We start from the raw sequence: 72,089 nt of genomic DNA, 5'->3' as shown, positions 1-72,089 counted from the left end.
TTATAAGAATACACTTATTCGATTCAAAAGATGTATCACACAAGCTTGTTTGGCACAAAATATGTTCCGCCATTTTACCGACAAAAGTATCCTGAACGCTCGCGGAAGCAGTTCAACGACTATACTCCTGTATTAAAAAAAAGATAAAAAAGAAGAAAATCCTGCTCACTGTGCCAGACCTGATCTTTCTTTACCAGTAGACAATGGATGGGAACGTTTTGATGTGGTCCACTGCCTGTACAACTGATATATCTAGCTCCAATCCTGCAAAGTTGCCTTGAGATGATTTCATCTGCATGCGAAAGCAATGAAGAACATTTCGATGCAAATATCATAGATCAGGCCTACGATGTACAGTAGTGTGTGCATGTAAAGCTAGTATCTCACCAACAGAGACATCTCCGCGACGTCTCCAACTTATTGTCGCAGCAGTCGCGGAGACGTCTCCAACACAAAATGTCTTGCGGTCTCACCAAGGAGACGTCTCTGAGACGAGTTATGGCAGGTGTCAAAAATTTTCAAATATGAGGGAGCCGTTGCAGGATCACCTGACTTGATCTAGGCAGGATGTCAGTACGCAGATGGGTCACGTGGTTTCTAAAGTAGGTCAAACAGCGACAAATAGAGTCGCGGAGACGTCTCCGCGACCTCTCACCAGTTTTTCTTGTCTCCAGCAGGTCCCGGCGACGTCTCTGAGACGTCTCGGAGACATCGCGGAGACGTCTCAGCAGTCGCGGATATGATTAGTCTCCGCGACGTCTCCGCAACTGATGGAGACGTCTCGGAGACGTCGCGAAGACTTCATGAAAAATCGAACATGTTTAAATTTCTTGCGACTAATCGCAGACTGTAATTTTCAGGAGAGGTCTCGGAGACGTCGCGGAGACGTCTCTGCAACTAGCATAATCTGGAGTCGCGAACTAGTCGTGAACTAGTTTCAAGCCCGGTGAGATACCCCTTTATAACTTAGCAACAATGTGATGATACAAACCTTGCATGAATGTATAGATCAATTTAGCTCGATTGAGAAATAGACTTTTCGACTCAGATTATGTTTCTTTTCAGCCAAAATAAGAAGGTGTTGATGACTAGAATTACAAAGTTCATCTTTCGTTTCTGTTTCCGACACTGTCCGAGATACCAGGATTTTTCTTACATTTTTTTTTTTTTTTTGCTTGAGCCTGGAGAGTGGGTGAAGAGATAGATTAAAAAAAATAAATTATGACGAAATTTATGAAAATTGCCTCTTGATTTTAAATTAAATAGATTGAAAATAACTATAAACCAATTTATCCATTAATGAAAACGACAAAGTACAGGGAAGGATTAAGTGACCTTGCACTAATCCGAAGAGTAATGTATAGTGTTGTGATTGCCCGGTTGGCGATAACTTTGATGGCAAAACCTTGTTTTTGGTGGTAAATATGCATAGAAAATGGGTGAATATTTGCATATACTATTATGCAAATGAGATAATAGATGTGTGTTGTTTAGAAGTTGCAGTCAATTTTTGCATCTCTTACTCACACCAGGAATCATTAACAGGTCTTGATGTTATAACTGTTATGAAACATATTCATAGTATTGTGGTAGTGCGTTGTAGAATCTCGAAACTTGCCTGGTCTACGGCCTCTTGAATATCAATTTACAAACATATTTCCTTTTAGTGTCATTCAGTTCTCCTTTAATGATTGATTCCAGTACCTGATTCACTTTGGACTCTGACGACATCATAATGTGCAACTTGTTTGCCTGATAACTTAGCTGTATTTTAGTACGCCAAGGTACATTTTGATAGCAAGACTTAGTTTTAGGGAATATATCCATACAAATGGCCAACTATTTGTATAATTCATTATGCAAATTAGATTATTAGGGTATTTCTAATAGCGGGTTTTTTTTTTGCATCTCTTTATCACAAGAGAATCGTCAACTTACGTCTTGATATTATAACTATAATGATTCAGATTCATACATCGCGGCAATGTGTTGTAGAATCTCGAAGCCTGTTGTAGTATAGCCTCTTGCATACCAATTTCATACGTCATTGCAAATATTGTTATTCTTTTTTTTTTAGATTCTGAATTGGTTGATTCCAGTACTTGATTTTCCTCGGACTCAGATGACACCATGTACAGTTTGCTTGACCGATTGTATATCTAGTTTTCACTACGCCAAATGTTATTAGTAAAACTTTGTTTTAGGGGAAAATTATATGTTAAAAAAGGAAAAAGTTTGCTTAATTTATTATGCGAATGAGATGCATGTTTTATTTTAATACTTAAAGTTGGTTCTTGTATCTCTTTATCACACTAGGAATCGTGAACCGGTCTTGATACAATGAACTATCATCAGAATTATGATTCAGATCCATATATTGCGGCAATGCGTTGTAGAATCTAGAATCCTGCCAGTTATGTATCCTCTTGTATACCAATTTGCATAGATAATTGCATAAGTGTAATTCAATTCTTTTGAATTGATTAATTTTGATTCGACTCTGGCGACACCAAGTACTTTTTGTTTGCCCGATAACATGTTAAAATGATTAAAAACAGAAGTGAACACGTAGGTACTATACATGTGCATATATATGCGGTAATGCATTGCTGTGTCAACGGCAACTCCTAATTTGCATATTTCACTTCTTAATTTGCATATGTAAGTGAAAGTTATGAACAATTGATGACCTAGCTATTGTCTTTGCACCTTAATTTCTGAAATCATTACTATTTCCGCATGTCTAGGACCATTTTAGGAAAATTAGATCATCGAAACACCTTAGAAAGCGATGAATTGGCGGCCATTTTGTTTATGCAAATTAGATGCTCTTAGACTCGAAATTCCTCTTGGGAACAGGAATTTTTGAATTCAGTGTACTTGATTTATACAAAATAGCCCGGTTCCCAACATGTAGGTACAAAAACATAGATACACGGATAGATGAACACGTAGGTACTATACATGTGCATCATATATGCGGTAATGCATTGCTGTATCAGCGGCAACTCCTAATTTGCATATTTCACTTCTTAATTTGCATAGGCCTATATAAGTGAAACTTATGAACAATTGATGACCTAGCTATTGTCTTTGCACTTTAATTTCTGAAATTATTACTATTTCTGCATGTCTAGGAACGTTTTATGAAAATTAGATCATCGAAACACCTTAAAAAGCAATGAATTGGCGGCCATTTTGTTTATGCAAATTAGATGCTCTTAGACTCAAAATTCAGCTTGGGAACCGGAATTTTTGGATTCAGCGTACTTGAATTATACAAAATAGACCGGTTCCCAACTTTTACTAAAAAATGCCTCTAACAGTCATATTTTCCCCAAATCCCACTAGACTATTATGGTTGTTGTTGTTGTTCATTTTCCATCTGTGAAGATGGCTGGATAGCCTATATTCAGCTACACTAAGCTGGTCCTCCATGAGGTCCAGTTGGATGTGGGGTGGGACCACTTCACCGTGTTAGACACCCTGCTCTTTGCGATGAATGCATGAAGCGGGATCTTTTACGTGCATGAGCTGTGACTCTCTCCATTTTATGTCCTATCCGAGGGACAGAGTGTTTTGCCTCTTGCTAGAGGGGACGGTATGTTTACACACAACATTGCTCAGTCCAGACTCGGGTTCGAACCCGGGCCGCGTGATCGTGAGGCAGACGCGCTACCGACTGAGCCAACTCACTGCCCTTAGTGAAACTGGACGTGGGGTAATGATATGAACCATATTAAATGTCGAATAATTGGATTCTGGTTGAGATTAGATAAGGGAAAAGAAACCAAACACTCATGTACAATTTTGAAATTTCATCTGCATTTACAAGGAGACATACACTCTCCGTCAAAATCACAGTGTTATTGTTTATCGCAAATATTTTTGATTATGCAGGGCTAGGGAATGTGTGGTTATCACAAGGTGGTGGATTTTAATAGTGCAGCTGCATGGATTTCACACACTTCAAAAGTTAGACTTTTCGATATGTTTAATCAAGAGTGGAGAGGAGCCTCATGGTCAAATAAAATTTGTACAAATTATGGAATCTTTAAGGATGATTTGATGTTTCAGAAGTATTTACAGGTCCTGTGTAAGAAAGATATTATTACTTTAAGTAAATTCAGATTTCGATCTAATGGATTACCCGTTAATAAGGGCAGGTTTGATGCAAGCCTGACAGATCAATTGCATTGTACTATAATGTTCATCTGCAGATATAGGGGATGAATTTCATTATTCTTTGTTTGTCCTTTTTTCCACAAAGAGAGACTATCAAATTGTATTTACCTAGTAGCTTCGAGTAGCCTAGAAACTAATGTTCACAATAATGTGCTTTTGGAAGATAAATATCAAGGGCTAAGCCTGGCGAGCAATATTATGCACAAGATGGCTTTTGAATTACTTATGAAAAACTAACACTTATTTTTACTTTTTATCAGATGTTACTTACAACAATGGGATTTGAAGAAAATCTTACAACAGTAATTGTTACGAGGTTGGTACAAGATTGGTATTACAAATTAGTACAAGATTCCTCTGAAATAATGATGTATATCTTTTTAATCCCTGAACCTCTTCTTTGGCCTCCATAACCAAACCCTATGAAAGACCACCTTGGAGCACGGAATATCAAAGCCAATGAAATGCTAAGCATTCAATTGTTGTGCTACAAAGTCTGCGCATGAATTTTCACAATGTACAGAGATTCCACCGGGTCTCTTTCTCTAACACATCCATCCCTTCCATCGTCATCGTCACAGATAGAATAGAAGTTCAAGGCACTCCCCGTTTGCGTGTTATGATACCGAGTAGAGACTCTGGTTAGGTTCTGCATAGTGCATTTCAATTGAAGCATGACGAATGACTAGGATGCTATTGTGCATAATCAAACTGCAAACGAATGTTGCTGCACACAGGACAAGAATAGAAGCATTGCTCCCATAGGATACCAAGAGTACAAAGGGCAATGGATTAAAAAAAAAAAAACAGAGAGGGGGACATATACCTAATTAAGCGTTGTGAACACACATTAGGCGTTTTCACATAAGCCCGATAAAAATCCAAGCTCGAGATATTTTTCGCAGAAAATAGTCAGCAAAATAGCGCGCTATTTCGAAACATCGGGCTGATGTGAAAACGCCTACTGTAAGTGGATAGCAGCGTATAATACGCTCTAACATTCACGCCGAACGTCTAATGCACAACTTCGATAATACAGGGAAACGTGCATTTCAGTGTATTTTGTTAATTGTATTAGTAGGCCTTCTTACGAGAGATTGATTAGGTCCTGTGTAAGAAAGATATTATTACTTTTAGTAAATTCAGATTTCGATCTAATGGATTACCCGTTAATAAGGGCAGGTTTGATGCAAGCCTGACAGATCAATTGCATTGTACTATAATGTTCATCTGCAGATATAGGGGGTGAATTTCATTATTCTTTGTTTGTCCTTTTTTCCACAAAGAGAGACTATCAAATTGTATTTACCTAGTAGCTTCACGGCCAGTAGACCAAGCGCATTAGATATGGCCAAACTATTCAATTCAGCTAATGCTTGCCATTTGAAAAAGAAAATAAAAAAATTTGTCAGAATGATTATGTTTCAGTTTTCTTCGAAACTGAAGAGGAAAGACAGTTTTGTTGAAAGTAAATTTGATGTGAATGTGTGTACACGTAGTGTTAAAGTACGCCATTTTTTTGTAAACATGTTTATTCATATCTGTTATTTTCATAAGTACATGTACATTGTCACTTATATTTGTGTATTCATATATTGTCAATATGTTTGTACTCTCATGCCCCGAGAGGGGGTCGATAGAGTCACTAGAATCTTACAAATTTTACTTTATGTGCATGATGACTAGAAAATAAACATAATTATGGATTTTTATGAAATACAATGAAGGAAATGGTGAATCAAACATATGAGTATCTGAATATAAGAACGACCCAAGTCCATGGAAGACCATTTCGAGTAAACTTTAAAACAAAAACTTCATGTCTTTTTTATTTGTCAAATAATATTCTATTTAACTGTGCTGGGAAGGCAACTTATACAAATTAGGACATATATTATTATGACAATTAACATTTACATTAATTGTGGAGAGGTCATTTTATGTGATGGACTTGGGTCGTTCTTTGAATCATATGGACTTGGGTCGTTCTTTGAGTCATATACATGATATTATGCTATAGAGATGAGACAAGGACGAGAGAGGGCGCTATAATATGAATGCAAGAATGACCCAAGTCCTTCATTCTTTAAACATTCATATAAGATTTAACTCATTTATTTCAGGCACTTCCGGGGGTAATTAGGATTTATCATTTATACACAAGATGAGTCCATGCATTGTAAAGCTACAATTTGCCCAAGTCAAACTGATTTTGGCCAAAAATTAGACTTGGGTCGTTCTTATATTTAGGTCTTCATATAGCAAAACGGGGCTTCAAAATATCAAACATCTTTTACGATATTTAATCGCCTCATTTTACAATGGGAGGTACACATGTACAGATATATGATTCACATTGAAAACTTGAAAACTGAAATGAATATGACCTACATTCTCATAGTTTAGTTGCCATGGTATAGAAACTTCTCACGGAACAATCAAATGGAAAGGTTCTTGGTGGAATGGCTTGTGTGAAGGCTCTTACATGGCTGTCTCCGATTTGTTTACTACCTCAGAAGTTGATATATAAAAAACACCTTATAAACACACACTGTCTCTCTGTCTCTCTCTCTACATACCTCCCTCTCCCTCTCTCTCTCTCTCCCTCTCTCTCTCTCTCTCTCTCTCTCTCTCTCTCTTCAGTATCATAAATATGCATTGATATTCATTCACTTGTGAACACCGTGAATAGAACGACCCCGCGCTGTAAAATCAATCAACTAGAACACTGTTGACTATGTTTAGCAGAGTATGGTTAGAGAAAAAAACCCATGCTCCGCTCCATCAGGAAGTTATATGCGCTCTAAAAATAGTGAAAGTTACATTACTAAGATCTGAGGCATCAATTCTGTTTACATGCAACATTCCAATAGAACGTATACCTATAGCCATCATTACATCCTCTTCAATATTTTCGGCAGATATTGTTTAGTATGTATAAAGAACGTTAGACACGCGAAGAAATTCAGTAAAATTTGTACTTTTAACTGTATAATCGTGGGAAACATATAAGAAACGAATATGAGTCAATTACGTAATTTGAAGTTTTGAATATATCGAATTCATATTCGAAGAAGGTTTCATTTCCAATTGGCACATTTTGTTCTTACAAGTTTAAGTGAAGAAATAACAATTTCTTACAGAAATAGACGTGTACACATGTGAAACTAATGTTCCAAATATTTGTGGTTTTGGAAGATGAATATCAAGGTCTAAACCTGGCGAACAATATTATGCACATGGTTTTATGTCAACTTTTCTAATGAGATACTTATTTATGTTGCCATGACAAAGTGCATCGTTTCTTTTTTATGATATCATTCGTGCATATATCGTATCGTTTTTTTAATAGACAAATGAAAGACAAATCGACAACTTGTTTAATGAACTGAAGCCATGATAATTATGCTGGAACGAAGAGGAGATCGCAATTACCAAGTAAAACAAAGACAAAGTATTTATCACACGCCCTTCAGCTACCTATAACAGTTTGTCGCGAAACTTGTTTTCAGTTAGCATCCTCGTCCCTGGCGCCTTGTACAGAGGCTACAAAACATAAGTCTGTGAGGACATGAGGGTATTATGTGTACAATGGTGTAGTGATGAATGTTCAAAGAGCTTTCCCCAGTATAAAGTACAATGGATGTCTTGGGAGAAATTGTGCATGCTTCTGTGTATGGATGCCCTTTGCTTGCCATTTTACATCGTCTAACAAAAATCACTCGGAGAGCACAAAAGAGACTTTTTACTGGTGAAAAGCTCTTTAGAGAGCACCGACCTCCCGGGTTGGATCGGCACCGCGACCAGATTTTATCCGAAAAAAAGAAAGAATGAAAAAAAAAATTGTTAGAGTAATCTCCCTCCATACCTCTCTCTCTCTCTCTCTCTCTCTCCCTCTCGCTCTATCTTCAGTATCATAATAATTCGAGTCAAATGATATTGATTTTCAGTAGCACATTTTGTTAATACAAGTTCGAAGGAAGAAATACAAAGTATACAGCAATAGATATGTACATATTCATGTGAAACTAATGTTCACAATAATGTGCTTTTGGAAGATAAATATCAAGGGCTAAGCCAGGCGAACAATATTATGCACAGGGTAGCTTTATTTTAAATTACTTATGAGAAACCAACACTCCTTTTTATTTCTTGTCACATGTTATTAATAACAAGGAGATTTGAAGAAAACCTTACAACAGTAATTGTTACAAGGTTGGTATTAGATTGGTACAAATTTGTACAGGATTACCACCAATAAGGATTTCTACATTTCCTCTGAAACACTGATTTTTTTTTTTTAATCCCTGAACCTCTTTTTTGGCCTCCATGACCAAACCCTATGAAGACCAGCCTGGAGCACTGGGATATCAAAGCCAATGAAATGCTAAGCATTCGATTGTGGTGCTACAAAGTCTGCGCATGAATTTTCACAATGTACAGAGATTCCACAGTGTCCCCTTCTCTAACACTTCCATCGTCATCGTCACAGATACAATAGAAGTTCAAGGCACTCCCCGTTTGCGTGTTATGATACCGAGTAGAGACTCGGATTAGGTTCTGCACAGTGCATATTCAATTGAAGCATGACGAATGACTAGGATGCAATTGTGCATAATCAAACCGCAAACGAATGGTGCTGCATACAGGACAAGAACATGAGACTTAAGACAAAAACAAAAACAAAGAAGCATTGCTGCATAGCATACCAAGTGTACAAAGGGCAATGGAGACAAAAATAAAAAAAGAGGGGTACACATATCTAATTAAGCGTGGTGAACATAAATGGATATCAGCGTATAATTACAAAGGATTGTACGTTCTAACATTCACGCTGAACGTCTAATGCACAACTTCAATAATACAGGGAAAAGTGCATTTCAATGTATTTTGTTAATTGTATTAGTAGGCCTTCTAACGAGAGATTGGTTAGGTGGTGTGATCAAAAGATTCTTGGTTTGGTACTTATGAAACTAAATGTGAGAATCAAAAAATACTCCAAAATATTTTGAGCGGCTAGAATAACGTGAATTCAAATTGATATAAGCGCAAACCAACTATAGAACTATAATACACCTTTATCATCTGCTAGAATGGAAGCCTTTGGAATTATGGTTACTTATTTATACATGTATACATGTACTCTTCCGCTTCTTGTCACTTCCTCTATTTCTCTTTCTCCTTTCTTTTCTGTCTCTTATCTGTGTTTCCATTTCTCCTTCCCTTTGTTTGTCTTTCTCTCCCCATCTTTTCCCACGAATTCCTTTCTTATATCTTCCTCTTCCGCTTCCATTTCTTTTTTTTCTTACTTTTGTTTTGGTTCCAGCAAAACGTAGACCTCTTACTTGATTGTACCTTATGTCTTTCTCAATTTTTCATGAATTTGTATTATCATTTAATGGCAATACACCTATTGTAACACCTTTTTAATCTTAACTTGCCAATGTAATCTTTAATGCACATTGATGTCATGTTCTGTATTTTTTCTATTTATTATGTTAAATGCTCTTGTTTATCATGCCCGGAAATCAGACTGTAAGCAATTTTTATGCTTATGCTTTATACGATAGAAAGTATCGAACGTTCGTCGTTGGAGTTTACATATCAATTGCTCATTATCTTTAGATCGTTTGAGATAATGTATAGTTTCTATACTTTCAAAAGGACATTACAACAGGTGTACTTTCTCTCAGTAAGCCTTATGAAATAGCGATATAAGACGAACATTTATCATTATTGATTATCGCTTAGATTTCAAAAAAAAAATAATTTTTGCTGTTCATTAGGTCGACCATTTCCTTTAATGGCTCTAAGTGGTGAGTGATGTTTCATCTGATCTTTTTTTCAAAGCTCTTTTAGGAAATTGAACAAGGTAAAGCATAGCAACCGCAGGTATAGCTGTACAGGTTTATAGTGACCTCGTCTACAGCCACTCTGTCTATTTTCCAATTGGTCTACCGGCAAATCGTCTATTACCAATTCGTCTAATACCCATTTGGTCTACAACTTGTTTTGTCTAGTACACATATTGTCTAGTAGTCACTTTGCCCACTACCCGTACTGTCTAATACCCAACTCGTCTAAGGAGCATTTCGTCTACTGAGCAATTGATCTAATAGCCAAGTCGTCTATACTTACAATGTCTACTTGTCATGTCGTCTAATATCCATTTCGCCTACTGCCACTTTGTCTACTCCCACCTCGTCTACAAGTCATCTCGTCTACATTCACTTTGTCTAGTTATCATATCATCCAACTCTTAGTTCGTCTATACCCAACATGGCCTATACCCATCTGGTCTACACCCAACTGGTCTACACCCAACTGGTCTACACCCAGCTGGTCTACTCCCAGCTGGTCTACACCCAACTGGTCTATACCCAATTGGTCTACTCCCAACTGGTCTACTCTCAACTGGTCTACTCCCATCTGGCCTACTCCCAACTCGTCTACTCCCAACTCGTCTATTCCCATCTGGTCTACTCCCAACTCGTCTACTCCCAACTCGTCTATACACAGTATTGGTCTACTCCCAACTGGTTTACTCTCAACAATTTACCCAAACTGATCATTCCTATCTGGTCATGCTAATAATGAATATACCACTTTGTCTAGTGTCCAGTCCGTCTCACTGTCACGAACTATTCATAACCCTGACTGGGTACAAAAATCAATAATAGTCTATTCTTTAAAGGAGACCTCCGGATGATTTTCAGATTTTTACATTTGGACAGCTATAACTTAGTTATACTGAGGACAGAGTTTCAGAATTCATGATAATTGGGATGAAGAATAAGAATATTTTCAAAATTTAGAACAAATTGGTATGAACAAGGATGATGACATGGCAGAGTTACCATAAGAATGCATGAGTTGGGGCTCAAGGAAGCAGAACAAAAGAAGAAGGCATGCAAAGATTATACACAGGTGAACTTGCAAGCAAGCAGTATTGTAATGGAATTACACTGCTACATTTCTGAAATATGTGAACCTCCTATGTCATCATCCTTGTTCAGTGTAATTTGTTTAAGGTTTTTCAAAGTATTGTTTCTCTGCTCAAGCACCACAATAAATTTCACAAATCTATACATGGAGTTGTCGATTGTGTACTACATGATGTGAAATTATGAAAATCATCTGGAATGTCCCTTTAAAGTTGTTAATTATTCCGGACAAGCTGAATATAAAGACATATTAATGGTGAGACACGACTATCCAGTCAACATCCTGGCCGTATTTTTACCATACTTATGATCGTGTATCAAAGAGGAATGGATGGAGGGTTGAAGTTTGGACATATAAATGCTGCGTGATTGCTTCTGATATGAATTACACATCCAGCACAAATGTAACACAGCAAGTTTTTCACACTGTGACATTATTTTTAATAAAATGTAATAAATTGTCATAATTAAAACAAAAAATTTAAACCAAATGGGGCACCAAGAGTGTTCAACCTATTTCAGTGGGAAAGGAAACTGGATGAAGTAGACTTAAGTAAGGAGTTTGGAGTAGACAAAAAAAAAACTATATAACTAGTAGACCAGTTGGGAGTAGACGAGTTGGGAGTAGACTAGTTGGGTGTAGACTAGTTGGAAGTGGACCAGTTGGGAGTAGACCAGCTGGAAGTAGACCATTTGGGAGTAGACGAGTTGGGTGTAGACCAGTTGGGTGTAGACCAGTTGGGAGTAGACCAGTTGGGAGTAGACCAGCTGGGTGTAGACCAGTTGGGAGTAGACGAGTTGGGAGTAGACCAGTTGGGAGTAGACGAGTTGGGAATAGATGAGTTGGGAGTAGACTAACTGGTTATTAGACTAATTGAGTATTAGACAAGGTGGATGTAGACCAATTGGCTATTAGACAAACTGAGCTGTAAACTATTTCATTCATAGACCTTATGATTAATAGACGAAATGGTCTATAGACATAATGGGTATTAGACGAAATGTGACTTAGACAAATTAGAGATTGGATTAAATGGTTAGTAGACGAAAGGGCAATTAGACTCATTGGCATTTAGACAAAATGGTTGGTAGACGAGTTGGTAATAGACGAAGCGAGATTAGACGAGATGGCATTAGACTAGGTGAACAGTGGACAGTGTGGTTGTAGACGAGGTGCCAGTTTACCGCTGTTCAGCCTTACAACTGACAGGCGTAACAAACATTGACTTGGGGGAAAGGATTAAAATAGCCATTTCTCGTCCTCTTAGGTTTGAATGCCATCGAGGTAAATGGATTTTCCTTTGTATACGATGCATTATGTCAACATTCGTTAAAACCAGTCCGTGGTGAGACAAACGGGACACCTGGGAGAAGATGTCGTGTCACTGGTAGTCATTGAATCGTCTCCATTGTTATTGTTATTGTTATTGTTGTTGTTATCATTTTTTTTTTCAATTTGGGGGCTTGTGTTATCATTGGTGAACATATTTTAACGTCGCAAAGAGATAATGAGAAACATCATTAAAAAGGTTTCATTAATCACCTGAAAATTCCTTGAATAAATATTGAAAGATCATGTAAAAGACATACAAGGTATAAAGATATGCATTATTTAGCATTGTTTGAGCAATGACCCTTCGGCACAAGCTGGCCTATTTATTTGGGAACTTTTATTGACAGATATCATCCATTTACTGGGACATTCATTGTTCCTTCATGTTACACACAAACTGTAAATGTTGACTCTTTACAGTTTATGTGCTAAATCATACATGACATAGCCAGCATAATTAAGTTTGTATCAATGGGAAGAGGAAGAGTTCTTCCTTCCTCCACAACCAGCGCTGCGCTCTCCTAACCGACAAATCGAATATGATATGTAGCCCTCAAAAACTGGATTACATTTTTATACCGACAGTATATCAGATATCCCTGTATACTTTTAACATGTGTGGTTACATGAGATATGAGAAACTACATAATTAGATTTTGTAATTTTCTATTTGAGAAAATATTTAACATACATACAACCAGACCAATTATCCATTTAGACATTTGCAGGTATACTTTGAAAGTCGAAAATCATTATTTTAAGAACATACTACAGATGACACCCGCAAAATTAATGCTCCGATATCAAAAATAATATATCACACTTACAATCATTATAACAATCATACCAATTCTATAAATCAAAAGATATATCCATACAAACAAGCAAACTCTGGAACATTTCAGAGGAAATTAAACGTTATGGATCTCCATGTGAGGTTTACTTTCTCGAACACTAATAATTCTGAAGATTTTCCTTGGCACATTAGTGACTTTATTTTTTTCCTTCCAATATTTTGCGACATCACCTGATATTTTGTGTATTATCTTCTTCACTGTAGTCCGTTTAAATAAGCAAATTCGCTATTAATCTGGACTCTAAGCTCACTAACGGCTTTCTTATGGACACTATGACAGACGGTTGCAGTGGACTGCTTTGTTGTACACTTCGACTCACTTTCCAACGTGGAGTGAAGGGCGTGGTTAGTCACCAACTAGCCTTGATCTGATATAAGCTGAAGAATTGGCTTTCCAACATCATATCCGGGAAAAAAAACAGGATGGCTATCCTTTTCTGGAGATGTACGGTTTGCAATGTATGCCCGTCGGCTTGGTATTCCTAACAATTCTTTTATTTTCTATTTTTTTGTCATAGTGTCCAATACATTGAATTCTCTCCAATGTGTGAACACTTATCATGAATCTCATAGAAGGTAACAAATACCTGACTAATGGAAATTTGGTACTCCTGACGGATCAATAATCCGTCGATGTTCTGCATTTTTTACTGATTTCATTTTTATATAATCAAACACTTCATTAGTTTTCCTAGTAGAAGATATTAACCTGTCCGTGTATAAGATGTCAGTATATTTCACCACCATAAATAAATTCAAAACACAGTAAACTTAGCAATGTCGACTTACAACATCCGTCTACAATCCATCATACCTAATTCTCGGGCACAAACCCCCGCCGGTCTCGCCGGTGCGCGTAAGCAACATTGAAATGCATTATTTGCTTGATTTGGATTTCTGATAGAACAAATTTAATAATAATATATTTTGATTTCCGGTCAATTTTGACAAATGACAACTTAATGCGCAAGTACCAAAGTTACAACTCGGAGAGGAAGTCTTTTAGTGAATAGCACATTTTTTTTAGAGTAATGTTATTTCAGTATGTCTATACATTACTTTTATCCCCAAAGTGTATGCTAAGAATATTGGTATATTACGCATTCATCCAGAGAGTTTTTACGGAATATTTCATATTTCATTTTATTCCATTTTGATTTGATTTTGATTTTATTTTATTTTATTGGTTCCTGCATTATATCATTGCTCATGCAGATACAAACATATATCATACACATTAATGGTACCATACATATAAATGGATATACATGAACATTAGTTGCTAACAAAATGAGGTTTTTTCATTACTTTTAGCACATACAGCAATACATTTCTTCATTGCCTGTACAATGTCCAACAGAACAGTGATGCAATGAATAACGCAGAAGGGCTACAGCTTAAGCATTGCTTGATTTGCATGCAGCCCTCGTACATAATACATAACATTTAGGAAAATAGGGGGAGGGATGACTTGCATAGAGATAGGATAGGAGAAAGGAGAGAGGTCTGTCTGCTTTCACTAATACACAAAGTTAGATCACCTGGATCACTGAATAGTAAAGCATGGCAAAGTATTTTCTCACCGAGGGACAGGTGAACAGTTACAGGTCATGGTCGGTTACATAACATTACGCAATAAATTCAGAACAACGATAATTCCACGAGGGAATTTCATATACAATACAATTGCACTGACATTATAAGATCACTGATATCCAGAGAGTACACACAGAGAAATTAGGGTTCTATTAGGGTTCTTATTTTCACCCTACGAGCAAATCTAACTAAGTGGCACCTTATAGGGTTCGGGATGGATGTAGGGGTGCAAATCCGAACCCTAAAGGGAGCCAAGTCTTAAGGGTTCGAATTTGGAACCATTCCATAGTCTTTCCCGAAAGCTGACATGTGGGTGTTGAATGGTGTTTGCTTAAAATGCCACACTATTTTTGGATATTATCGTATATTTTTATTTGAAAATATAACTACACGTTGTTAAAGAGTAACAGTGTCATCAGTAATACTGTACTAAAAAAATTACTACTTGAATTAAACATTTGTTTTTTCTTCTCGCACCGGGATCAAGAATATCATTTCAATGACGTTATCATAGAGAGAAAGCAAACGAGTACAAGTACACGTATTGTGCGTGCACGCGTGGACCGTTGAGCACTTGGTCAATGGCAAAGCTAAAATCGCATGCGCACGCCACGCCGTAGGTCGCGCGGTATACGTACGTGCATACTACTGACGTTCCTCGTTTGGAATGGACAGACGACCGTGAGGTTGGAATGATGAATTAATCTTTTTGATGAGCCAAACGTTGTGAGTAGATAATTGTACTGTAATTCCGTTGAAAATATTTCACAGTAATCGATGATGATATGTGTGAATTATGGTCATAGAATGCTGAGTGGTGAAAACTGATGCGAAAGAGTTGTATCGAGGTACATGTGTACTAACATGTCAGAAGTGCGATCATACATACAGTTCATGTGTAAAGCATAGCGAATAAGTCAATGAAAGTGCACGGTAATACGAAGAGCCTCAACCAAGGTACTAACTACGACCAACAGCCCCATACGCATAGCGTAATTACGCTATGCGTATATGGGGCTGCTGGACGCAGTTACCAAGGTACGTACATAAATAGGTGACCGGATATAGTCGCATCATTTTCGTTAATGGGAATTATTACGTTTGAGCCGAGTTGAGGCTCAGTTGGATATTGGTTTCTGTGAAGTTGACAGAAAGAACGATGTAGGCATGTATGATGTGCCTAATGAAGAAAAATAGTGTTCCTGGTTCATTTAGGAGAATTTAAGACATGTATGAAGTTGAAGTCAGAAAATTTAGGTTGGCCTTGACTCCTTGTTGTCTATCAATGAAAATAGAATGTGTGTTATAAATTAGCAATGCCATAGTCACAGAGCATAAGCAATGATACACGATATGTGAATTTACATAATATCCACTGGAGAAGTTGCATACAGTGCAAGACATGACATAAAATAAGTCACACAAACAAGGTATGTAAACGGTAAATCACTTCAGAAGTACAACTACTTGATCCCATACTTTAGCAGGTAGATATTCCAATATTGATTGTATGTTGAACTTTGTTTTATTCAATTACAGGTTGAACCTTGCTGATCCATGCTGATGCATGGTGTTAGCTTGGTCTCATACTGGGCCAAAGGGACCTGTGTTTGATTGATTATTTATCATCGAGTTCACTATGCATCAAGTTCAATAATGGTCTTCAGGATGAGTGATGCAGGTCAACCTCGAGAGACTGGTGAGCCATATAGGATGCCAGAGCTGGAGATGGAAGATGTTCAGGATGTCAATCCTGGTTCCTCGTTGAGTCAGTGTGAAAGCCATGCCAGTTCTTCTGAGAGTGATGGCCAGAAGGGCATACTATTTGGCAGCTGAAGCAGCTGCTATAGAAACGCATCAAAAACTAGAGCTCGAGGAGTTTCGACTTATTCAGCGTAAGATGAGATTAGCTATGAAGACCAAGCTGCAGGTTGCTGAAGCAGAGGAGCAGATATACCTTGACTACGAGAACAAGAAGTTGGGAGTCGGCTTTCCTGTGAAAGCAGAGGATGAAACCTTGCTGTACCCAACTGAATGCGCCAACCAGCCAGTACACAAGAGTACACCGATTTCCCTGACTAGAGAAGTAACAAAAAAGTTATTTTCAAATTTTCTTTGACTTTTAGCAGATATAGTCCAAAAGCCAATAAGATCATCAGCATCATGTAGTATCCCTGAACCAGGTTTGATGAAAGGCCATCAATGTTTCCGTAGATACATCCGTACAGACCGGGAGACAGACAGGCAACCTGAAAACATATGCCTCCGGCGCCATTCAGGGGGGAGGCATAATAATGAGACCCCTATATGTCATGTATGTTTAAACCATATAAAATTTGAGACGGGTCACATTGAATCCCCCCCCCCCCCATTAGAATTGCTAAACACCACGGCTCTAGAAACATCTTTCCATTTTAATCCAGAAAGTAATCACCTCCCTGTTTTTAGCCGAGGGTGAGCATAAAGCCACTCCATGAAATGAAGATTAGCAATTTTTTTTTGCAAAATATATGTGAAAATGTCTAATTTCATAGATAACGATAACTATTTATTCTGTCTTCTAAACTGTTGTTAGGTTATTCCCTTTCTTAGAATGCACTGGCCTTGAATATTTACAAGAATACTCTAAAGAAATATATTATAGAAAAATACAAGAGAACGAACTTGCAAATTACAAATTTAAACACAACCTAAAGAGAACTTGACTTCTATTCACTTTTATCTCTCTTTTTTTTTTTGGGGGGGGGGAGGTGGATTATGGATGAAAATATGAATTTGCTAATGGATATGAAATACTCAAAGTATGCTTTCCATTATATTTCATACTACATGGGTTTAGTTTGTATTGTTCATATTTTAGTTATTTCTTCACCATTGATAGCCTCAGTGCTTCAACAACACATGCACACTTTGAATTAATTGATTGTTTAAGTAGGGAACAAAAGAAAAGTCGCCTGCTGTTTTTTGTAGTAGACAGTCACACAATGTATGTCAATTTTGGGCAATCTCTGACAATGCAATGTCATAAGTGGAGTAGCTTTGTGACACTTGACAAAAGCATGATTTTCTCACAAACCCTTTATGTATATAAGGATTGAAAAATAGAGTTTGTTCCAAAACCTGAGAAAACTCAACATATCATATCTACTTTTTTTGCATATAAAAGAACACTGGACTTCACTCTTTAAGAAGGCAGAAACTATCATCATTGCCCTTACATACGTCAGTGACTTGTCGAGGAAATGTGCATGTTTTTCCTAAAAGAAAAAAAATGTGAAATTCTCTTTAGGTTTTCCTTGAATTGTTCTACGCATGTGACATCATAAACTCTTCTCACTCTGCTGCGACTGCACAAATGATTTAAAGATTGTTAACTTTTGAACTGAATGTCCGCTTTTCATTTTTTTTTCTGATGTGTTCTAATAGTATAAGCCAGTTCGGGGTACCACTTTGAGCATGTGCAGAAAAAGGTTATTTGTACCGAGAGACAGGTTGTTTTTTTAATTTCACTGAGATAAGCATCTGTAATGCTAGGATTATTCATGGAATCCTTATAAATGGTGCCTGCCAGTACGTCCACTTGACAGCAAGCCTGGTATTTGGCAATGTTAACACACAAAAAAAGTTTGTTAACATATTCAAAACAGCACTTTATAAAATAGATGATTCCCTAAGTGTTGATTGACGAACCATACTGGTCACTTCATCTACACTGGTTAGGTTCATTCTTTGTTTGAATATGAGTTCCATAAATGGCTATGGTGGGCAAGCTGCTGCATTATGTCACTTTGAATTGAGTGAAGTGCCTATCCAACTGAGAAAAATGAAAGGTCATTTGTACCTATGTGCTCATGAGCTATCTCCGGACTGGCTTATTGCTGCGCATTCACTCAATCCACATGTAGGTCTATATGAAGGTGGACTTGCCCTCTAACTCTGATCATAATTTTAAGCTTTATTTAAGTAGGTTGTATAAAGTGCTGATATATTTGTGTAAGGTTTGGTGAAAATTAAGTGTTAAAATGATTGGAAGAGTTGTGAGACTGTCACATCAACACTTGAGGTATTTCTCATGCATGATCATAAATCTCTGTAAAATATTGATGGTAATAGTAATCATGATAATAATGATAACAATTATAATAGTAATAATAATGATGATAATAGTAATAATAATATATTTTGCTCCTGATCATTATGCTTGTGATTGTGCCAATACCAATACCTGCTCTATAAATGTGAAAAATCGACTGCTCTTTACAATATTTTGAATGTTGGGGCTAAACTGCATACATTGTGTAATTATATTTATGGTCTACTGAGTACAATGTGCTTCTTGTTTCCATCGCTTGAAAAAAAAACAATGTATAAAAAAACATTTTTTAAACTTGTCTCACAAGACATATTCCTTCCTCTTTATGTCCAGTTTGTCATACCACTGATTGGTTAACCTTATTTTCCCTTTCTGAGGTAACATTTTCTGTGGAATTGTTTAATGTTAATTTAATGCAATGAAAAGTGTTTTCAGATGTGCTATTCTGCCCGAGATTTATAACTGGGACATATCTTTAGCTGTGTGCATAAAAAAGTAACCAAATTTAGATGTGCATTCTTCATTTTTGATTCTTTTTTCACCTTTCTTATCATTGGTGTAATTGTATATGAAAAACAAAATGTGAAGTATACTAATTGTATAATGGGGCACATTCGCAAGCTCTCAAGCTTGGAATTGGATGGAATATGTCAGTACAAGTAGTGAGTTTCAAATATATATGACAGAACTTTGCCATACCCTTCATTGTTTTGGCAATAAGTTGTGTACGAGAAATCAGAGTTGACATATCGCTGTTAATGTCTAAGAGCGTCATAAAGGTGCTTTTGATTACCGTAAGATGTACCGGTAAATTCAAGGTACATATCTATGATCCATTCTAGAAGTAGAAGGACAATGTGAAAGATATTTGTCACATAGTTTACTATTACTCTGCACAAGCTTCAGGGATTTTTTAAATAAAAAGAATTAGTGCTTTTTGTCAATGTGGTAATTTCCTTTAAAAGAAGAAAAAGTAATCATTTAATGGTAAGAACGAATATTTTTCTTCTTATTCAATGTACTGAACAAATTTCATACATTTTTGATTTACATTGCCCTTTTTATGACAAAATATGCATCTCGTATGAGAATTTGTAGAAATGCAATGTATATTTGATGTTCACTTTAAAGTAAACCATGAAAAAGAAAATCGCTGTTAACTTGTCCCTCTTCCCTGAGACATGTATTAAAATGTTAATAATTTATATGTAAGTATGCACTGTATTCATCATGTTTATGTTCTATTTGTTGTTGAATTGAAGTCTCTGACTTCAGTTTTCGAAAGATTGTGGATTTAATTGACTGAGAAACTGTGTGTAAATCTATGCATGCTATTTTGCTTCATGTCTGGAGTGTTACCTTAGGAAATTGTTTGTGAAGTCAGTGAAGGCATCCAGTATATAATTGCATCCTATATTGCGGTGACTTTATCACCCCATAGGGTGCAAAATTACAACAATAACAGTATGAACCATAAGGGGTGCAGGTATGAGGTGCAGAAGGGGAACCCTGTATAGAGGTCCATATTTGCACCTAATAGGGTGTTGAATATAGGGTGCTAAATAAGAACCCCCAAAAATAGAACCCTAAATGGAGCCGCTGGTGTTACAACGATATGAACCAGAAAGGGTGCAAATTTGCACCTGAATTTTTATTCACCCTGTGGGGTGCAGAAAGGGAACCCAATGGAGGGGTGCAAATATGCACCATATATGGTGTTAAATATAGGGTGCTAAATAAGCACCCCCCAAAATAGAACCCTAAATGGAGCCGCTGGTGTTACAACGATATGAACCCTATTGGGTGCAGAAAGGGAACCCAATGGAGGGGTGCAAATATGCACCATATATGGTGTTAAATATAGGGTGCTAAATAAGCACCCCAAAAAATAGAACCCTAAATGGAGCCGCTGGTGTTACAACGATATGCACCCTCTAGGGTGCAAATTAGAACCGTAATTTCTCTGTGTGTAGCATTGTCTTTACAGCTATCTTGAAAGAATACATAGACTTTAAAGTTCGAATTTCTGAAGGAAGAGAGTTCCAAATATCAGGTCCAGTGTGTCTGATAGATTTCAGAGCCATCACCGTTTTAGGATTTTGTAGATGAAATTTATCAGATTGCCTTGTGGGATAAGAATGTATATCCTTGTTTAAATGAAATAATGAGAAAAAAGAAGATGGCAACTGACCGTTATACAAACGAAACATAAAAAGTGAATTTTGCAAAAAATTAATATCATTTACCTTAAGTGTTTTTAATTCTACGAACAAAGGATCTGAATGGTCCCGATAACCTGAATTGGTGCATATACGTATAGCTTTCTTTTGTAGAAGCAATATACTGTCAATGTGACATTTTGCAGTTGCCCAAACAATGTTACAATATGAGATATTCGACAATATCAACGAATTATAAAGCATGAATAAAATATTCTTTGGGACATAATATTTAAGCTTACAGAGTATACCAACGTTACGAGATACTTTATCTGAGATATATTGCACATGAGCATTCCATTTCAAATTTTCATTGATATGTATTCCAAGGAATTTAACACTTTCTTTTTGTTCCAATAATGTTATACCATCCACCATAATATTCAAATGGTGCATTTCATTTTTATGCTTCTTGTTGTGAAAATAAATAAAATTTGTCTTTTTTAAGTTGAGAGACAATCTATTGCTCTTAAACCATGTAGATAATTTCGGCAATTCAGTATTAAGAGTTCTTAAAAGCGACTGAAAATCAGAATTGGAACAAAATACATTGGTGTCATCGGCGAACAGAATATATTGCAGTAACTTAGAAGAATTTGAGATATCATTCATATACACTAGAAATAGTAGTAGTCCCAATATGGATCCTTGTGTGACGCCACAATGTATAGGTAAAACTTCAGAATTTACCGATTCATAGTATACGTATTGCTGTCTATTCGATAAATAATCATCAAACCATTCCAGTGGAATGCCACGAACTCCATAACAATGTAATTTGCGTAAAAGGATAGTGTGGTCAAGAGTGTCGAATGCCTTGCTTAGGTCCATGAACACACCAATGACATGTTTTTGTTCAGCTAAGGCAGTCGACACTCTGTCATACAACTGGGCTAGTGCCATATCAGTAGAATGAAATTTCCTGAAACCATATAGGTCTTGGTTCAGTATATCATTTTGTAACAAAAAAAATTTTCGACAAAAGTATACAATACAATATGACATTTGCGTAATAAACAAAATAGAGGACAGTGTGAGTTTGCACATTCAAGTGAGATTAATGTAGATCATTTTGTTTTCATACAAAAACATATATTTTGTTACAGAAATGCATGGACAAACTGTAACTGAATAGTAATAAGGAAAGGATGCCGGAAATGGAGAGGTGATATCGATATAAATGATGTAAGAATCAAACTGCTGAAAAATGTTATTAGTTACAAACGGCTATACTTGAGGAAGTTTGAATTATTTCCGCCTCTAGAGGGTGTTACTGCCACCATAGTCAAGTGGAAATATTATCTACACAAAAATAATAACAATGAATATATTAGCTTGTTTTTTATGTAGCGAATTTCACATTTTTTTTAGAATCTCAATGCGCTTTATAGAGTATTATTATAACTTCGGTTTTCCGGGTACCCATTAAAAAACTCCTAGGTGAAGAGCCGCAATGTGGACAAGGCAGACGTGAGTTCTTGTCGATCGAGCGCTCTTATCCACTCCGCCATTCAATGGAGGTACATGGCAACAGCTCTTCAGAGCGTCAGACAATACACCTCAAACTTGTGCACGTGACTGTGTTTGTCCAATGCAGGGCATGGTAGGCATCACGACTCTATGGTGCACTTGTGACGTATGAAAGCCGTCATTCTTCAATAACGGCAGCAGTCACCATGTTTCACAGTGTGAAAGAAATGAATGCTTGGGGTGAGATATTTTTTGAAGGACCTACACTGGAATATTGAGAAAAAAAAAACTCAGACAAAATAAATATACTGCATTCAGAAAAATCATCCAACCCTTACATCGCCTGCAAACATAACAATATCCGTGGGTAGATGCACATTGTCGTATAGCACCCCCAGTTCCCATTACAATAGCACAGAATGTTTTATGCACTGAAATGCAACATCTCCACTATTCCTACCCTTCATTCCAACCTTCAAAGCAGGTGTGGAACATGTAATGTATCAATTCAATGAGAGACTATATAGATTCCAAGATGGCAGCCTGTTAGCACTGTTGTCTGAAGGAGCAGCCCTGATGCAATCCTCTTTTTTTCTTTTTCACCTGTGAATTAATAATTTTACTGATGGCTAGAAACAGTATATAATCATCTTTTTTCTTTATATTCCTCCAACAAATCCTGAAAAAATTCATTATGTTTATTACATGAATGTCTCAACTGCTTCAAATACACGTGAACTTCACTACATCTCGATGATTGTTTTGTATTTCTATGTCAATTATGTGCAGCAAATGATTTGCCATTATTCATGGATTGATAAGTATTTACTTCTCCCCTACAATGATTATATCTCTCATACTCAGAGCTTGTAACCACTGTATAGGGAATGCAATTTTCCACTTTTTGTTTTGTTTATTTTAGGTCCCATAATGCATGTTCGTAATATCGCTATTTAACCTCAAAAGCAAAGACTGCATGTTATCACAACCTTTTTTTTTTGTGTGTGTGTGTGTGTGTGTGTGTACTTGATCAAGGTTTTACGTAAGTCGACAAACACACAGAAATACTATTACTTTGTGTCATCCCTTTTCCCTCCTCTGCCCGACAGACGGAACGAAATCCTTGAATACAAGCCACAGTCGGTGCATTCCCTGGACTATGTCCTACATACTTTTCTAGAGCTGTTTGTTTGTTTTCACAACACCGTCCGATTGCTGTTTTGCTTCCGTCGTAAGATGGCGATGTTACAAAGCGGAGGTTTGAAGAGATGGCGCAGCTATTGTTCGCTGAGCGTGGATCCCTTTGACATTACCAACGAGTGTCGAAGATGCGAGGCTACCGGGTCTTCTCTCATCACGTTCGGGTATAAGGGAAGGTCTGGAGGTACAGGTTACGGAGACCTCCACAACAGGCGAGTAAACATCCTTATTAATGGTTTGGTACTTATTCAACAATGTTCATGTTTTATAATTATTATCTGGGACTTACGCGTGAGGGAAAGGAGCCCCGGCCAACAAATTATACGCTGACGCTACTTCTTACGCTTTAACATGTTGACACGGATGAATATTATGAGCAAACCCAAAATGAGTTTTCTTTATTGCCAATTACACCAAGAGAAAATTTACTGACAGTAGTTTTAGTGCTTGGTGACATACTTTTATTATCTTTTAGTGACGATACTATGTGATTTGTGCTCATTTTTCTTGAATGATTTGCCACCTCTGTATATTACATTGTATCCTCCCAGTAATGACACATTCAGGACCTATATAAATGTAATTAGGTAATACTTGAGTCATCTGGAATCTGCACAGCTATCAGAAAGCAAGCCAAGCATGACTTTCTCAAGGTTAAGCAGGCATGTACAGTTTGCGATTGAATCCGGCTTTAGGGTTGCCCAGTGTATCTTTCGGGGGAAAATACCTCACTTTTCGTTGCTAATTTCTCCATTTTTCAAAAGAAATCTAATGTCGTAAAGAGCAGTCATTATCTGTGAAGGAATAATGAATATGTTATTGAATCATTAATATATATGAAGAGTTTGTTCGCAAAAACCGATAAGTCCATTTTTGAAGATTTTGAAGTACGGTCTCTGTCATAAAGTACAAAATAATACCTTTTAAACGATATATTGTTCACAACATATAAAGGTACATTTTTGAAGTTATGGTCAAAAGAAGCAAAAATTTTCTTATTATTCTCTTTATTTTTCTCGATCTTTAATCGCAAATATCTCCATTTGGCAAATATGGACTTATCGGTTTTTGCAAACAAACTCTTCATATATATATATATATATATATATATATATACATATATATATATATATATATATATATATATATGAAGGATTTGTTTGCAAAAACCGATAAGTCCATTTTTGAAGATATTGAAGTACGATCTCTGTCATATGATGTACAAAATAATACCTTTTATATGATATATTGGTCACTACATGTAAAGGTATATTTTTGAAGTTATGGTCAAAAGAAGCACAAAATTTCTTTAATCGCAAATATCTCCATTTGGCAAATATGGACTTATCGGTTTTTGCAAACAAACTCTTCATATAATATATATATATATATATATATATCTTGTTTGGTGAAAAATGGATTTATAACCTTTTACCAAGGAATAGAAATATAAAACACGAAAACATATTACATACATGCATTCATACGCACATACAAGCATTCATACATATCACAGCACATGAAATCTTTTCACTGGACTCTCAGACACCTCAAACGGTATGCAGAACTGTTTTTATGGACAGTGATGAGTGTTGATAGCCGTTGGGGCGGTGTTTTGTTTTTTAAGATGCTCAATATCATTCTCTGAATGATAACTGAACAATTATTCTCTACCCATGGCGAAATGCTTAATTCCAGATGAATGAAATGTGACTTTCAGTTTATTACCAGAGTTTTTATAAGATGTATTAAGTTTTTGAGTAGGCTGACGGAACAATGTTATGGTTAATGTGTACACAAGAGTCCCGTTCTACTTGAATATTATTGCTTATCTAAATGAGTAGTGTAATGCTTATTAACTCATCGAATCTTGTGTCTTAGTAGAACGTGAGTTTAAATACGAGTTTCCAGGGTCTAAAAAGCGTTCACTTCATAGATACCAGAGTTTATTTTGAAAAAAAAAATGGCGGTATATCGGACAATAAATTTAATGGTTTAAATATCAACGTATCGCTAACTTCTAATGTCGTCTTTTCTCCTCGCGAACTATAGCCGAATGGAACCAATACAAGTCATTCGTATTGAAATTAGTCTCTGCAAGTGTGAGCCAAATCGCGCAAAAAAATAAGCAAATCCAAGGTGTGTAAAGTTTAAGAGTCAGTAGAGGGCAGCAGACAGCTTTTGACGTATTTGTGGGCTTGCCTCCAAGTGTTTAATACTCATAAAATTTAACATTTTAAAACTTTTCTAGTTCTCACGAAAGAATACATTTTGAAAGCGTATATTTTCAAGTTGAATTATGTTTAGAATTGCGAATAAAAAGAAGATTTCAGAATACTGAAATTAAGTGTTTTAAAATGAAAAACAAAATAAAGGAGAGTTGGTTGTCCACAAGTGCTGCACTATAAGTTCATTTGTCGCCCTCTACGGTTAATTTATTCCATGAGTTTCAGTTTAGTCCTGAATGTCCGATTTAGCCATGAATTAATTTTCAATGAAGTATGAAATATGCCATGTATTTCAAGGAGAGAGAAACTTCATTTGAATGTATTTGTGCATTTTAATAGTACTTGACCAATGCACAATCTAGATTTCATTTCGGATGTTCATTAAAATGTGTTTTTTTTTTCGTTCTTGCTTTGTATCGTTGAACTAAACATTGAAACGAGATTAAACAAATAATATAGCGTTGGTGCTAACAGGGCACATTCTTCAAAATAATTTGTGCAAATCAAATATCAAAATAGTGCTACTCTCTGTTTCCCGTGGAAAAAAAAAATCAGTCAGACACATAAAACATCCTTCTGACACTTGACGTTTGAAAACATTTCTGCGCATTTGTATCAATATGTCATACCTCAATTTTTCATACCTCACTTTACCCAATCATGGATATTGAAAAAGCATGGATACTACATGCCGATACACTGTTGATAATACTGTCTAAATAAAATCAGAGTATATAATTATCGCACTTCGTAACATTCAGTTACCAGAAAACATTTCAATGTTGGAAAACAGCGACTGTCCTGAGAATAGTTACCTTCCAAATTAAACAAGAAACATAATATTTTAAGGTATCACTTTCAATGGGCTTACCTTAGTTCAGGATCATTTTTATATAAAGCCTAGATTGTCCTTCCCATGATTCCTCTACTATCATATTTGATATCATGCATTCTTGTTTTTTGCTGTTTTTTTTTATATGCAAATTTTGTCAACCAATTATGAATGTGGAAATAACTGAAACAAAAGTAAATCAAATCAATATTATTCACCAAGCATGACCAGTGAAGCATGAAATTTGTTTGTGTCCAGAAATATATTCATGAACCATATTATATTTGTTTGTGAGTGTGTGTGTGTGGGTGAGATGGATTTCCTGAATTATTGTTGAGAGATATCGATTCGCTGAGAGGTATCATTTCCATTTGAGTTTAATTTGATTCTCTGACATGTATATTTTCTCAGTAAGAATGAATTATGAATAATGATCCTACTGAAAACATCAATGAAAGCTGAAGTAATTGAATAAAGCAGATTATCAGCTTACAGTAAAATATTATGAAATGGCGGTGCAACAAAAGTGTTATAGCCTTATAAAGGGATCCTGACTTCCCGTAGGATTTCTCATCGTGGATACCTAGACAGGATTCTTTTAGTTTTCTCTTTGATAGCTTCGGTCTTTCAAAGGAACTTATTGTATCCCGCTGCCACTGTTAAATCGAATAAAATAGTGTGGAGATTGGAAAGCCATAATTTTCATGGTTGATTAACGTTATCAATATTCCTAGACGTGAAAGTGAACAACAAGAAACAAAGCAGGAAGCACTTGAAGACCTGAATATAAGAACGACCCAAGTCCAATTTTTGGCCAAATTCAGTTTGACATGGGAAATTGTAGCTTATGCATGGACTCATCTTGTGTATAAATGATAAATCCTGATTAACGCCGGAAGTGCCTGAAATGAATGAGTTAAATCTTATATTAATGTAAGAATGAAGGATTTGGGTCATTCTTACATTCATATTATAGCGCCCTCTATCATCCTTCTCTCGTCTCTATAGCAGAATATCATATATCTGTATGGCACAATATATCTGTATGGCACAATACAATCATATATCATATGTGACCCTGCACCTCAAAACAAACAAAAAGTCGCCAGACATGAATTTCTAGTTAAGACCATATTCTGAAAGAGCAGACTTTAAGCTTTAAAATGATGTATAACTCAAATCAAATGGATTCTCCTAACCTATCTAAATATTGGAAAGAATGCACAAACTCAGGAAAAGTGTGAACTGAGAAAAGAGGCTCTGAAGTACAGTGTCTATTCAAGCGTTTAATCTTTACCAAACCATGCTGGCTGTGCGATGAATGGGACAAAAAAAAAACAGGAAGTAAACCACCAGAGTAACAACAATGAAAGGATTATCAGATTAAACTGAAATTAAAGATGCCTCATTAACACATTCTGTCCATAATTAATGCCAACTTTCAAAGCAGTAGCGCTATCCTTTCAAAAGTTATTAGAGTTGAAAGTGAAGAGTGTGGACATGATTTTTCAGAATGAAAAAGGGATTCTAAAGACACACCTAATCACACTATTCTACCAAAAATGTTCGAGATAAACTGCTTAAAAAACACACTCTCCTGCTTGTTTCATGATACCAAATTTTAGCATAATGTAAAAGAAGACCCGCTCTTTCAGAAAATATGAAAAAGTCAAGTTCGGTTAGGTTGACCCATTTCACTTATTTTCAGTCCTCACGCAAAATCAGTGTGTGCGACTTTATGTTCGTTTTGAGGTGCACGGTCACATATGAATCAAAGAACGACCCAAGTCCATATGATTCAAAGAACGACCCAAGTCCATCACACAAAATGGCCTCCCCACAATTAATGCAAATGTTAATTGTCATAGTAATATAATGTTCTAGATACAATGTTGCCTCCCCATCACACTTAAATAGAATATTATTGGACAAATAAAAAAAAATGAAGTTTTTTTAAGTTTACTCGAAATGGTCGTCCGTGGACTTGGATCGTTCTTATATTCAGATACTCACTTGGATTTACAAATAATTATCATAACAGTGATTTTATTTTGTGCATTTTTCATTTCATCTTATTGTTTCTGTATGGCACAATACAATCAACTCTGATCACCTTCAATAATAAATAGGTTCTTCATAATAATTCATGGCTGATTTTGCACATGACATGAAAGCAAATCATTGTGACAAAGAACGGAGACATAATGATAATAATAAAAAGAAAAGTCAAGGTACCATACAGGAGGATCCCCAGTAAGCCGAGCTTAATATTTGGGGCCTCATGCACAAATAGATAAATAAACAGTTTCAACCAACTATCGGCTTACTTAATTACAACAAAAACAAACTAGTTTTACACAGCCAAACAGTTACACAACAAAACATACAAGGACATGTACACAGGTGATGCTAAGAAAGAAAAACAAAGAAGAAGGGGCAGCGATAATGAAAGATGGTAGGAAAGAACAGGAGAGAGAGAAATAGAAAGACTCCTCGTTCACTGTGCAATAATACACTGTACAAATACAACACTATTGCAGGTGCATTCACCCTGTTGACCAGGTAGCGGCTGGGTGAAGCAACGTACAGACCAGTTACTTACATCTGTACATGAAAATAGAGAAAACATTCCATGGCACACCTACAACAGAAGGCAGGGTATAACATAGAATGAAGGTGCTTCAAGTAACAAAAAAAAAAGTCACGTTCTGGATATGTAAATTAAATCACTGATATTTAGCAACAAGCATATGTTTAACAAATCTTTTAAAGGAACCAATCGAGCGAAATGCACGGGACTGAAATGGTAAATAATTCCATAAGTCTTGGCCGGTGTGCCAAATTGATCTTTTAGCTAAACAAGTTCTGGGATTTATACGATGAATATTGGAAGCATTTCTTGTAGGGTAGGAGTGAATTTGTTTATTGAGTTTGAAAATATTCATGAAATAAAGAACACTGAGTATTGTAGCGAAACATGAAGGTAGCACTCTGTAAAAAATTTATGTCATCAATTTTCAGAATGTTATGCTTTGGAAATATTAGGTCTGCGTGAGCTCTATAATAAGTCCCAGCACAAGTACGCATGGCTTTCCTTTGGAGCAAAAATATTGAATTTGTACTACTGTATGAAGTTGACCAGACAATGTTGCAATAATTCATATATGGCAAAACGAGTAAGTTATACAATACAAAAAGAGTTTCCACCGGAAGATGGTGTTACAGTATACAAATCTGTAGAAAGTCATTTAAATATATACGGTCATTTCTCACCTAAAGTTTGAACATTGCTTACATTTCAAAGTCATATTCATTCCATTGCAGCATCACAATATAACTATTCACCATTATAGGCCTACCAACGACTATGTCATAAATTATGTCTTGGACCATTCTTTCCCTTTTTTTTTCTGTGTCCACGTGAAAGTGCCGCCGGTCTATACAATTTACGATATAAAGATTTGTCTGACGATATTATCATATTCTGAAGAAATGAAATCGCATTTCTCAGTTATTGGCGCCTCATAAGGACCCTGTATTATTATCATTATTATCCTACATATTGGTTTAGTAGCATAACATTGTATCGATGGTTAAAACTAAAGCATCATTGCAACCAAAGTCAACGAGAGAGCAGAAAATTGAAAATTTCTTGCATCACACAAATTTGTTCTTTATTAGTGTGGTTCATGCAATCAGCATTTTCGATACAAAGCTATACCGAGACAATTAGAGGAAAAGGCATTAAGTGAAATAATAGAATTTACGCGTTCTTATTTCGACTTGCACAAATTCAGTTCTTGACATGCATGCTTAACTGGGATTAGCAAGAGTTCAAAATGTTAATTGCTCTAATTTTGCAAACAGACCAGTGATAACTGTGAAGGAGTTATTTTAGGCAACTTTCAGTCTTTTTTGCAAGTCAGGTTCAATGCTCATGGTTGATGAAAGCTGATTACAAACAATGTGAGATGCACATCCAAAAGATTTCGTTACCTAGACTGGTTTTGGGCCGGCCTCGGTAAAGGGCAGTTTCTTCAGATATTTATAGAAATGCATAGAATCACAAGAAATTGCAGGACATTTCGTTTGATGATAATTATCCACGTATACATACTGACATCATAATCATCAAAATAATTTCCTTATACTTCAGGACAATAACTGAAGTGATAGGGAATATACATGTCAAAACACAACATTTCACAAAGCATAATTCATTATGAAATTTACAGTTGTCACTACATGTATCATTAAATAAATTTTGATAAACACGTTATCATCATTCGACGAAGGACTTTTGCCATTCCTCCATGCAGTAAAAAGATTAGGAGAGTCCGACCACCACTTAAAGCACTAATTTCGCCGCCGCGCGGGGTCTAGGGCACTGTCTTATCAAAAGATAAAATCGATTATATATTTCCTTAACATACCACCAATGCTGCCGTAGACTTATGATAGAAATTAACTATATTATCAATCGTCATAAAACAGGGCTCAGGTCTTAACTTTACCTGCCCCTTTTACATGATCTCTTCTTCAAAGAACAGACAAACAGATGTAACTTAATTTAAATCAATATAAGAATGAATGGAAGAATGAATAAGAAGATGAAATGATATCATTTAATCTATCTTTTTTCCCTCTTTCATAATTTCTCAGGAGTTCTAGCCTCATCTCTATTTGTTCTCTTACTAGGACTCAAGTTGTTTCGGAGTCAAACACATTGACAAAGAATAGTAGCATACAAATGAAATAAATAAATACATGCACGAATGTATGAATGAATAATATAATTAAATATAATAGGTGAAGAATACGTTTTGCATTTCTGTCTTCTATCTCTCACATGTGGCATTCGTTCCACAGCTAATAACGTATGTCTTAAATGTTTATAAGCTTGGAGTTGAATGTGTTTGTATTATTGAATACTAGTATAAGATTCATTCATTATCCAAAATAACTAATTTCTGAGCTTGTAATTTCCAGAAGAAAAGCCGATCAATTTGCAGGCCATTCCAGATTCTTACCGCGATTAAAGTTTTAGTAAGACATACATACAGCCCGTAGACAAAGCCATTGTTGCAGAAAGAGGAAAACAACGGTTTACTTGTCAACCATTTTTGTACTATATGCACAAGGATGTACGTAAGTGTATATGCGTGGAAGGAGGGGGTCGGGTTGAAAGTAACAGGAAACCAGAAGAGTGGTCTCTATGCCAGGATGCCTTCACATGACCAACGGCAAGTGGTCTTTTATACACGACAACAGTATAGGTTCAACTATACACAAATATCAGCGGCATACTGGAAGAACCTTTACTTCAAACCAGCTGTACAGTGGGAACGCCTTTAAAGGCGCAGATTTGCACCTTTCTCGTCTGAAAGGTCCGACGACCCTACGTGCTCCCATCTTCCTCACATCTTTGAGGAATGGTGTCTTCTTCAACATCGGCCACTTCAACTTCCGTGGAGTAACCAGATTCCTTCTTATTCTCATCATTATCTGTCATCCCGTCTCCTACTTCTCCGTTTGTCATTGGTATTTGCTCTGGGAGGGAGTGACAAAAGATAGATACACATGGACATTAAGAGACATTATCATACTATACTGCCTTTGAATAACACTTTAAACATGTTGACTTTGAACAATCTATATAAATCTTTTGAACTTACTTATCATTTTCTTCGCAGTATCACAACATATAGACTCCCTGTTATTTTGAATCAGCTCATAAAATTAAAACACAACACTATGAGATATTTTTCCAAAAGTATTTATATCACTCTGGGTCAACTGTATGCCACAAATAAAAAATAAAATAAAAGCAAAATAAAAACAAAAAGTCTACTATTACGTCAAGCTCCTCAGCTTGGGTTCCTCGTAAATTTGAATGATTACATACATTGAGAAAATTTCTCAGTCATCATTCTCAATTTTGCCACTTTCCACATGTAATGTTGATATTTGAGATTGAAAACTGAATAAAGGAATAATAATAATAACAATTATGATATGCTAATCATCATTATTATCATTATTATTATTATTATTAGTATTATCATTATTATTATTATATTTAATCTCTTTGCCCGCTCCCTTAAAAGAGTGACGCAGACGGATCAAAAAACACTAGTCATGACATATTATTGTGTCAGCTGTAAGTACGATGCGTCCCATCAATATCGACATGAACCTCATATGTATAGTTGGGTGGATGTATCAAAATGACAGAATAGGAACGCAATTGTGAGAACTCTAAACTATCAGTTAGACTCTCGCAAATCTGAACGTCTGCATATCTCCAGAGCAACAAATTCTGCTGTTTGAAGTCATACTGGTCAAATGATAAAAAATGACTGTCATGTCAACGCCCTCTCTTTCTCACTGTAGACCTACCCTGAAGAGGAGGTAAAGTCGCTCATATGAAGAGGCTTACTTCGACAAACAGTGGTCATGTGAATGACCGGTAAGTGGTTAGTTGGCAGTCTGAAGCTGGAGAGGATACATTAGGTATGTTATTGGATAAATCCATTATTATTACTATTAAAGTGATTCTTTTTCACAACGTTTCAAACTTACCACCATTACAAGTGGACGAAATGGTCAAATCAGGTGTATGAGTGGGTAACAAACTCGTTGTGTATTCGTTGACTTCTTCTTGCGAGATTCCCCTCTCTTCTCTTTTTTAAGAAGAAAACAACAACAAAATGAGATCATAAACATTCGTGCAAAATTGCGTCTTTGTTTTTTCCCTTCACTGACTCATTTGGAAAAGGTTCATTTGAATTTTCAATCAGATGAATGATTTGAGGCACTACGTATGAAGGCATTTTTCAATCTAAGGATGAACAGGGTAAATGATCACTTATTACCATTACCGTTAAAATCGCGTTACCAATTACCATAACTTACAGAAAGCGTACAAACAAAATGAAAAAAAGCAAAGATGAGTGAAGGAATTGAAAAAGGAGTGATCATAGTTAGAAAACTCTTTGAGTAAGACCTTAAGACCATTTACAGAATTGTTGTATATAGAAAAGATATAAGGTCTACCTTGTCAATGCAATTTAGTTACAAATTGTTATAGTCTAAATTGGGTTTCCTCCTTTTGTCTTCTTTGCCATTTACTTTAATAAGTCAATGTTGAGACTTGCAGATTTAACATTGCGGTAGGATTTTTACATGTCTTTATATCATCATATTTATCCATTGATAATTAGGATCTTCTTTTTGATAAATCAATATTCTATCATTGCAATTATAATTGAGTATATAAATATAAGAACGACCCAAGTCCGTGGAAGACCATTTCGAGTAAGCTAAAAAAAAAAAAAAAAAAAAAAATCATATCTTTCTTACTTCTCCAATAATATTCTATTTGACTGTGATGGGAAGGCAACATTGATACAAATGAGAACATAAGTATTACGACAATTGACATTTACATTAAATTGTGGAGAGGCCATTTTGTGTGGTGGACTTGGGTCGTTCTTTGATTCATATACATGATTTTCTGCTATAGAGATGAGAGAAGGATGAGAGAGGGCGCTATTATATGAATGTAAGAATGACCTAAGTCCTTCATTCTTACATTAAAGGTCCTATTTACCTTTGGGAGCAGTGATTTAAAAGAATGATCAAGATATCACATTTGATGAATATTTGTAGGTCAGTTGTATCACAAAACATCGTACCATAAAATTTTCGCAATAAAGCCTAAAATTTAAGGAGATATAACTATTTTTCTTAATAAAACCATAACTGTATACGGTTTTAGTCTGGAAACGTTTTTATTATAACTATTGTTCACATGTTTATATTTAACAATACTTAACTTCGATTACACTAGTTGACATTTTTACATGGGTTGTTTCTATCTCTAACTCACATTTTACGACTATTTTGAAGCACTAATGCTGGGTCTTTGTATCTTCTGCAAATGGTAAATTATGCCTTTAATATAAGATTTAACTCGTTCATTTCAGGCACTTCCGGGGGTAATTAGGATTTATCATTTATACACAAGATGAGTCCATGCTTGAGCTTCAATTTCTCATGTCAAACTGAATTTGGCCAAAAATTGGACTTGTGTTGTTCTTATATTCATGTCTTCACTTGATATTATGTGTTCTTGTTATCGTGTTCATGTGGTCGACATTGTGGCACATTGTTAAAGGACAAGTTCACCTTCATGTGGGTTGAGTGAATGAAGCAATATTAGTAGAACACATCAGTCAGAGTTTGAGCAAAATCGGACTATCCTTCAAAAGTTATGAATTTTTGAAGTTTCTGCTCAGTCACGGCTGGATGAAAAGACTACTACAGCTTCTGATGTCACATGAGTACAACGATAACAAGAAAGAATAAAGAAAATTCAACATATTTCCATTTTTCTCGCATACTAAAAGAACACTCGACTTCTCTCTTTCAGGAGGCAGGGGGAATAATATTATTACTCTTAACATACGTCAGTAACAAGTCGAAGAAATGTGTACTTTATTCAAAAAGTAAAGTTTGTGAAATTCTCTTTTTATTTTCCTTATATAGTTGCACGCATGTGACATCATACACTGTAGTAGTCTTCTCTTCCAGCAGTGACTGCGCAGGTACTTAAAATATTCGTACTTTTGAACGAATTGTCCAATTTTCCTCAAACTTTCACTGATGACATGTGTTCTACTACTATTGTTGCATTCTCTCAATCCTTATGTATATGAAGTACAGTTCTGGTTGAGACCTAATTTCAGGTTTCTAACATTTTAAGGTAAGATAATGAAAAATCTCACATGAAATATGAAAGAGCATGCAATTTTATGAGGAATTCAACGTTTATTTGATAAAAATTGGTTTTGAAATGGCTGAGATATCCAAAAAAGAACGATTCTAATAAAGTGTGGGACCCACACTTTGTAACGATCGCTTTGTTTTACTTTGTTTTTGGATGTTTCAGTTATTCCAAACCCGATTTTCATCAAATAAACTTTGAATTCCTCTTAAAATGGTATGCTCTGTGCTATATCATAAGTGTTTTCTTGGTATCTTGCAAAAATTCGAAAGCCTATTTCTTATCTCAACCAAAACTGTACTATCCCTTTGAGTAAAGTTTTTTTCTTTTTTGTGTGTGTGTGTGTGTGTGTTTTGTCAGATAAGACCCCTGAAAAAGAGGCTGTGATGAGGAATTTACAGGCTATTCAGACCATCATTAACCTTTTCACGGCAGATTTTCCTTTTTCGTGACAAGGTCTTGATATTATGATATATATATATATATATATATATATATATATATATATATATATATATATAATCATGAGCAGTTCATCAACGATGTAATGAAGGTTCAACGTACTCATGTCGCTCTCCTTCCTCTCGACTGAATGTATCACTGCCTCTTTGTTCTCCTTCAATCCTGGAAAATTGCTCTGATTAGAAAATCAAAACAGCGAAGAGAAAGCAAGTAATGTGTATTAATTTGTTAAAGTATCATTTGCATCTTGCTACAGCACGATCATGTAATTTCTGAGCGTAAAGACCCATCATCGAATAAATCCCGTTATCAATTCCTCAAATCCTTTAGAATAACGTGCAAAAATAATTGTTACATATGTCAATATTTCATTTAGTAAATGCAGGTGTATCTTTTTTATGTAACTTTTAGCCAATACATGTTGTAGACTCTCGATTTTACATTCGCTGATAAGTTGGCGTAATATTATAAAATACAACATAATGCAGCGCGTATATCGCATAATCCGTGTAAAGTCGGAGATCACGAAATAAAGGAAATTGCGCTTACTTTGCCAATATAACCTTTGCCTGTTTGCATTTCTTGTAATTCTTTGTAATATATCTTCCTTTTGATGAAAGTAAAACTAAATTTACTACGTATACATTTTGAGGTTATTATGTAATGAATCTGTATCATCTTCCCAACATATCTATAAGGCCTTCGTGGTGAAAGATCACAAATATGTAATTTATAATACTATGTAAATATATGACAGTACATAAAAATTGAACACAAATATTAGTATAAATTGATTACATACATAACGGTATAAATTTTATAGAGACCATCAAAGGCACATGAGAGGTATTTCTTTCTTCCTCATCTAAGTGGAGTTTCTTATATTGTTTAAGTATGAATGTTGTAAACCTACATTAACGTGATCGAGGCATAAAGTAGATAATTATATTTACTTACACAATAAATACCTATTACTGATTATTGAACCATGCCCATGCTCGATATCGATAGAATTATGATTCATTATACACTTTGCTGTAAACACAATAAACGTATTATGAGCTTTTAGATATATCTGTAAACGTATCTTTAGTATTACCACAGAGCGATAATTATTAAACGATGAACCCTTTCAAAATGGAATAAACACTATACATAAAGCATGAGTCTGATTATAGTCTCTTTTCAAGTCTTTTCATAGTCTTCACTTCAAGAGTGATTATTTATCATTCTTTTTGCATCCAACTTGGACGACATAATATTACAATGACCATTGTATCAGGCAATCATTGAGGAATCAGTTTCTTTGACTAGACTTATAACTTATTTTTTCAATCTCCACAGAATTCGCTGCCAACGAATTTAGCGACGTTCGCTTGCTCTAGTCTGAGGAAACCAACGCGGGTAATCTTAAAGGAGGTTTGGGGAACGGCTCACCAGAATAAGAATAACTTATTCATATCTGCATGTTGGCCGAAATTTAGTATATAAGAATGGATGCAGAATGGTACCAACTTGCAGATGCATGCACGGATGACAGGACAGGAGTAATATTTGTACGATGTGCTGTCTCATTGCAGAGCGTCACATTGACGAAAACAAAACACAAACAAAAAATTACGGAATTTGTCCTTTTGTGGCGTCATTTACTTTAAAAAAAAAATAAAATTAGCTGTGTCGTGAAACTTATGACTGTTTCTCATATTAAAATCGCGATTAGATCACAAGTGATCTTTTTTTTTTTCAATTACGTAAATTTCCTTCAAGTTGATAAAATAAAAGAATCCATTCGTGACCCTGCATAAACAAAACCAACAAAAAAGTCGCCAGACATGGATTTTCAGCTGAGGGCAGATTCTAAGAGAGCAGACTCATAACTCAATTTAAATGGACTCCTCTAACCTATGTAAATACTAGAAAGAAAGCACACACTTTTGAAAAAAGTAAACTGAGAAAAGAGGCCCTCAAGTACAGTGTCTTCTAAAGCTCTTAATCTTTACCATTCCGTTTTGGCTGTGCAATGAAAGGAACAAAACGCACAACGTTAACCACAGGAAAAACAACAACGAAGGGACTATCAGATGAAGCTGAAATTGTGCATGTTCTATTAACACATTCCGTCCATGATTAAAGCACACTTTCAAAGCAGAATAGTTACCATTTTAAAAAGTCATTAAAATTGAAAGTGACGAGTGTGTAAAGGATTTCAAGAAATGAAATAGAGACTTTAAGACATACTTGATGATTTTATTTTCCCCAAAAATGGGTTGTCCAAAAAATCTTGAAAAGAGGTTTTTCCATTAATGTTATGAATCTTAAATCTAAGAATAACAAAGAAAAAGGAAAGCTCTTTCAGAAAATATGAAAAACTTAAGATTGACCAAGTTGAAACATTTCACTTTTTTTAGTCCTTACGTGAAATCAAGTGGTGCGACTTTTTGTTCGTTTTGTGATCCACGCTCACATTTAGCTTCGACAAGCATTGTATTATTGTATGAGTATCCTTAAACTCAATGTTACATTACTATTTGTTTCCTGTTCTTTTTTTTGGAAATTACGAATTAACATGAATTGCTATGTTCATACAATAACAGTTCGATATAGACAGTTTGACAAATAAACGATCCTATACGTTCTGTAAAGAATGTTGATAAAATGTAACTTGCCATTCACATTGCGTCGTCGTTTCCTGGCATAATAACAAAAACAGAATGTCAGGACCCCAAGCAGATAAAATCCTGCAGCACTTAAGATCAAGGGTGACGCTATCACTGCTGCAAAGAAAATGAGATTTTTCAGTGGCATTATCGAAGAACAAATATATACTAAAGATTAAAAAAAAAATGACTGTAATATACCATTTACAAGAGACAAAAATGATAGCGGTCATTAACAAGTGGAGTCATAACAGATATCTTTTTCAAGTTTTCAGTTCTTAGAATTACAAGTGTTGAATATTATTAGACACTTGCTTACACATTTTTTCGACATTGGATAATTTTTGAAAGGTTTTACGTCCCACTTGCCGTCGTTACGGAGGAATAACATAGACAACAGATATCTTTAAAGAGAACAAAACGGGACGTTTCTACCAGGCAACAGTACAATACCAAATAATATGAATACAAGAGAACTTATTTCACTTCTGTGCGGAGACCAGCTCCCTGTAAAATGCCAAGACAATACACATTCGACACAGTTGGACTACACATTGGAGATAAGAATATGCATGTGTTACAGTATCAGTTATATATTTGAAGTTCATGATCTAGACGCACCTACCCATCCCGCGCCAAAATTCGAATAATTACGCCATTGCTATATCGAAAACTCGGAGGTTTCACATACACTATAATGTTATTCTTTAACCATGTTGTAGGCTATCCATTTCGTCTCTGAATATACACATAGGAATAGTCTTCTCACTTACCATGCTTTGGGGGAGCTACAGACGAATGTAGGGTGGTCTTCATTGGAAGGCTTGTTGAAGGATTTCCCTTGGAAATGGCTGAAATTCAAGACGGGAAAAGAAAGAAGAAAGTATGTTATTCATCATTTCAAAAGCCTGATTTTGATGCTAGATTTTCTCACTCCTCTCATCAACACTGAGAGGTATCTTTCTCACTGTATTGAAAACAAGGCCCAACAACAGTATTGAAATGAAACTGGCAGAATATTCAGTACTCCAACAAAAAAGAAAGAAAGATAGGATCTATAAGAATTATTTCATACTTAAAGTAATTCCCTATATTACCACTCCCCCCAAAAAGAAATTGATAGTAAAACCCCGTCAAGTTTGAAATATATAAAGAGAAAGAATGGGATTTATATATCAAACTCTCCATTGTTTTTTTTTTCTTTTTTGCAACCTATGTGGAAATTGCCCACCTCCTTGATTGAAAAAACAACTACAACAACAATAGCAACATGGGTACAATGGTGGAGGATGACCAAAAAAAAAGGCATTCAAATCACCGACGAAACTTGTATCGAATATTCTAGTCAGATGCCATATTGAATGAAGACCTGTATGACAAATGACAGTTGGAATGCATAGACGCAATAATCCAAAGACAGCGCTGGAGATGGATTGGTTGAACACGTAATCATACCAAGACAACATTCTTATACTGGTCTCCAGAAGGGAGGACGAAGAGGGGGAGAGCCAAAAACACATGCGTCATGCCAATGGAGAGAGACAAGTGATAAGGAACCAAATCACATCTTGTATGGGAAGACTACCTGCCTGGAAATGGACAGAGCAGAATGGATGACGGTTTTTTTTTTTTTTTTTTTTTTTGCTGCCCTACTTGACTATGGCATAATTGGTAGCAAGTAAGTAGGTAAGTAAGTAAGAAATATCAACATTGATTAAAAAAAAGCCACCATACTAATTATAGTGAAAACAATACTGAGAATAATTCGGATAATCAAGGTAGTATGATAGAATCAGTAATGTTCACCACGTGAAATGACAAGAGAACAAAATTCAGAAAAGTGGGTATCCCTTGAAAGCGAGCTAGAGGAGTAAAAGTGAATTGAAGGAGACTGACCTTTAGATCCTGACAGAAGTCATAAGTCAGACAAAAGGACAAACACAGGAACCAAATATTCATCTTTATCATTACTCTTTCTATTCGTGTCAACTATAGTGTCCCACCAAACATTACCATAGAGGGCGATACACCGCGTCGCAAGGATTTAAACATGGGGGGGGGGGGGGATCGAGACTTTTGGATCTAGCAATGGCAGGATTTTGCGCCATCTCTCGACCTGTGGCAGAACGGAACTACATGGAAGCCCTACTGTTTACAGTTAGCAACCAGAGTACCATGCACCATTGGCTTATCATACACCACGCCACATTCTCATAGACTATGAGCTACACCAGTAACAATGAGAAAAAAAGAGACAAGTCTACATGTAGGCAGCTGCAGAAATCAAATCAGTTGTGCAATATGCAGCTGCAGAAATCAAATCAGGTGTGCAATAGGCGTGATCAACAAGAGGGAACCGACACAAAAGATTAGCTGAGACATATTGGGCAAAGTTGAAAGGGCAAAACATGAAATCCGAGAGGAGATCCGGACACGAAAGGAAGAGAATGTAAGGTGAAATCAATCAGGGAACAGACATGGTTGGTTGGTTGGTTGGTATTTGGCGATTGTACGAATCAAGACACTTCTCTATTAGGACATTTGTGTGGGCGAAATATTAAGTGTCTCTTTTCTTCTACTGGTACTATCACACCAATTTTAAGTAGCGATAAATGTTATAGATCGAAGTATAATGTATTATTATCATGTCAATGATGTACAGTGCGTATCAAAAAAACGAAACAAGATTTGATTTCAAATTTGTGAAGATTGTGTTAATTTTACACCAAAGTGAGTAGCAACATCTTAAGGCCACTTATCTCTTCTTTACAACGATATCTTATTCATTCTTACACGGTCATGGATGGCTGAGTAATCATTCTTTTTGGACAATGGGTCAAATTGGACTTGGGACCAAGTTCATGTACTGCAAGAATCAATGCACCTTATTAGAAATTAACTAAACAAATGGAATAATGAAATTAATGTTAATGAAATTAATGATCGCAATTAATAAAATTGATGAAATTAATGATCGCAACGTACAATTGTCTTCTTTCGGATACTAGTATCTCCTTTTAACATAACATTCCATGCCCCTCAACATGGCCACCATTCCTTTTCAAACAGGGATTAGCTCTCTTTTCTTCATCTCACGCACAGCCCTGCGGATCATTGAGGCTTGGACTCATCAGTGATTCTTTGTCTCAAAGTTGCAATGTCAGGTGAAGGGGTAATGAACACTTTGCTCTTGAGATAACCCCAAAGAAAGAGGTCACAAGTCAGATCCGGAGATCGTGCTGGCCTCTCCACATCATGATAGAAGCCAATCACCCAATTTCCAAATACCTCAGCCAATCTGTTTCTTACTGCAACTAGTCGATGGGCTGGTGCGCCATCCTGTGCCCATCATAGGCATCTGAACACACCCCTTTTTTTTTGCACAGAAAAGTTTTCCTTTAATTCAGGAATCACATTTTCATTTAAATTTGTAAGTATCCATTTCGGTTTATGTTGTTCTCAAAGAAAAAGGGCCCTAGGAGCAAACCGTTTCCACAAAGTCCAGCCCAATCATTCAGCTTTTCTCTTCGAAAATCGACGTCATAGTTAAATGCAGAAACTGAAACTTGGTCCCAAGTCCAATTTGACCCAATGTCCAAAAAGAATGATTACTCAGCCATCCATGACCATAATATGGTCATGGATGGCTGAGTAATCATTCTTTTTAGACAAGCCACATATCTCTTCCTTCCAATGATATCTTATTTATTCTTATATTATAAGAATAAATAAGATATCATTGGAAGGAAGAGATATGTGGCTTTAAGATATTGCTACTCACATTGGTGTAAAGTTAACACAATCTTCACAAATTTGAAATTTAATCTTGTTGCGGTTTTTTTTTTTTTTTGATACGCACTGTATAAGGCAATGGAGACTTCAAGTTATTTTATTCTTCCACTGATTTGAGCATCCTAGTCATATCTGGGTCTATGATAAGGTGACAATATTATCAATATAATTGTTGCCGTCAAGATATATAATTTTTTTTTTACTTTTTTCACTTACACACACACACACACACACACACACACACACACACTTGTAAGGCCATGATATTATCTTCTCACTTACTTCCTATTATAGACCTATATACAGTGTCTTTGAACTCACTTCTTTATAATGAAAACAGCTGAAACGTTTAAACCATGACTACTCCCATGACTCAATTTGATGAAAACTCCATAATTCATTTTTTTTTACTTAACTCAATCAAAAATCAGGCTTAACATGTTGACGTTTTATTCAAACATTGTAGTGGAAATTGTTCCTGGTATTCATTTGTATTAGTTAGAATAAAGTAGCTATAAGGTAAAGGCAACTCAAGGCTGATATCGACTGCATGTAGAATTTTATCCTAAGTGCTAAGGGCAGTACTCGTATGACTAAATTTGCACAATCAATACTCAAGATGACCCATCAATTTTAAAACCTTGAGTTTTGTTACATAGAACACATTTCACTAAACCAAACAACAGCCAGTGATGTATTTCGCTTTCATTATTTTTCATGCTCTTTGAATGTATAGTGCATTAAGTTGCTCAATGTATACAACAATGAATTCATAGATAAAGGGAGAGGTACAATTAATGAAATGGTCAGAAAGCGGGAAAGGGACATGTTTCTAGGCTTGGCATGATCAAAATTGCTGCCTGATCCCAAATGAAAGCACCAACATTTATTTTTTTTTTAAATCTCGTATTTGACAATTGATATCGTGCTTGCTTGCATACATTAAAGATTAGCTGTAGACATATTGGGCAAAGTTGGAAGGGCAAAATATGACATCCGAGAGGAGATCCGGACACGAAAGAACGAGAATGTAAGGTGAAATCAATCTGGGAACAGACATGGTTGGTTGGTTGGTTGGTATTTGACGATTTGACAAAACAAGACACTACTCTATTAGGACATTTGTGTGTGCGAATTATTAAGTGTCTCTTTTCTTCTACTGGTACTATCACACCAATTTTAAGTAGCGATAAATGTTATAGATCGAAGTATAATGTATTATTATCATGTCAATGATGTATAAGCCAAAGGAGACTTCAAGTTATTTTATTCTTCCACTGATTTGAGCATCCTTGTCATATCTGGGTCTATGATAAGGTGACAATTATCAATTAATTGTTGCCGTCAATATCATTATGTCTTTTTTTTTACTTTTTTCACTTACACACACACACACACACGCACACACACACATGCACACACACACTTGTAAGGCCATGACATTATCTTCTCATTTACTTCCTATTATAGACCTATATACAGTGTCTTTCAACTCACTTCTTTATAGTGAAAACATCTGAAACGTTTAAATCATGACTACCTCCATGACTCAATTTGATGGAAACTCCATAATTCTATTCATTGATTCAACTCAATCAAAGATCAGGCTTAACATGTTGACTTTTATTCGAACATTGTGTTGGAAATTGTTCCTGGTATTCCTTTCTATTATTTAGAATAAAGCAGCTTTATTATATTTCTAAGGTAAAGGCAAGGCTGATATCGACTGCATGTAGAATTTTATCCTAAGTGCTAAGGGCAGTTAGGTATGACTAGATTTGCACAATCAAAACTCAAGATAACCCATCAATTTAAAAACCTTGAGTTTTGTTAAATAGAACACATTTCACTATACCAAACAACAGCCAGTGATATATTTCGCTTTCATTATTTTTCATGCTTTTTGAATGTATAGTGCATTAAAGGGGATGGCTAGTAACCGATCAGTGGGAATCAGTGGGAATGCTGAGGGATGATTGTTCCAATCCTTGTGGGATTCGATTAAGAGTACATTATATATCTACTGTTGTGTGAAAATTATTTGCTTCAGAACGGTCTCATATTCAAGTAATGTGCAGAATAATGCCCCGTCACTGACCAGGCACGCTATAACCTGGAAATCATTGAAGATTAGGTGTTTCTGTTCTCTCTTTAACTTAACATTTTCATAAAGTACATGTAACAAGTGATGTTAAAAAGGCAGCCGATCGCCATCCCTAATGGTACGTAAACTCCGAACGACCGAAGTGTGTGCATGCAATTGCGCAATGCCAGACTCGGTGCTATATCCATAAACATGTGGGACAATGCTACCACTGAGACAAGTGTGTGTGTGTGTGCGTGTGTGTGTACGCATCATACACAAACATTGTCACCGCGAGCTGCGGTGATTGGAGGAGAGAGGCCAGAAGACGCTGCGGCGTGTGTGTGTGTTTGTGTGTGCGTGTGTGTGTACGCATCATGCACAAATATTGTCACCGCGAGCTGCGGTGATTTGAGGAGAGAGGCCAGAAGACGCGTGGCTCTTTTGGCCTCTCTTCATGCGCATGCGCACTGAGAGTGGGCGTCCATTCGGAAGCTCTCGTGGCTCGCTGGGACAGCCATTTTGGGTTAGGAGATAAGCACAGGGAGCTGTCTTGTAGCCTACCGTATTTTCGCTGACCCATTGAGCCAGCGCTATTCTCATTCGGGAGTCACTACATTTGATACAGAATGGGGGAGGCAGCGTGTTGCGTTCGTCTCCGTGCCGCACAAACCACTCGCCACGACTGAGTGTCTTTAATAACACAGAACGACAGACTCATTTGGTATACAAAAAAAACACACCACATAATGCTAACACACATCACCATAGGCGCCCAAAATGGTTCACCACTGGCGAGCACACCCAAACACACACACACACACACACACACACACACACATCTGGTTTATCGAACTAATTCCATACCATATTCAAGATATATGTATATCTCGGAAAAATTAAGCAAACAGAATAATAGAAATTCCATGCTATTTGGTGTAAAGTACCTATACTACAAAGTTACAAAAATGTCAAAATCTCACATTGATTAACCGAGTATGGTGATATAGGTAAAAAAAAAAGGCAAGGGGATCTTTTATTCATACTTTCCCACAAGCTGATTTGTGAATAAATTGTAACACTCATGTCTTGGGGTATTTGACTTAGCGACAATATTCCGTGATTGAGTTTGTTTCTGTCTATGTCAGTATATACGAAATTTTTAAGGGGAATTGGAGAGAGAGAGAGAGAGAGAGAGAGGGAGAGAGTGGGCATGGGGAAAGAGAGAGAAATAATGTACGAGGGTAGACAGTTTCTTCTTTTTTTTTCTACCGGTAAATGAATACACTGTACAATCAGGGAGGTGGGAGGAGGTTCCCACCTCCCTTGTACAGTACATAACAAAAGTCGCCAGGCAGCGAGGGTCCAAATAAGGCCAAAAAAAAATGTTGTATTGGCGTAACATGAGATTTTCAAATAGGGTCGGGCGGTCGGATTTTGTTTTGTTTTGTTTTGTTTGTTTGTTGGTTTTTTTTTTGCTACCTGTATTTTACGTGTAAAACTCATATTTAACAAAACCCCATTCGCTAGAGAGGGTCTGTTGCATCCAAAGATTGTTATACACCGGTTTAAAAGCAATAAATATTAAAAGAGAATCATATTTTGGAAATGGAAAAACACCCTGGCCCCCCACTCGAACCCATAGGAGACCGCATGCGTGTTCCCGTTTTCAACGTCTGGTCGGACAGCAGGACATCTTTGAACGGACCTGTTTCCCCCTTCCCTACTTTAACAGCCGTCACGACATACCGGTCAGAATACGAACGAACAAATTCGTGGGCTAAATCACCCAGCGCCACAGACAAATCGATTCTCCGAATGATATTAAATAAAATCTTCGAACCGGACTTCGAACCGGTTGCCGACACGCTGTATACTGCGCGGCCATTTTCCGACACCAGCTGTTGTTGTTGTTGTTGTTTTTGATAAATCGCAAACCCGTATCGCGCCTTCTCTCGGTAAAAACGATGTATTTCCTTTTTTCCTTTTTTGAAAACTTCAGGGTCGGGGTTTTTTTTAGCGGGTTACGCCAATACAACGATTTTTTTTTTTTTTTTTTTTTGGGGGGGGGGGGGACCTAACCTTCAAGCACGCATGACGAGAAGCAGTTTGATAGAAGTGCAACTTTGGACTGTTTGCACTGATACCGTTTTAGCTCAATGTTGTTTTCACAGACTGCACACAGACTGTTTCATCGCACCTCACTGCAGACTGCAAACAAAAAGCATTTTCCCCATGGCTGCCGATGGACTCTGTTACCCCACCATGTTTACGCTGACTTTCATGCATGAAGTGGAAAAAAGACTCTCAAAATGGCTGTGATGTCATCTTAATTGGATGAGAGATATTAGCGTTGAGCAAAGATATTCAAATTCTTACGATTCTTTACCGAGTAGTGATAAAGGTTGTACTATTTTGCATGATTATTATACCAATCAGTTATAAGGCGATGGAGACTTCAACTTATTGTAATATTCTCCTACTGATTTGCGCAAAAAAATGTCATCTCATATCTGGTGCTATGATACAGCGACAATTATCGTTTTTGTTGCCCTCAAGATCATCACTTTTGTCCTTTTACGACACACATTCACACACACACACACACACACACACACACACACACAGATTATTTTCCCTCTTTTGATGTGCTCTAAAAAAAAGAGACACTGATGGAAGTTTAAACGTATTTCCATAAGAGACTCATATAAGGCCATGACATTAAAAAAATGCGTAAATTCATTTGATTGAACTCAATCTTTTAAAATCAGGTTCAACATGGAGTTGACTTTCTCCTCGACCTTTATACCCTGTTGCCGTTATTCTTTTGTATCTGTTAGAGTACATTGTTAAGGTACTTTTAACTCTGAGTAAAAGGCGAGGCTATAATATTCACTGGATAATGAAAGATCAACTTGTCGCTAAATCAAAACCTTATACGGGTTTTTTTTTTCATAGTCTTGCTGATCTGTCCCACTTAAATAAAATGTCACTACACCAAGCAACGATATATTTTTCTTTTATTTCCATGTTATTTGAATGTTGCAGGTGTAAACGTTCCATTATATAACTATGCATATCTAAAAGGGTAGGTTCAAATGTAAATTGACATGTAAATTCTTTGTAAAATTACTTGCTATAGTTTTAATACATTTCCATTTGCTTTTTGATCATAGCTAAGTATTTCTGTAGTCATGCAGCCTATTAGTTTTTCTTTTATAAGCATTCATTTTTGTCAGGTTTACATCGTATTAATGATACCTCACTGCCTTATCACACCAAAGAATTCATAGTTTATATAAAGCTTGCGCAAATTCTGCACATCGATTTAAAAAGAACTGTAAATGCTACACCTGTCAGTGTAAGGTTATTGAAGGACTGAAAAGCTCATTAATTACTGAATGTAGGTTTTGTCAATTGAGTACTGAGTCTTACTTTAATAGCCCACGATAGGATCACATTCTAGCTACTAAGTGGTTGCAATAATGTACCGGTAATTTTTTAATCACATACCATTTGCGCGAACGTAAACATTCGTTGTACGTCGTGTTATGGCAGTTGTTGCATCGTCCAAAATGTCACAGATATATAGGCCTTCATCTTCGAATCTGACGTCCTTGATGATCAGAGAAAAGTTTTTGGAAATGTCGTACAGACCGGCCTCATATCCTTGGCCACTCTTATGACCAGGACTACCTTCTAGATGGAGTATTGTCAAAAAGACATTCGGAAGATCACCCGCTTTTGTCCAGAATACAGCAAGAGCCTCCTCGGTTGACACTTTGCATGGGAGAACGCCAGGTTTTCCTTCAACCAGTTCTACTGACGAGTGATTAGCGACATCTTCGAAGTCAGATGATCCCTCCACGGCAATATCTACAATTGAATTAGTAAAATAGTTGATATAGATACAAGTGTGTACATTTTATTCTACTGAAACCTTAAGTATTAAAGGAAAATAACGATACAATTATGATTTTGCAGTTATTTTCATACAAACCTGATCAAAGTGAAATGTCCTGATCAAGAAAATAAAACAATACCTTTTAAGGGACGGCTGGGACAAAATATTACCAGGAATAAAGATATTAGAATGACATTTTTTATATTTCTTTTCAACATTTATTCCAGTTAGATATTCTGTTTATAGGATATCAGCATATATTCGAGGACCAAACTGAAACTCTCAATACTGTTCGAATGATAGAAAATGAAAGCTTAGAGCCCTCTCCTAAATATGTGAAATCTACGCTTTTAGTGGTCGCTCATGTTATAACATGGAGGCCTATACCATGAAATTTCGTCCATGATTCCACATCAAGATAATTATTTTTGAGGCAGGGTGTAGTAATAAAATTGTTAGAGTATTGGAAGTTAATGGCCCTATCATTTAAGTGACAACATAAAGCTGACCTTCGGGCCCTTCTAAAACTTGTTTTACTTAAAGGGCCTATTTCAACACAATTCCACATAGAAACGTTTATGGACTGCAATTGAGACAGCAAATATTTATTGAAAGAGCATAGTCATTTATCTAAAGAGCAACATCTTCACTACTGTACATGCTTGATACTCACAAGACGACAAGAGTGATACGAAAAGTAGAATGATCATCCTTCCTTCATGAAATGAGGTCCTTACGCCCGTCCGACATGCTTCTGTCTATATAAGTGAAAACAAGTATCGTTAATACATGCTTTGGGTACGATCTTCCATTCAGAGCTAGCCCACTATTGTAGTACATGTACTACCCTTGTACAAACATTTTTTCTGTGTGTTATGTTGTCATGTAAAAACTGCGACCACCAGCCTGCACCCGAACGCGAAAAATGCTGATAGAACACGACGGGGGCGCGGTTTAATAGGCCTAGAGATTCGGTTCATTGCGTCGGAATATATCGTGCAGGTTGCACGGGAAATCCCGGCGGTGAACTAACAACCACAGTCACCTTCAGAAACAGTCCACAATACAGTATCGCTCCATTGTTGTGCAATGAATCAACGTTCGCCTTGTTGTTGCCATTATTATCATTAGAATAATTATTTTGATTTGTATTTCATGTGTCTCACGGTCGTATGTATAAAGAATGGCAGTTGGAATATTTTCAAACCTCACCCAAGAGGCCTTGTCGAAAGTCAACTGTTGTTCAAACTATGATTTTGTTTCGTTTATTTATTTTTGTTGTTGATTTGTTTGCATTAACTCACTTTTTTAGAATTAATTATCATAATGCATCACAGATGCCTGTATTTTCCCTCCAAAAGCGCTTTGTAATGCACAAGATATGCTTCCGAACAAGACTCTCCTGATAGGTCTACATTACGCCTTGACAATAATGTGATGATGGTTTAACATATCTGGCAAAATTATGTAATTGACATGTTTGTCACAAATTTGTTGAATTTCGATTTCTTCGACCTATGAGTGGCTATATTGTTTAATTTGCTATAGAGCATGTATTCACAGATTCGGAGATTTTTACCTGACTTCTGGCACTTTTATAAATGTGTGCATTTAATAATTTTCAAGATATTGAGAAATTATGTAATGCATAGAATATGAACTAAGTGTACTCTAAGTGAGCCACTTCCAAGATATGGAAGAAATGAAATTTAGCCTTTCATTTGGCGGTTGATATTTTTGGCCAAAACAAAACAAAACTTTCCAAAGAATCTCTATCGGGTAATACATGTAAGTTCAAGAAAACTCCTGCAGGCAGTGCATTAAATATGAGATTAAAAAGGGTGACGATTTTAGGAGTTTACATTGACTTTAACCTCAGCTCGCAAGAGTACTCCCGCCACCGGAGTGAATAAACCTCATCTCTATATCATAGGCACGTCACACTAGCACTTCGTAAGATTTGTCGCTTCCAGAAGAGCACCAAAGTACGGAAGCTTATAAGTGCCAACCAAATGACGAGATAAGAAGACGAGAAGACAAGTTAAATACCGAAAAGCCGAGTTATTGGAACTCGGCAAATTGACTTGTTTGGGTTAAGAAGACAAAACGCCGAGTTGTTGAGTCGATTTGTTTCGGACGAGAAGACAAGATGATAAGCTATCGAAACTCGGCAAGCCGAGTTGCTTTGGACAAAAATACAAGATGACGGGTTGTAAGAACTCGGCAAGTCGACTTGTGTAAGTCAAGAAGACAAGAAGCCGAGTTGTTGGAACTCGGCAAGTCGACTTGTTTAGGTCAAGAAGACAAGAAGCAGAGTTATTGAAACTCGGCACGTTGATTTGTTAGGGGCGAGAAGACTAGATGATGAGCTATCGAAACTTTACAAGTCGAGTTGCTTTGGACAAAAATACAAGATGACGGATTGTTGGAACTCGGCAAGTCGACTTGTCAGAGACAAGAAGACAAGATGAAGAGTTGGTAGAACTCAGAAAGTTGACTTGTTTGGGACAAGAAGTTTAGATGATGAGTTGTTGGAACGCGGCAAGTCGACTTTAAGGACAAGAAGTCAAGATTACAAGTTGTTGGAACAAGAAGTCAGGAGGACAAGAAGCCGAGTTATTAAAACTCAGCAAGTCGACTTGTTTGGGTCAAGAAGAAAAGATGTCGAGCTGTTAGAACTCAGCAAGTAGACTTGTTTGGGACAAGAGGCTGAGTTGAAAATCGGCAAGTCGACTTGTTTGGTACAATAAGACAAGATGACGAGTTGTTGAAACTCTGATATTGACTTTTGGGGGATAAGAAGACAAGATGATGATCTGTTGGAATTCTCCAAGTGGACATGTTTAGGAAAAGAAATCAAGATGACAAGTTGTTTGGGCAAGGGGACAAGAGCGACATTATTTGCAACCTCATTGCGTCATGGATTTGCATTCTGAGTTTATCTTCCACACAACAGTAGTCTCTAGATAAGAAATTTGATACCCTTCCTGATTTTTAAGCTATTTGTCATATTCCACAAAATTGTTATCGTTGAAAAGAATAGCACTGGAATACTTATATGACAGACGGAAGTCAGCAACTTGCTCTTTAAAGCATCTGAAACTATCTGAAATTATATTAAACTAAAATAAATGGCGACAGTACGATACGTACTGTATGCATTTGTCTTTAAGCCTCTTCATTTGGAATTTTGAAATTTGGGGGAAAAACTGAAAACAAATCATGTACATAATTGGATTCAAACCAAATCCAAGATCACACTATTTATCCATTCACTCTGGAAATTCAAAATAGAATAATTAGATAAGCGTTTGTGAGTTATTCAACCTACAAACAACAATTGAAAAAAGTAATATCATATTACATTTCTCAACAAAATGTGATATTAACACATTGCATGTATTTACCAAGGGCGGACTTGGGAGAGGGCATATTTATCTACGGCCACTAGGTCTAACTTTTTTTGACAAGCTGCAAGCAGCTCAGTTCATAAACCTGTCACTTATATCATGTATATTATGGTCGTTCGTTTACTTTCTACAGCAATATCATATTTCGCAATTATATTGTTCTCATCTCCCAGAGCACCCCTCCCCACCAAGCAGGGACGTAAAAAGCAGGGGGTGTTATGTACAATCATCCCCGCAGATTTCAGAGATAGTAAAATATATGTGTTCATGATAAATCGCCTGATTTTCCTAGTTAAAACCATTGTCAATTTGTTAAGAATTAATGTGATTTTCAATATGCTTTAGTGTTAATCTAATTTACGGTAGAAATGGCGTTAGGATAGGCAAAAATGCCAACATTTTCGGGCACTCGTTGGCGTTGCTCCCTCGCATCTATACAAACGAATATAATTGCAATCGACTGGAAAATGCATAAAAAACAACAGATATAAACGAGAGTTATGCTAAGCCTTATATTCAAAACACTCGATCGTGCAGTGTGTTTAGTCTTTATGCTGTTCTTCGTGACTCATTTGTGGTTCATCGCCCCCCCCCCCCACACGTTCGTTTCTATATTGTGGTTCTTGAAAAAAAAAAACATTATGCTAATACGTTAATAAATGAAATCGACATTATCTTCGAAACCAAAGGTTTTCTTTACGATTGTTGTCATGTTACAAAATTCATCCCCTCCTAACCTCCTCCTCTTCCGATATGGAATTAGAGCCGCACAGTCATGAATATTGAAGGGTGGGGGAGGGTTTGGGGCAGTTGGCAGTTGAAATATTGGGGGAAAATATTGTCCCCCGGCCCCCAGTAATTCTCTCCAAAATGAGAATTATAGCAATATTTACAAAGCAATGCTTAGAGCTATATATACGAAAAGATTACAACAAATTTAGAATTAAAACACAACTAAAACAGAACAATTTCGACACGGGCTTTGCGCGGAAAAAGCCAAAACATCAATATCCGACAAACACATCATTTTGCTTGCAAAAAAAAGAAGGCAATGGTTACAAGAAAATTGTAGAATCACACACAGATTACGCGCTAAAGAACCATCAGAACGGTGCATTTTTTTTTTTATTCACCGCGAAAGTACAACGAAAGTTAACGAATGTTAAAGGAACTTTTTTTTACTTCTTATCCCACAACTCCTACAACTCATTTTCTTGTCTTCTTGTCCTTAACAAACCGACTTGCCAAGTTCCGACAATTCGTCATCTTGTCATTTTTGTCTCAAATAAGTCTACTTGCCGAGTTCAAACAACTCATCATCTTGTATTCTTGTCCAAAACAAGTAGACTAGCCAAGTTTCGGCAACTCATCATCTTGTCTTCTTGTCCCAAAGAAGTAGACTAGCCGAGTTCTAAAAAAATGAGTCGACTTGCCAAGTTTCGGCCACTCATCATCTTGTCTTCTTGTCCCGAAGAAGTAGACCAGCCGAGTTCTAAAAACTCGTCATCTTGTTTTCATGTCGAAAACAAGTCCACTTTCCGAAATCCAACAACCCGTCATAATTGTCTTATTGTCCCTAACAAGTCGACTTGCTGAGTTTCGACAACTCATCATCTTGTCTTTTCGTCCAAAACAAATCAACGTGCCGAGTTTCAATAACTCGGCTTCTTGTCTCCTTGACCTAAACAAGTCGACTTACCGAGTTTCAACATCTCGGCTTCTTGTCTTGACTCACACAAGTCGACATACAGCAGTATGTGCAAATGTCCGCATGATACCTAATATGATACAAAACTATGAAAGGCTCATTTAAAGAATACCTATGAATAAGAGGAAGACAACGATGTAGTCATCTGTTTTTAGGAAAAATGTACCTTCATCCATTTTTTTTTTTGTTTGTTGATTCCTACAATGAAGTCCAGGAAAATAAAATGCTTTTTTATGGCTTTTCATTAATAACCACCCCCCCCCCCATTTTTTTTTTGGAATCATGCAAGCTTCTTTGGCCAACATAATTCAATTGATTTCAAATCAATTCAATCTTAATCATCCAAGACGAAATGACCGGAAATTCATTATATTTTTTTTTTGACATGATATGACGGTGTTTAGAATATCTATAACACGAAACAGCACATGGTTATTTAGAAACTGAAGAAAGACTATATAGTCAAAATTGAACACAATCGCATAGAAGCATTATCTGCTTTTGAACGCAATATATACATTAGCACTTAATCTTGCAGTATATTAACGAATCGGCCTAATGTTGATAGATATCCTAGGTACATTATATACAGAAAATATGAACTATCAAACACTGATTTTTCATTTGCCTTATTACGACAGAGCTCAAGCTAGCCTATCTGGCTTTCATTTGAAGGTTTTTGAGAGTACCTCAAGTGTTTTGCTAATAATTGTCACAGCGCTGCTCGCATGAACTGAAGTCATCATAGGCTGGGATTGGGAAGAAATTACATGTACTAATTCATTCATTCATTCATTCATTCATTCATTCATTCAATCATTTACTTTCATTTAGTAAAATAGCCTAATTGCAAAATAATGATATTCTCACACGCACTGCAGCTGCCCACCTTTTGTGACGGAACTTATTTTCAATAAGCATTATCGTTCCAAACGCCTTGTGTAGAGGCTACCAAGTAGGCCATGATTCAGATTGGAAAAAGGGTCGGCACGGACGCTTTCTTTTACATTGTGTAAGAAAATCTTCAAATGGCGCTGCACGAAGACTACAATGGCACATTGTTAGTCAAGGCGCTAATTCCTGTACGGGCCTTAATTATTAAGGAGTTCGTTCAACCCACCCCGCAGAAAAGGTTTGACCACACAGAGTGGTAGATGGGACCTCCAGGAACACCCCTAGGTAGTATGTGAGTCGAAATTATGGTATCAATAAAATTTTACAGGCCATTTTAGTTGCGACAAGACCTTATTGTTCGAAAAAGAGTCTGCGCACGCCAAGACTACTACACGCACCACTAGCACTGCTACAGGCGCCAGTGCCAGTGGTGCGTGTAGTAGTCTTAGCGCACGCAGACTTTTTCCTCGGCAAACAAGGGTTTTTGCCAGCAAACTCACTAGCTGAGGTCAGTGTAGTTTAGTTTCTAGCCGTTTTTATTTCGTGTATATTTTTTCCGAGTTGCAGCAAGCCGAGTGAGGTTGCATACCCAGTGATTGTGACCCCAAACCGTTCGGGCGTCGCAATCACTTGGTATGCGCCTTCGCTCGGCTTAGCACAATAAAGTGGGCTTCTACACATGCGCAAGCTGCAACTCGGAGAGATGAAAACGAAATAAAAACGACTAGAAACTAGACTGGGGTCGGTTACGGCTGGCACTGAAAATTACAACATAATCACAGATTTTTGCAGTTATTTCATGAATAATTCCTCAAAACACCGTAAAACCCTGCATATATATATATATGTTGCTAGAGATGTCAGCAAAACAATGGGATACATTGTAAGTTAAAATATTGTGCATGGTTACCATGGTAACCAGATGTATACAGGTGATTGATAATCCCAAAAAATGCCTCCAAATGCTGCAAACTTTGGTATTTTTTGTTCAGTTTTTTTTTTGTAGATAGGTGAATCAAAAACAAAATTTCTATTGATTATTGTACAAAAAAGTTTTTTCCTGTTGCCATGGCAACCAGTAATATCCAATCAGGATTCAGCTGTCAATACTTAAAGGACAAGTTCACCTTCATAAACATAAGGATTGAGAGAATGTAACAATATTAGTAGAACACATCAGTGAAAGTTTGAGGAAAATTGGACAATCGATGCAAAAGTTATGAATTTTAAAAATTTTTGTGTTGGAACCGCTGGATGAGAAGACTACTACAGCTTGTGAGTCATGTGCGTACAACATTATAAAGAAAATGTAAAGAAAATTCAACATATTTTCACTTTTTTCGCATAATAAAAGAGCACTTGACTTGCCTCTTTCTAAAGGCAGGGGGAATGATATCAACCATAACATTTGTCGGTAACGAGTCGGGGGAATGTGTACTTTTTTCAAAAGATGAAATTTTGTGAAATTCTCTTTATATTTTCCTTATATTGTTGTACGCATGTGACATCTAAGTTATTCACACACTGCAGTAGTCTTCTCATCCAGCGGTTACTGCACAAAAACTTCAAAAATTCCTAACTTTTGAACGGATTGTCCGATTTTCCTCAAACTTTCAATGATGTGTTCTACTAATATTGCTACATTCTCTCAATCCTTATGTTTATGAAGGTGAACTTGTCCTTTAAGAACTAATGCCCATATTTTCAAAAAGCTCAATAAGCATGTCATTCTGCATAATTGTACCATTTACCGTACTTTTAACACATATTTGACTTCAAATTACAGGCAAATGTTGTTTCCACCAATGTATGGACGAAACATTCCCTTCAAAATCTATGTTAATACAGAGAGCAAAGCCGACGATATTCTGATATTAGCTTTTTAGAGTATATATTTACAGAGAAATGGTTATTCGAAACAACCTTGGAAAAGAGCAGAAGAAAGCAATTGATTGTTCTTGTTCTTAAAGGAAATTTATTCAAGAATGCAGATAAATTCCTTTCTAAAGAAGGAATATACACGTACACTGCATTATCCATCAATGGAATTAAAAGCGTACTTTTCGTTGGTAAGCTATATATATTTGGACAACTTGTGGTGATATTTCATAATCAAGTTCAAATTACCAATTCTTTGTTAAATATGAATTCAATTTTTCATTTCTTGTTAAGCCTGTTACTAGAGCTCACAGTGTGATGGATTGACTTTCAGTACTTCGTTATACATATATATATATATATATATACAAGTATTTAAGCTTTATTTTCAACAAGTTTATTTGTGGATCGAGGTATTTGTGAATCAGGGTATTTTAAGGACGTCTCAGGGTCAGACAATTCAGACAATCAGACAACTTTCTGTCTCAAATATACCATCAGCATTTATGTTTGTACCACACCAGCGTGCGATAAAAGTGAAAAAAAAATATCTCGAGTGTAAATACTTTTTCGTGCTTTTCGTGGACTGTAATTGCACGAAATTTGAATCATTCTGTTTGTTATAGGCTATATCTAAAGTGTAGATACATTTTTTGTGTTTTTCGTGGACTGTAAGTGCACGAAATTTGATTCATTCTGTCGATATAGGGTATCAGTATTTGGACAACTTATGGTGATATTTCATAACCAAGTTCGAATCGTCAATTCCTTGTTGGATATGAATTTCTTGTTATGCCTGTTACTAGAGCTCACAGTGTGACTGACTTTCAGTACTTTGTTATACATTACAGTACAAGTTTTGTAACTTTTTTGTTCAACAATTTTATTTGTGGATCAGGGTATTTTTATTTTTTTGTAGCACTGCTACAGCCGCCAGTGCCAGTGGTGCGTGTAGTAGTCTTAGCGCACGCAGACTTTTTCCTCGGCAAACAAGGGTTTTTGCCAGCAAACTCACTAGCTGAGGTCAGTGTAGTTTAGTTTCTAGCCGTTTTTATTTCGTGTATTTTTTTTCCGAGTTGCAGCAAGCCGAGTGAGGTTGCATACCCAGTGATTGTGACCCCAAACCGTTCGGGCGTCGCAATCACTTGGTATGCGCCTTCGCTCGGCTTAGCACAATAAAGTGGGCTTCTACACATGCGCAAGCTGCAACTCGGAGAGATGAAAACGAAATAAAAACGACTAGAAACTAGACTGGGGTCGGTTACGGCTGGCACTAAAAATTACAACATAATCTCAGTTTTTTGCAGTTATTTCATGATTAATTCCTCAAAACACCGTAAAACTATATTTATATATATGTTGCTAGAGGTGTCAGCAAAACAATGGGATACATTGTAAGTTAAAACATTGTGCATGGTTACCATGGTAACCAGATGTATACAGGTGATTGATAATCCAAAAAAAATGCCTCCAACTGCTGCAAACTTTGGTATTTTTTGTTCAGTTTTTTTTTTTTTTTTGTAGATAGGTGAATCAAAAACAAACATTTCTATTGATTATTGTACAAAAACGTTTTTTCCTGTTGCCATGGCAACCAGTAATATCCAATCAGGATTCAGCTGTCAATACTTAAGAACTAATGCCCATATTTTCAAAAAGCTCAATAAGCATGTCATTCTGCATAATTGTACCATTTACCGTACTTTTAACACATATTTGACTTCAAATTACAGGCAGATGTTGTTTCCACCAATGTATGGACGAAACATTCCCTTCAAAATCTATGTTAATACAGAGAGCAAAGCCGACGATATTCTGATATTAGCTTTGTAGAGTATATATTTACAGAGAAATGGTTATTCGAAACAACCTTGGAAAAGAGCAGAAGAAAGCAATAGATTGTTTTTGTTCTTAAAGGAAATTTATTCAAGAATGCAGATAAATTTCTTTCTAAAGAAGGAATATACACGTACACTGCATTATCCATCAATGGAATTAAAAGCGTACTTTTCGTTGGTAAGCTAGGGTTAAAAATAAAAAAATAAAATGAAAAGTCATGACATGTAAATTTGTATTAAAACGTGCAGTAATGAATTAATGCTATTAAGGAGAGAATGAGGGAAAATCTTAGGGGTCCTATCCGTTTTATCCAGGTTAACTTTGTAGTGTTGAGGTGGGTAGTTTAACCCTATAAAGCCTAAGGGGGGGGGGGGGGCACATTGTGCCCCCTACCATATCTTCATTTGCCGCTCCTAAACCCTTCACCCGATTTCAACCAAATTTGGTGGCTTTTCCTAAAATCTTATTACAAACATTTTGATATATAATTTAGGTATGTCCGATATTCCTGTTTGCTATGGCAACCGTAAACTGACAACCATGTTAGTCAGATTTTGTATGATTTTCTGTTTCAATTTCAGTTAACAATATAATTATGGATGAAATTGGGGTTTTCTTGGCTATAGTTTGCTAAATGAAAGAAATGTGAAGTAATTATGCTTGAAAATTACGATGAAATGGTCTTCTTATTATTTCCTTTATTTTCTATATAACATAGGCATCAAACAATAGATATAATAGAAATAATCGAAAATACAGCATTTTTCAAAGATTACCTTTTTATTTTGTGTTATCTTCACACAAGCTTTGCCTGGAATATCATTTGTTTATCATAATATCAATCTGTAAACTTAAAATTTCAGTATTTTGGAAATATGAAATGTGATACAAATATATGCACCCATTCCAAGCAATACGTAATAGGTTTCATATATTTCTTTATATTGTAATGAATTACGCCCCCACATGTTGACCTTGAGAAATTTCAACCATAACAAATAGTGAACGTTGACTTGCTCTTCCTTTGTAGAAAATATGAAAATGATTAATATAAAATAACAACATATTTACTGGGGATAAAGAAATAAAAAGAAAAACATGATTTTAGCATATTTTCTATGTATTTTTATATTTTGGGAAATAGTGCCCTCAGTGGGTAACCTTGAGAAATGTTGGGTCATGTAGAGCATGAGTTGCTCTACCCATGTGCCAAATATGACGGTCATACATCATATAATAAAGAAGTTATGTAGGGGGCACAATGTGCCGCCCCCCCCCCCCCCCCCCCCCTTGAGCCTGGAAGGGGTCAAAATAGCTTGGGCTTTATAGGGTTAAGACCCGACCTACAATGGGTGATCATGAGCACGTAAGGCAAAAAAAACAAACGTGTCTGGATTCCAGATATTTTTTTCACTTTATCCTGCTTTGTTGTGGCAAACTTATAAATGACTGTGGAAAATAGAAAGTTATCTGACCCGGAAATGTCCTTAAAATACCCTGATCCACAAATAAAATTGTTGAACAAAAAAGTTACAAAACTTGTACTGTAATGTATAACAAAGTACTGAAAGTCAGTCACACTGTGAGCTCTAGTAACAGGCATAACAAGAAATTCATATCCAACAAAGAATTGACGATTCGAACTTGGTTATGAAATATCACCATAAGTTGTCCAAATACTGATACCCTATATCGACAGAATGAATCAAATTTCGTGCACTTACAGTCCACGAAAAACCCAAAAAAAATGTATCTACACTTTAGATATAGCCTATAACAAACAGAATGATTCAAATTTCGTGCAATTACAGTCCACGAAAAGCACGAAAAAGTATTTACACTCGAGATATTTTTTTTTCACTTTTATCGCACGCTGGTGTGGTACAAACATAAATGCTGATGGTATATTTGAGACAGAAAGTTGTCTGATTGTCTGAATTGTCTGACCCTGAGACGTCCTTAAAATACCCTGATTCACAAATACCTCGATCCACAAATAAACTTGTTGAAAATAAAGCTTAAATACTTGTATATATATATTTTTTTTTTATATGTATAACGAAGTACTGAAAGTCAATCCATCACAGTGTGAGCTCTAGTAACAGGCTTAACAAGAAATGAAAAATTGAATTCATATTTAACAAAGAATTGGTAATTTGAACTTGATTATGAAATATCACCACAAGTTGTCCAAATATATATAGCTTACCAACGAAAAGTACGCTTTTAATTCCATTGATAGACAATGCAGTGTACGTGTATATTCCTCCTTTAGAAAGGAATTTATCTGCATTCTTGAATAAATTTCCTTTAAGAACAAGAACAATCAATTGCTTTCTTCTGCTCTTTTCCAAGGTTGTTTCGAATAACCATTTCTCTGTAAATATATACTCTAAAAAGCTAATATCAGAATATCGTCGGCTTTGCTCTCTGTATTAACATAGATTTTGAAGGGAATGTTTCGTCCATACATTGGTGGAAACAACATTTGCCTGTAATTTGAAGTCAAATATGTGTTAAAAGTACGGTAAATGGTACAATTATGCAGAATGACATGCTTATTGAGCTTTTTGAAAATATGGGCATTAGTTCTTAAGTATTGACAGCTGAATCCTGATTGGATATTACTGGTTGCCATGGCAACAGGAAAAAACTTTTTTGTACAATAATCAATAGAAATGTTTGTTTTTGATTCACCTATCTACAAAAAAAAACTGAACAAAAAATACCAAAGTTTGCAGCAGTTGGAGACATTTTTTTGGATTATCAATCACCTGTATACATCTGGTTACCATGGTAACCATGCACAATATTTTAACTTACAATGTATCCCATTGTTTTGCTGACATCTCTAGCAACATATATATATATAGTCTTACGGTGTTTTGAGGAATTATTCATGAAATAACTGTGATTATGTTGTAATTTTTAGTGCCAGCCGTAACCGACCCCAGTCTAGTTTCTAGTCGTCTTTATTTCGTTTTCATCTCTCCGAGTTGCAGCTTGCGCATGTGTAGAAGCCCACTTTATTGTGCTAAGCCGAGCGAAGGCGCATACCAAGTGATTGCGACGCCCGAACGGTTTGGGGTCACAATCACTGGGTATGCAACCTCACTCGGCTTGCTGCAACTCGGAAAAAAAAATACACGAAATAAAAACGGCTAGAAACTAAACTACACTGACCTCAGCTAGTGAGTTTGCTGGCAAAAACCCTTGTTTGCCGAGGAAAAAGTCTGCGTGCGCTAAGACTACTACACGCACCACCGGCACTGGCGCCTGTAGCAGTGCTAGTGGTGCGTGTAGTAGTCTTGGCGTGCGCAGACTCTTTTTCGAACAATAAGGTCTTGTCGCAATTAAAATGGCCTGTAAAATTTTATTAATACCACAATTTCGACTCACATACTACCTAGGGGTGTTCCAGAGAGTCCAACCGACCACCCTATGCAGTCAAACCTTTTCTGCGGGGTGGGTTGAACGAAGTCATTTTTTCTGGGTCCCTGCGCCTGGACTATGTGCATAAAGCGGACTTTGGGTGGGAGTTGTTGTCTTTTTTTTCTATCTCGTCTCAAATGATCATTTTGCGTGGTTGATGCTCACGAACTTGCAGATTCAAGTCCACGTGGTAATCAGTAGGCAACCTAAAATAAGCAGAGACTCCAGATCTTCCGCTTTTGGTTCATGTTCAGCAAATCTCCCTCTTATCTTTCCTATGAGTTTGATAATTAGACAATTTATTTCTAAGGCCTTTTACATTATGTCATCGTCAAGCGTTTGCTTATGATGATGGACTCCTGAATTTCTGTTATATCCAGAGTTGCTTACTAGTAATTCGTCTTTTTAACTGGAGAACACGGGATCCTATGTTTGCTTATACGCATAAAATAACGTCGGTTCGTTTTCTTTTTGCATTGTGTTACAATAATATTGGATATTTGAATTAACCATTTATCTGTTTTAACAGTCACATTCAAATGATATTGTGATCAATTAGTTCGTTCAATTGACTTCGTATTCCATTTATTTATCCTGTTTGTATATATATATATTTACAACGATTCGCATGTCAAATTCATGATATTGTTTCTTATACATTCTGTTGAAGAAAGAAAGTGAAAATAAAGTTTGAATTTGAATTTGAATTTGAATATGTATGAAAAAGACATTCAGAAATAGAATGTAAAGTAAAATCAATGATATCAAAAACTTCTAACCAGTGGCGTAACTACGGGGGGGGGGGGGGGGGGGGGGGGGCGGTAATGGAGGGGGGGGGGGTATGGAGGGAGGGCACGTGCCCCCCCCCCCCCCCCCCCCCCCCATAATCCGCTGGGTTAAAAAAAAAACCTGACAAATATGGTAATTCAAGGGTTAGTAAACTGCTTTTGAAATCGACATAATGGGTAATCAAGAAAAACATATTTCTCTAAGATTTCTTCTAACCACAATTAAAGAGGAATATAGAGTGAAACATTGTTCAAAATGCGCGGGGCCGACAAAAGATTGTGATTCAGCGCGCTTACTAGTTGGCATTCTGAATATAAGCAGGATGTCCGCAGTGTATGGCGACTGTATCTACTCAGAACATTCGAACAATGTGTAGAATGTACACCTTTGTACCTTATACGCTTCGTTACATCAAAGCTAGATCATTGATTTTGCAGTGTTGCTTTACTTACTAGTCTATATCATAATGCCTTGCATTACCAATAATAAGACTTGAACTAGGCTATTACCTTATTTTTCATGTATATAAAACACACACACAGACACACACACACACACACAGCTTTGGTGTGTGTATATGCGGTGTGTCTGGTGTGCCTTATGTCTATCTTCCTATTTGTGTGTGAGTGTGCGTGTGTGTGTGTGTACGGGATGGTGTTGGTGTGTTACGGAGAGTGAGATCAAAGAGTGTGCCTCAAGAAAAAAAAAACAGACAAATGAAAAGAAACAGATCGAGATATTTCAAATATAACATGAAACGAAATCACCATTTTCCGAGTCTTCGGAGGATTTGCCAGCATCCATATCACGTATTTTGCATGCATTTCTAATACAAATGTAGTTGTTCTGTTAAAGCAGAATATATAAGAGAGAAATACAAGGAGCCTGAATCCGAATGGGAACTTACCGCACAAATGTCGTTCCAAAATGCACCAAAGAAAGGGTTTTGCTTGCAGCTAGAAGCGCGCTTGAAGCTGGGATGGGTGCGGCAGAGGTCTGTGGCTGGCGAGCAGGCGATATACGACAGGCGCGGGCTACGAAACTGACTGTGCTTTCCCTTCGCCTTCGCTCACAGTTTTTATCCAACCAGCACTCAGTCGACCACACCCTGCAGTCCTGTGAGATTATCTTGCAGTTTGTCAGACATGTCAGAGGAAGAAACACTGTTTTGCGCGCGCACGCACACGCAAGGACGGTTTGATAGGCTGGTAGCGGTATTAACGCCAACAACTTGAGATTGTAACTGTTCAAAGATCAAAAACTTCTAACCAGTGGCGTAACTACGGGGGGGGGGGGGGGGGCACGTGCCCCCCCCCCCGTCCTTCCCCCATAATCCGCTGGGGGGAAAAAAGGAAAAAAAAACGACAAAAATGGTAATTCAAGGGTTAGTAAACTGCTTTTGAAATCGACATGAAAGGGTGATCAAGAAAAATAATATATTTCTCTAAGATTTCTTCTAACCACAATTAAAGAGGAATATAGAGTGAAACATTGTTCAAAATGCGCGGGGCCGACAAAAGATTGCGATTCAGCGCGCTTACTGGTTGGCATTCTGAATATAAGCAGGATGTCCGCAGTGTATGGCGACTGTATCTACTCAGAACATGCGAACAATGTGTAGAATGTAAGCACCTTTGTACCTTATACGCTTCGTTACATCAAAGCTAGATCATTGATTTTGCAGTGTTGCTTTACTTACTAGTCTATATCATAATGCCTTGCATTACCAATAATAAGACTTGAACTAGGCTATTACCTTATTTTTCATGTATATAAAACACACACACAGACACACACACACACACAGCTTTGGTGTGTGTATATGCGGTGTGTCTGGTGTGCCTTATGTCTATCTTCCTATTTGTGTGTGAGTGTGCGTGTGTGTGTGTGTACGGGATGGTGTTGGTGTGTTACGGAGAGTGAGATCAAAGAGTGTGCCTCAAGAAAAAAAAAACAGACAAATGAAAAGAAACGGATCGAGATCTTTCAAATATAACATGAAACGAAATCACCATTTTCCGAGTCTTCGGAGGATTTGCCATCCTTGATATCACCTGGAATTGTGCATGTACTTCTTAAACGATTATGTTGTTGTTGTTTTGTTAAAACAGAATACACAAGAGAGAAATACATGGAGAATCCGAATGGGAACTTACCGCACAAATGTCGTTCTAAAATGCACCTAAGAAATAGTTTTGCTTGCAGCTAGAAGCGCGCTTGAAGCCGGGATGGGTGCGGGGGAGGTCTCTGGCTGGCGAGCAGGCGATATACGACAGGCGCGGGCTACGAAACTGACTGTGCTTTCCCTTCGCCTTCGCTCACAGTTTTTATCCAACCAGCACTCAGTCGACCACACCCTGCAGTCCTGTGAGATTATCTTGCAGTTTGTCAGACATGTCAGAGGAAGACCCACTGTTTTTGCGTGCGCACGCACACGCAAGGACGCTTTGATAGGCTGGTAGCGGTATTAACGCCAACAACTTCAGATTGTAACTGTTCAAAGACAACGCAAGATGTAGTCCACTGCCTGGACTGTTTTGTGTGATCATTTACCGCGCGCACACACCGCTACAGCACGCGTATGCCCCACCGTACGCTCGTGTATTATTTGCCACGCACGCACGCATCTCGACCTCCAAAACAGTCCAGTCTGGTTTGCCAAGTCTCCCCGAAATATTTCGGAAAAAATTGGCCCCACCCCCACCCGCTCATTCATTTCGAGCATCCTGATTGGTCGATGAGATCGCGTCCAGCAGGCAATTTGCGGGATCGAAAAAAGTCGATCGATCTCTAATCTTGTAGTCTTATTGCAAACAGGTACATTGCATTTAGCAATATAACATACGTATTTTACGCCAATATTGGTATCAATCTCAACATATATTACTGGCGTTTCAAAATTAATTTTCTTTTTATTAAAAATTGCTCAAATAGTATATCTTAGAGATCATAAGAGGAGAATGAAATTAGAACGTACATAAACCGTGCGTAAGATTAAGACTAACTTCTACTCGTTCCCATAACTGTTATAAATTAAATTATAAATATCACAATTATCAACATTTTGGATCTATTTTTCGACAAAAAAATATAATTCAACAATTAAAAATTACAAATTGATAAATACATATAGAAAAAATATTCGCCCATTTAGAGAATCGTGACCTATCGTACATGTCAATTTCGAGGTGGCTTTTACTTCTCGATCGGGGATCCCCCGGATCCCCCGGATCGCGTGTACAGCATGACAGCTTGTGCAATGTGCTTTTCGTATTGATTCCGGGTCTTGCGTTTTCCGACCAAAATCTGTGCAGCATTTCAAGTATTTCCTCCAAATCTTGTTTACATGACCAATGGATGTCAACATCAGCGTCTCCGCGTCGCTTTTCTGACAGTGATAATGAGAAGAGCATTCAATGCAATGTGCTACTGAGAAGCTTGGATTCGTTGACGGTTTTGTATGGGGAGCAGCAGTAGAACCAGAACTCACAAGTCCCTACTACACGTACTCGTTTCTCCGTGCGTGGTCATGATTTTATATTTGTTTATCTCCCTGCCGACTGGTTTCGGCAATAGTGTGGTGTTCCAACTTCCAAGCTGCACCGTTATGCGTTGATATTCTTCACAAACTAGATCTACATGATGGACCAGACTCTCCGAAAGCTGTGGCTCTTGTCATGCCTTTGAAGTCTTTAATTTCGGACCAGATCAGCAGGGCTATGGATCTTGCTTGGCCTGCGTGACAAAGTCAAAGACTCAAGCGGCCTAGCGGTAAGCTAATCAGTTTAGATCTATCCAGTTTCTAAAAATGATTCATCAAGGAAACTTTCATTACGTGTCTCTTGTCTTGAATTACAAACTGTAACTGTAGGCCCCTAGTTGAACAACAAATAATGATTGTAAAACCATTTATGTCTGGCCTGTGGGCCGGGTAGGGTAAACACATGGTAGGCTTCTACTACAGTACTATATCTTGTGAGTGTTCCTACTAGATGTACTGAGTTAAATCATGTGTAATTGTGATAAATTGTTAACACCGTAACTGCACTGGTTTAATTGTTTTGTACAGTACTGTAACTACTGTAACTTTCTCGCATACAAATGCAATTACACATAGGCCTACTGCCTTTTCATAGCTTTAGTCTGTGGGCTACAGCCTGTGCCTTGTCGGCTTTGCTCCTCTACACAGAGGAGCAATCGAGACACACGCTGTGGCCCACAGACTAATTCTTCATGTGCATGTACATTGAGAAAAAACTCAAATGGGAACATGCTTCAGTATGCAAATGTACTCATTCTTGTTCATCTATAGAAAAAAAATCATGCAGTCTTATGGCTGTGTGATATGCATCGTAGAGACTGCAGGCATTATTAAAATCACTTATGTGCAATGTAGAAAATGTTTTTTTTTTTATAATCTTACTGTTTTTTTTTTCTTATTTTTCAAATAGGGGGACCGCATCTGGAGACACCAAAGCATTTCGAGCAGCGTATGGAAAATTGCGTGAATAACGATCGAAACTCAAGTCGTCAGTCAGTCCCGCTGTTGCCCTGACAGCCACTGCAACCAGAGATGTGTGTAGCGGTATCATCGAAAACTTTGGTCTTCGCAATTATGTGTGGGTAAATCAGTTGCCGGACAAGCAAAATATAAAACATGTTGTCAAGTCTGCTGCAAGAGATTTAGATACAATGTTCAAGTGGCTGGCAGATGACTTGAAGACCCATGGTGCATGTTGTGAAAGGATGATAAGAAAACTGTGCAGTAATGTGTACGCGACCTTTATGGCACTGCTTCCAGAAGGTTGCCACAGGTGTGTTAATAAGTTTATATGTACCACTGGAACACGGAAACTGATATCCAAAAGGAAATTGTTGACAGCATGTTGGCAACAGATGGTGAAATCAGAGTTCTGATAGCTAGCATTGCGTCTGGCCTGGGTGTTGACGTAAGCAGCGTACACAGTACGGTTTTGTGTGGATGCCCAAGTGATCTAGACGATTATATCCACTTTTTAAAAGCACTCAATTTTCAGGCCTTATCAGATATACTGGTAACATGAAGAATCATGTACAGCTGTACAGTTGTACATCGTAGCTAAGATTTTTTTGTTTTTTAAACTGAAAAATGTTACGTATACACGTGTACATGTAGCTTGTACCTTTGGGCTTTGAAAATTGTTTTTTAGAGAATTCATATGATTGTTTTAAAACAAGAATCCACTGTGGGTGGTTTGTAATGGTGAGTTGGTTGGTACATTGGTTTCTGGTGCACCTAAATTTTTGCAATTCCACGCTACATATACAATAATTTTCTTTTCATCACTACAATTACTGTACCTTGCTCTTATTCATAGAAGCAAATGCAATGTACATTTGTACACACCTACTTTTCATACTGTACTTTGTTTTTTAGGCATGAATATTTTCATTTCATTGGACATGTTGATGGGTACATATCATAATTACAAGTGATAATATTATGGAAAAGTTGAAATATTTTAGTTCAAGGTTGTGTTTTTGTGATGTAGTGGATTGCATGTACGTATGTACATACAGACCATGCCAAGTGGGGATGGGCTGTGTGTTTTGGGTGTTTGGGTGGGTGTTTGAAAATTGAACTGTTATGCCGTTTGTCTGCACATGTAATTGTACATCGCATATTCATCTATGCATACATGTACATACAAGTGTACACATGTGTACGGTATGTTTTTGAGTTGTACAACTACCAAGAACTTGTTTACATATTATACTTTCTTTACATATAAAATCATTCATGAGAAGTACAGTATGTTCTTTGGCCCATTTTGATAAAAATAAAACTAGTTCTGTTAATGCACATGAACATTTGTACCTGTAGTTTGAACTGTGTAGCAATGAATTTATTTTCTTTTTTTGAACTTCGAAGCAATTTTTTTTTTACCAAGAATTGTTGTAAAACAGAACAAATGAAAAAACAAAATCTACAGTGGGACCAGGAAGATTTCTTTGTCATAACTTGTAACCAGTTTGTGTTAATCCTGTGTTTTTGATGTGTAATGAGAGTCTACTACACATGGTAATCAGACTGAAATGTGACATATCATATCATTTCTCTGACATCAAAATTCAGAGTCAAACAGTTTACAATGTATATTGTTTGAAATAATGCACTGTTATTGAACAATGATCATGAACTATCATGAATATACAGTAAATGTATTGTATATTACAGTACTTGTACATGTACATATACAAATGAAATTGTACACGGTGTATAATGAAGGAATTTCAAGAGCATGGAGAAATTCCTTATGAGTACTTGGTGGCACAGAATATCCAACTTTAAAGGCACTTATACACCTGAGGAATTATTTTGAACATCCTTCCCAGAGTGACAACTTTTTGAACTCATTATTGGCAGTTGGGAGTGGAATGCTAGCTTTGAAACTTCCTTGGTAGTTGGTACAACGTTAACAGTTTTACCATCATGGCCAAATTCTTATAATGAAGGCTTAAGAAGTAATGTGATTTAAAAATGCACAAATTATATGTTCAAATTACACTACTTGTAGTCCATTTGTTTTCACTTTGCTGTCTGCTCTTACTGGACATGAAATGATGAAGACTACACAGTGTATTTAACAGAACATACATGTATATTGCACATGTACAATGTACATGTACACTGTACATTGTACATTTCAAAGTACAACAGTGATAAATTGACGTATTTCCTGACCACACCTCAACACCGAAAAAAAAATCTTAACTTATTTACCAATAATCAGCCGCCATAAACGTGGAAAAAAAAGTCTACTACATTGTAATTACAGCAGTATGTACAAAGTATATGTACAATGTTTTAATTTGGATGTGAATTGTAACAGGGAGTTTAATCAAATTCCTAACACAGAGACTCCAACTCTCCCGTTTTCGACGGGAGATCTCCCGCCGAAAGCCCATTTTCGCGCAATCTCCCATTCTCCCGTTTGAGATTTGATTTCTCCCGCCCTGGCTCTGTGTCTCCCGTTGGAAAGGATTTCTTAGTTATTTCTATCGTATGTTGAAAAAATAAGCCTTAGATAGCACCTGAGAACATCTAGAATCCTAGGAACTTCGCGCTTCGCACACATCAACTTGGAGTCTCCCGTTTGCTAGGGGTTTCAGGCGGGAGAATCTCCAGATCAGAAGGTGCTTGGGGTTGGAGTCTCTGCTAACATGTGAGTGTGTGTGTGTGTGTGTGTGTGTGTGCACATGCGTGTATGCGTTTGTGTGTGTGTGTGTGTGCACATGCGTGTATGCGTTTGTGTGTGTTGTGTGCATGGCCCACACATTTCCCAAGCATAATTTCATGCTGATATCCCCCTTAAATGTTTGTGAATTAGAAACAAACAAGTTGCTCTGTCATACAGTCTTTTGATATGAATAGGCCTACTTATCTAATAATGTATATATACATGGAGCTACTATTTTGAGCAAATACAGGTATGGCTTGCAAAAAAAAAAGATATATATATATATATATATATATATATATATGCATATGCAGAAGGGCAGTTCAACCAAAACTGTTCACTTCTGTAATTGCAGAGACCAATCTACCAATATCTCTGTAGCAAAAATGCCCTTAAGCGTCTTCATCTTGGTTTACTAAATTTAGCTTTATTATCATGAAGACTAACAGACAAAAGACTAAGTGACGGGGTATTCGTACAACAGGGATATTGGTCTGATTGTCTCTGTTACAGAAATTATCAAAGCAAATAGTTTCGGTCTAACTGCCCAGTAGGCCCTACATGAAGTGGTAATAAAATGATAAAAGTTTTACAAACTTAGCGCAATTCTTTAAATTTAGACTGCTCTCTACTAACATTTGGGGAAAAGAACAAACAAAAAAGGCATTTTCTGGTTCCTTACATGTACTTCAAAACTTTGCACTACAAATTGTGTAATGTATCCCCTTCACCTTCTCCACCCCTGAATATATGCTTGATATCTTGTATACCATAGCTAAGTACGGTTCATAGAACCCACATCTCACAGCCCTGAGCTTACATTCCAAATTTACATTGTTACTTAGTGGGCCGGATAATATTGAAAACGGGTGATAATACAAGTTCCTATGTCAATTAAAGAATTTCTTTAATTTCTGAATATTTCATCATACAATATTATTAATGAAGAATAATTAATGACAAAATTATTTCCTTTAATGAACATGATTGGCACAATCCCCCCCCCCAAAAAAAAAAACAAACAAACAAAAAACACATTGATCCCCATTACCAACAATAACATCGCCAAACAAATCCAGAGACTCCAACCCAAAGCACCTTCTGATCTGGAGATTCTCCCGCCTGAAACCCCTAGCAAACGGGAGATTCCAAGTTGATGTGTGCGAAGCGCGAAATTCCCAGGTTCTAGATGCTCTCTAGTGCTATCTAAGGCTTATTTTTTCAACATACGATAGCAATAAGTAAGAAATCCTTTCCAACGGGAGACACAGAGCCAGGGCGGGAGAAATTAAATCATAAGCGGGAGAACGGGAGACTTTGCAAAAATGGGTTTTCGGCGGGAGATCTCCCGTCGAAAACGGGAGAGTTGGAGTCTCTGCAAATCTTCCAACTTTTCTTGAGGTCCACACCTCACGACCTTCACAGAGTTCTTTGCAGTCTTATGTAGTGTTTGGACGTTAGAAGTGGCACATCACAAATCATACATCGGCGAGCTGGCGATTTGTAGCTAGCCATTTCCAATCTCAAGAATAATATTCAAGTCATCATCGAATCTGGGCACAACAAAGTCCAAAACACAACGTGAAAGTAGGTCCTAGATGACTGCAACCATAACTTTCAGCCAGTCAAAAACGTTGCACGAATCAGCTGTGCAACAATGCATGGTACGGATCACTGAAGTACTGAGTTTCGCATTGCATTGTGATCAAAGAGTTGGCTCTTTGATTGTGATAATGTGTGTTGTGCAAAAATGCAGGCATCTATGTGCACATAATTAGTAATTGTTGCAGATCGCACTGTATTCACGGTGCAATGCACACAGCTGGCTGCAGATCGATCGATCCCACAGAACTTTTTCTGTGATCGATCCCTTACTTTTCATGCATACGCAATGAGCTTGAGAGAGATAGGGCATTACGTCAGCATACCTAATATGAACTTTTGACCCTACGCACTGTCAAACCATTCTGGACGTTTTTTTCGGACAGGTTTGTTGGCGCCCTCATCGATATCGAGCGGTTACAGGGGATAGCGCGATAAGCTGTGGAGCGCGCGTGGATGTGTAATGATCAAAGAGATTATAACACAAGAGGGCGTAGTCCAGTGGGGAGGCAGCCGCGCGAGGGAGCTGCCATTTCCCGTTGTGGGAGCCGCCATTGCACGGATCCTGGCAGCGCACTGTTTAATGCGCTCGACTTGAATATTCGGCGCAGTGACCTTGCGTTGTTTTATTGTGACGTCACAGTGGTCATGTTTAAGCGTCATAATGGTGCTGAG

The 72,089-nt window shown here is 36.8% G+C and overlaps 1 protein-coding gene across 3 annotated transcripts; it reads right to left on the bottom strand.

Moving 5' to 3' along the window:
- Window positions 1-29,674: 29,674 nt before the first annotated feature.
- LOC139736528 (uncharacterized) lies at window positions 29,675-65,064 on the bottom strand. Of its 3 annotated transcripts, none has more exons than XM_071647278.1 (8): window positions 64,749-65,064; window positions 49,316-49,402; window positions 48,252-48,614; window positions 39,637-39,714; window positions 38,873-38,980; window positions 36,309-36,381; window positions 33,539-33,639; window positions 29,675-32,506 (listed from the first exon to the last, which is right to left on the bottom strand). In XM_071647278.1, exons 2-8 carry the CDS (start codon window positions 49,350-49,352, stop codon window positions 32,355-32,357), a joined length of 912 nt encoding a protein of 303 aa, XP_071503379.1. In that variant the 5' UTR covers window positions 49,353-49,402; window positions 64,749-65,064; the 3' UTR covers window positions 29,675-32,354. The 3 variants fall into 3 exon arrangements, with proteins under 3 accessions (XP_071503379.1, XP_071503380.1, XP_071503381.1); XM_071647279.1 differs by having other exon boundaries at window positions 38,873-38,977; XM_071647280.1 differs by lacking the exon at window positions 38,873-38,980.
- Between the last annotated feature and the right edge of the window lie 7,025 nt (window positions 65,065-72,089).

Source organism: Diadema antillarum, unplaced genomic scaffold (assembly GCF_040938485.1).
Source record: "Diadema antillarum isolate AM-2024a unplaced genomic scaffold, OU_Dant_1.0 seq00000651_RagTag, whole genome shotgun sequence".
Classification (NCBI taxonomy): Eukaryota; Metazoa; Echinodermata; class Echinoidea; order Diadematoida; family Diadematidae; genus Diadema; species Diadema antillarum.
Note: the sequence above shows the minus strand (reverse complement) of the source record. Positions and strands in the feature narration are given on the sequence as shown.

Excerpts from the sequence above, each read along its gene's own strand:
- LOC139736528 (XM_071647278.1), bottom strand. The coding sequence starts at position 49,352 with ATGATCATTCTACTTTTCGTATCACTCTTGTCGTCTT. Across the intron at positions 48,615-49,315 it reads CGTATCACTCTTGTCGTCTT|ATATTGCCGTGGAGGGATCA; the intron begins GTGAGTATCAAG and ends ATTCAATTGTAG. Across the intron at positions 36,382-38,872 it reads ACGACGACGCAATGTGAATG|AGCAATTTTCCAGGATTGAA; the intron begins GCAAGTTACATT and ends TTTTCTAATCAG.